The 71,765-nt window shown below is 48.6% G+C and overlaps 3 protein-coding genes across 3 annotated transcripts; 2 read left to right on the top strand and 1 right to left on the bottom strand.

The window, feature by feature from the left end:
- The first annotated feature begins 6,556 nt into the window (after positions 1–6,556).
- Positions 6,557–9,313, top strand: LOC119373246 (solute carrier family 41 member 1). The gene has a single exon (XM_037643269.2). It carries the CDS (start codon positions 6,975–6,977, stop codon positions 8,775–8,777), a length of 1,803 nt encoding a protein of 600 aa, XP_037499197.1. The 5' UTR covers positions 6,557–6,974; the 3' UTR covers positions 8,778–9,313.
- A 30,936-nt stretch (positions 9,314–40,249) lies between these two features.
- Positions 40,250–54,117, top strand: LOC119373330 (solute carrier family 52, riboflavin transporter, member 3-A). Its single transcript, XM_037643357.2, has 4 exons — positions 40,250–40,998; positions 42,640–42,900; positions 50,914–51,144; positions 53,899–54,117. Exons 1-4 carry the CDS (start codon positions 40,261–40,263, stop codon positions 54,100–54,102), a joined length of 1,434 nt encoding a protein of 477 aa, XP_037499285.2. The 5' UTR covers positions 40,250–40,260; the 3' UTR covers positions 54,103–54,117.
- A 2,037-nt stretch (positions 54,118–56,154) lies between these two features.
- On the bottom strand, positions 56,155–68,828 carry LOC119374262 (uncharacterized). The gene is made up of 5 exons (XM_049410848.1): positions 68,612–68,828; positions 65,512–65,603; positions 64,453–64,699; positions 62,136–62,551; positions 56,155–56,481 (listed from the first exon to the last, which is right to left on the bottom strand). Exons 1-5 carry the CDS (start codon positions 68,826–68,828, stop codon positions 56,182–56,184), a joined length of 1,272 nt encoding a protein of 423 aa, XP_049266805.1. The 3' UTR covers positions 56,155–56,181.
- Between the last annotated feature and the right edge of the window lie 2,937 nt (positions 68,829–71,765).

Here is a 71,765-nt window from a genome sequence, read left to right as displayed (position 1 = left end):
GAACGGCAGTACACGTTGTTGTGACAATGGTAGCTTGGTATATACAATGGTGCAATGGGCAGATATTCAATAACGACACAGTAATTGCAGAATAATTATTAACACACTACAGTTTAGTCAGTCAAGCAAGCCTGAGATCAGCAGCAAAAAGAAAACTCGAATCTAATAGAAGACAGGTTCTTCCATTGATTCAACGAAATTTTGCGACGCTGTTATCGAATCTGGAAATATCCTGCAGTCCGCTATCATTCTCGGAAAAAAAAAACTGCTTTGAAATGCCATAGTTTTAGCAAAAGTTGCTTGCTGAAAATAAGGCTGTAGTGTGTCTTGCTGAAAGAGGATCTCTTCTCTCCTGAAAGGCGGTTATCTTCCACTCACTGCCGTGTTTTCATTTCTCATAGGCACAAGGCCGGAAATGAAGCAATACAGCGACACTTGTGGGGATTATCGTTTCGCGTTCCTTACAATGCAGCGATAAACCAGAACGTGTATATCCTCTCAAAGCAGCTTTGTGATAGAATAATGTGTTATTGAAACAGCGGCGGGTCTGCCCACGCCGGACAATAACAATGCCCGCTGTTTGGCCCGTCTGCCCAAACAGTAGGCAGACCCGCCGCTGTTAAGCGGTTGACGCACACTCTTTTATCTAACAACGATTAGTTTTGTGAAGAGCTTGTCGGTGCAATGTCCCGAACCACATTTTTTTTTTTTGCATAAGCCTTGAGCGGAGCCATAAATACCACGTTTAAATTAGACTGCATTAGAGTTTACATTTTTCAATTATAGCCGAACCACTGACCCGTATCACGAAAGATGGTTCTTTTGTGTGGGGCCCCGAGCAAAGAAACGCTTTCTCCGAGCTTCAGCAGCGCCTCCAGACTCAGCCCTTTCTCGGACCCTTCGACGAAGATGCCGACACTGAACTGCACGTAGATGCCAGTAATATAGGGCTTGGTGCAGACCTCGTCCAGAGGCAAGACAGCGTCGAACCAGCTATTGCTTATGCTAGCCGGCTTTTATCATCTGCGGAAGCAAATTGGTTCCGACTGTATCTGTATATCCGCCCGTCCAGTGTTGTTACAGATCATTATGCCCTCTGTCGGCTGGCGAATCTCAAAGACCCTTCAGGTCGTCTAGCCAGCTGGAGCACACGTCTTCAAGAATTCGACTTAACAATCGTTTACAAGTGTGGCCGGAGGCACACTGACCTGGATTCCCTTTCGCGCGTTCCCCTTACAACGACATCAAGTGATGACGATATCGACGGTCGTTTTCTTTGCGCTATCGGTGCATCTGACGTGGCTCAACAGCAGAGGAACGATTCCGAGCTTCGACAATTTATCGAATATCTTGAAGGCCGCCCAGTTCGCGCCCTCCAGTGGCATTTGCGCGTTCTCAATCATCGTTCCGCGTTCGCAGCAATATCCTTTATAAAAAAAAACTTCAACCCATACGCGACTGAACATTTGCTCGTCGTTCCATCAGCGCTAAGTGCGGATATTTTATCAGCCTGTCACGATGAGCCTTCGTCCGGCCACTTGGGATTTACGCGTACGCTTGCCCGGATTCGTTAACTCTACCTTACTCAGCATGTCAAGCATTGCGTAAAAACGGCGTGTCGCAAATGCCAGCGCCGTAAAGCGCCACATCTGCGCCCAGCCGGTTTGCTCAGGCTTGTTGCTCCTCCAACACAGCCGTTCCAACAAATTGGCATGCGCCTGCTCGAACCTTTCCCCAAGTCTCACGATGGCAACCGCTGGATCGTAGTCGCCACTGATTACAGGACGCGATACTGCGAAACTAAAGCGTTACAACGAGGTACCGCAAGTGAGATTGCGAACTTTTTCATGAAGAACATCGTTCTCCACCATGGAGCGCCAGCAGTTGTATTAATCGATCGTGGAATAGCTTTTACTGCCCAAATGATGCAAGGCGTCATGCAGTTTAGGGCGACCGCTCATCGACAAACGGCTGCATACCATCCATTAAGCAACGGCCTTACAGAGAGGCTTAACAATACGATCGCCGACATGCTATCCATGTACGTTGACCTAGACCACAAACACTGGGATGATGTTCTACATACATCACGTTCGCTTACAAGAGTACTGTTCAAGAAATTACTGGGTTCACACCTTTCCTGTTGCTCCACGGCAGGGAGGTCACTACAGTGCTGGATGGATACCATGCTCCTACCCGATATGTGTGACATTAATGTCGACGCGAACGAATTTATCCGACTCGTCGACGCATCTCGCAAGCTTGCAGTCGAGCGAATGAATAACCAGCAGTGTGTCGACTCCCAGCGGTACAATGCTCGTCATCGCGAGGTTATTTACCAACCCGTTGATCAAGTATGGCTGTGGATTCCCATTTGCCAACAGGGCTGGTCGAAAAAAAGTTATTGCACCGCTACTGTTGTCCCTATAGCGTTTTCCGCCATCTCAGCGAAGTGAACTACGACGTTCTTCCCGAAGATACAGCTCGTCGATCCCGTCATTCACAGCAGGCAGACATGGTCCATGTTTTCATGATTGAAACCATGCTACCATCTTCAACGTTACATAGTATGCGCTTGTGTGTGTCTGAAGTCGATAATTGGACGAAGCCTCGTTTGGTCGGGATGTAATGGCATCCCGTAGAAATAAAAACCAAGGTGTTGTCAAAGTATAAATATAATACCGTTTCGGTTTCCACACGGAAGCCCTGTTCACTCAGAGTGAACAGGTTTCGTGTGGAAACCGAAACGTTATTATGTAAATACTTTAATAACACCCTTTGGTCGGCGTTAAGGTTTTTTTTATGTGTGTATGTGGGTTCTTTCTCGCTATCACAATGTGGCGTCGGGACGATTGTCTCAGGAAGGAGGGTAATACCGCGAGTGTAAGATTCACCAGTATCATTGCTGACAGGCTTTTATGCGCGGCTGTGGTAAAGAAGATGAGGACGAGATCGCGACAAAGACGATGAGGTGCTATTGCCTGACGGTCTGCTGTACCACTAGCTACAGGTTTCCGTTACACATAACGTGACAGCATATGTTAGCGCTGGAACAGCGTGGCATTCTGGCATGCAGAGAATACATCGTTGTTGTCACTGTTTATTAAACTGCAGACGCCCTGGGCGCGTTAGAGCGATTTTGTTGTACTTGCGCGAACTACAGTTGCAGCTGTGTTCTCAAAAAACAACTGTTTTCGCGATGCTGTCAAAAACTTGTACGCAGCAGCGGTGGCACATTTGACACAAGTACCTAGGAAGCGACTTTCGCTGTGCTTCAAGAGGTTTCACTGCCTGTCAGACTCCACAGACAGATCGCGGTGAGGACTTGAGCGTACGGGGAGAGCCGCAACCAGCGGTTGGCGAGCCTGACAGGTGTATAAAAGCCTTGTCCACGGCACGAGGTGTTTGTTCAATGCGTTATCGCAGCTGTATTTACACTGAGGAGAGTGTCCCCGAGGTCGCCCTTCTCGTTTGAGTAAATAACTAACCCGACACATTTGATTAAGTGCAAATATTTAGCGTAACCTTCAGGGACTAGTTCATACATCTTTATCTGTATTCCGCGCATTTTCATACGTAGTTAAGAGCATCTCACTAGAGTCCGTGAGTTGTTCCTGCGTTAGTTAACAAATTCAAAGGCATACGTGTGATCTAGACCACACAAACGCTAGGATAGTTCGCAAATCAGGTATATTCATGGCGTTATGATGCCTGGTATTCGGATAAGGTTCTCAGATTTAGAGTTGCATGTTCACATAACTTTAATATGTTCATTTAAGAGTCCTTCTTAGAGCCACTGGAACTTCCACTGGGGTGGCCGCCACTTCTAAGCGCGCTGGAGGCGCCCTAACGCGCGCTTCTCGGAGGCAACGTTTGCAGCTGCTGCACCAGTTATTAACGCGTGACCATAGAAGGCTTAGACCAGCACTTGGTGAAGACACGCGCTGCGACGTCGCTAAAAGTGCCAGATTAATCGGCGGTGCCTACCGTTCTTTACAAACATGTAATAGATCTACATGATCGCGCGCTGTTGGTGTTTTATTGTCTGTTATTTAGGTTCTGAAACATTTCGTTGATTAGTAAAATGTGAACTTGCACACAATTTCGAGCTGTCTTTATAAACGATCATCTGACCTGTACCCTCTTAAACTTGCATTTCCGGCAAAGAGACGCGAGATGTCTCGTGACTAAACAAAACGTGCGTATTTTGATACAAATACGCAAAATTAATTACACGGTCCACACGATTTGCTAGAGAAGCGATGCCGCTTTATTGCTTTGGAACCATGACAAAGGGCAGTGGTTGCACGAAGCCTCACTGGACGGTACAAGCGTACAAAACAGAATTAACGTGTCATTTCAATATTTCAGCGTTACACAAAAAACTGGGTGAAACGTTGAAACACTCCGCGGTTTTTAACCGTAGACATTTAGAAACAAGGGCAAGTTGGATTTGTGATTTAGATGGCTGTCTAGAACGTGGGAGCAGTGGGGTTCCTAGGCGCTGACCTCCCTAATGGAGCAAATTGTAATGGCATGTTTATTCCGGAGCCCCCACTTGTGACACACAGTTACAGGCCTACACCGCCTACACGCACTTGCAGTTATGCTTCCCACGCAGCTAATATAAAATTGTTCTTGTCGCCTATCTCGGATCGCCCTGCCATTGGGTGAAATTCTCGCATGGAACTATCCCCACCAACTACATGGCCTTTGACGGTGGCTAAGTTCCGCGTGCCTGACAGCGTATACTTCGAAATAACCACTTCCCACGAAACATCCTCAGGCAGCCGCCGTGTTTTCAAAGGTAATTGCTTCAGTGCTCTTTTGGAAGCCGTGAAAGCGAAAAGCCCAGCACGCAGCAGTGAAGGCCAAACTTCTCTCCACCATGGCGCTCACTAATGCTTACGCGCACGCTTTACACAAATGCGCAGGCAGAACTAGGGACAGCTGTACGAGTTGGTGGGTGCGATAGCGATACCGATAAACAGCGCCAAGTATACGCCGACAGCGAAAATGGAAAGGAAACTCCGGGGCGAGTGAACGGCCGGACAGCAGCCCACCGTCCTGTTTTTCACCCTTCTTTTTCTATGCCTGCATACTTGGCGCTATTTATCAATAATGAAGCGCGCAGCTGCAGATGTTGTTTACAGTCGGGCAGAAGCAGAATTTTTTTTAAGGCACGTTTTCTTTTTTTTTTTCATTGGCGCTTATCATGCTCCGTTTAATACATCAGCTGCAACGCTGTGGAAGCCAGTGAGATTCTTGCGGTACAGACGCGTTCGCGCCAAGGAATAGTTCAATGATTTTACCACCCGTATTGTGAATTTTTGTCTTTTTTATACGAGTAATAAATAAAGATGCTTTAGGTCTTAGAGATAAACAGCTTAATTTATACTGATGTCAATTGGTTGTTCTGGATCGCTTAGGGTCTCTTTGTTTGCGTGGCCTGAGCGAGTAATTCCGGTATCGCGCAGCCGGAGCCAATCGCGGAGGCCACATTCTGCAACGGCGAAATCCAAGCGCGAGACGCGCGCGGACTTACACATTTTGCTGACCGAACTTCTCGCGCAGCTTCCACAGTGTTGCACCTAATGTATGAAGCGGCGTATACAGAGAGAGGGGCGTGTAACTTTAACAACTGCACTATTTGACGCGGCAACAGTTACCACACATGCGACGCCACATTTTCTTCGCTCGTGTAGTCTGCTCGTTTCACCTCGGTCCCACAACATGCACTTCTGCCTCCGACGCAGCCTTTTGATGCAAGGCGTCATGCATCAAAAGGGCTGGACTTGCAACTGAAGTTGATTAAAAGAACGTATTTACTAAATTATGTAAGCGAACTTTCCTTGCGTCTCACAGATAAGGAATTCCAATATCTCACGAAACAATTTCACTATATAGTGCACGTGTTCAGGCCAGGTAAAAACACTTCGAGGACGCTTGAACTTCGCCTTCAAGAGTAGAAAGCGAACGCGTAATGTGGGCCCGGCCGTGCCCATCGCCTTCTCAATTGCTAGCCTTGCGTCGGTTCTCGGTGGATGCCAAACCGTGCCGCACGGAAACCGATTGTGCGCGTAATTTTGGCCGTTTCACACTATCCTAGCATTCCTGCTGCAAGTACAGTTGTGAAGTTTACACTACGCCATAATTTATGCTTTTGCGAATCAGCCAAGGGCCCACTAAGCGTCCGTAAGGTAACACGGACGCTTACTGGGCCATTCGCTTATTAGTAAAGCAAAAAATAGTAAAGCATTGCCCCTGAAGCTAATTTTATTTGACTCCTATTTTTCATGCGTGCATCAGTGTCGCTAGACAGGATCAGTAGGCGTACTCGCGAGCGTGTCGTATTCGGGGACGCCACACTGCACCGATTGTTGTCTCTAGGAATTCTTTTCTGTGAGTCAAGCGTGGGGCCTTCCCGGGTAATCAGTATGCGCAGCTTGCCTGGCTTGGCCCGATAGAGCGCCTCCTGTCGCACTTACGGCAGCACAGCGACCACTTCATTCATCCTTATCGCACAGCGATGATACGATTACGCCATGTACTCGACAGCTCCGACAGCGATCAACACGTGCGTCGTCCACAACGTCCTGCCGCCGAAAGCGTTCCAGCATCGAGCATCGGCTAGTCGCGCCTTTGCCGTTTGCAACTCGCCGTCCCAGTAGGAGTGCGCCTGTACTGCCGTGTTGTTAGCGTGAGTGTTTTGAGCTCTATGAAAAAGTTTACTCCCGCTGTGCCGTTCATCTCCGTCAACTACAGGTTGACGTTAGCATACGCACTGGGCCCCTTGGACAGACCACCACCGCGATCACTTCGCCTGTTGTGCTGCTGCAGCAGCAGCCACACCAGCAAGCGCAGCGCATCTGCCGATTGGCTAACCAGCGGCGGCATCGAGGTGTGCGCGACTTTCCTTACGCCGCCAGTCATCGCACAACGGAACGGCGCGTGCTTTCTGAGCCGGCAGAATAATGACCAACGAACACGGCGAAATTGTGCGCGACCCTAACAGCAAGCAGTCAACTAACGTCGGAGATGCTGTCTCCAATGTCACATATGGCAGCGCCAATCGTACCAGAGTTTCTCCCAACGGCGCCCATCGTAACGGCTTCTGTAATGAAGCCTACGAAGCCTCAGATTCGTCGGAGGACCTTTCTAACGTTGTCGATTCTACGAGTACAAAGGGCTTCGTGCCTTCCAGCGTTGCAGAGAGGGCCCGCCCGGCCATCCAGCGCTCACTCACCGTGGTCGAGACTACCATGCTTCGTCCACCGCGCGTCCCTCAACGGCTACGCACCGTGTCCGCGGGCCTGCACCCCGAATACGATGCCACACGAAGACGGAACTCGCGGCGGCTGCGATTTTGTCCCCGCGGATCCCTCTACGATGTCATCCAAGACCTGCCCGTTCGCCCCATCATCGGGGACGCCGAGGAGGGAAATGTCGGAGCTACCATCCGGGAGGAGTCATCGCCCGTTCCTCCGAACAAGCCGATGCCTGAAGAAACCAAGGACGAAGACGTGGCTGAGACGCCGACAGAGATCCTCGTGCAAGTGTTCGTTCCTTTCATGCTGGCCGGTCTCGGCATGGTGGCTGCCGGCGTGCTACTCAATAAAGCCAAGGACTTGGACGCATTCAAGCAAATCCCGGAGCTAATGGTTATGGTGCCTCCGCTGCTGGGTCTCAAGGGAAATCTCGAAATGACTTTGGCTTGCCGTATGTCCACACTGGCAAACCTCGGGAACGCGGCTAGCCGGTCAGCGTTGCTCAGCATCGCGGCGGGAAATCTCGCCCTCATCCAGTGTCAGGCAATCGTGGCGGGGCTAGTAGCTGCCCTGCTCGCCGTCATCAAATCACTCGCCACAGAAGGCTACCTGGACTGGAGCCACGTTCTCACCCTCTTCACGAGCGCGGCGCTTACGGCCGAGCTCGCTAGCATCGTGCTCGCGAGCGTGATGATACTCGTTATAGTGCTGTGTCAGCGACTGCGCATGAACCCTGACAACGTGGCCACGCCTGTGGCCGCCTCCCTGGGTGACGTCATTACATTGGCGCTGCTAGCTGGCTTCGCCACATTGCTGCATGTTCCCTTGCGAAATCATCAGTGGGCGTCAGGCTTACTGCTGGGCGCAGTAGTGCTGCTGGCTCCGGTGTGGGCGTTTCTGGCTTACCGCAACACTTACACACGCGAGGTTTTAAGTCAGGGGTGGCTGCCGGTCCTTTTTGCTATTGTTGTCTCCAGCGGTGGTGGCTACATTCTGGAAATCGCCAGCACCCGGTACAAAGGCCTTGCAGCCTACCAGCCTGTTATTAACGGCGTCGGTGGAAACCTAGTGGCCGTGCAGGCAAGCCGCATATCCACGTACCTGCATCTCACTACCGAGCGGCCAAGCCTGCCACCTGGCGAGAGTCGCTGCGTAGGACCCATAGCTGTCTTCTTCGGTAGCTGTCTTCACGCGAGGACAGCGCGCCTCCTGTTGCTCCTGCTCGTTCCAGGTCAGCTCATATTTGTGGCGGTTATCGACAGTGTGGAGGGCGACGGCGAGGCCTTCCATGGTCCTTTCGTGGCGTTATACGTAGCAGCAGCCTTCATCCAGGTGTGCATTCTGCTGTACGTGGCCCGCGTTCTTGTGTATGCTCTTTGGAGCCGCGGCACGGACCCGGACAACGCGGCCATACCGTTTCTGACGGCTCTTGGAGACCTCCTGGGCGGTGGCCTCTTGGCCCTTGTGTACTGGATTCTGGATTTGATCAGCCCCAGCCGACCGCTGTAACACCACGGCTAACACTCACGAGGTGCCTTATGGAGTCTGATACTTCGACACTGTGAGCAAAAAGGAGGCAGCGAAACTCAGACAGCAGCTCCCTTTGAGAGGTGACGCTGTCCCAACTAGTGCATCTGCTCAGCAGCGATAGTGAGATATTCGCTGAGCAATATGCATCCTGAAAATTTGTGACAATTTGTTAGTGACTGCGTGTGCGCTTGGAAGTGTTTCGTTGTTATGGCAGTTGAAAATTCCTGATGTCGTCGTTCGAGTAACGCCGGGAACGAACACCTTCCGACGTGCCTCAGACAATGAATCTACTTTGCGAAAAAGTGTACTACGTAAAGTACTGGTTGCGGTGACTTGAGTTGGTGACATTCTTTTTAATATACGTTTCCGTGCGGTGGCAAGCGTTGTGAACGAATGCTAACCGTTTTGTTTGTTGGAGGCTGGCGTGTGCGTTTTGTTTAGAATCTACGTTTACTGATGTTTTACTGCATTTAATATGTTCGAATAAGAACACCACTTTGGTTTGAGAGCTTCAAATCTTGTTTTACACTAAATATTTGATTTCGAAGAAAACTGTCACGTTGTGATTTTCAATTCCACGTCGCACAATATCGACACGTGTGTGCGGCAAGAAGGAAAACACAAATGTGCATGAGCTAGTCTGGCTCCTTCCCCTATTTGCTCGTTTCGCAAAGCAGGAAGAAACAGTCGAACATTATTTTTTATCATGCAAACCGCTTCAATTTACTGAAGAAAAACATTATCAAAGCGGTGTTCAATCGGATTAGATTGGATTTCATTAATTCGAATATTCTATCCTTGGGAGCCTCCTCATTAGGTCATTGTCAGCGGGATGTCTGTCCCGCTGTCCAAAAATTCTTAATTGAATCAGGGCGATTTTGATTCCGCATTTTTAAATTAGCATTATTAACTTATTTCAGCTATTCTACAATCCATTACTCATACCATTATTATGTGATCACTTTTATCTATAGATTATTCGTTTCTTGCACTATTCCCCGTCCTTCTTTAGGCTGCCGGACGGCCATACTTGAGAAAAGCACAGCCATTAACGTGGCACGCTTGACTTGCTTGTCTCAGTCTTTTTTTTTTTTTTTTGCGGACACGGCACATGAAATTTCTCGACAGGCTTTCACCAGCATATTTATAATTGCTTTTGTCTAAAGCGGCCCAGCCTTTTCAGGATTGGTTGTCGAAAGGCGCTGGTTTAGAATGATAAAACGCTGTTGGTCACTTGCTGATCATTATCTAGCTTTCATCATCGACTGCAAAACGATGGCCTCTCCCATTGATCACCAATTTTCCCTGTCTTGCGCGACCTGATTCTATTACAGAAGATCCGCGGTATGAGTGCAGATTAAGAAAAGATCTCTATGTTCGTGGTGCAGAGGTTGTTACAATACCAAGTGCATAGTCGCGCTGCTTCTCTGATATGTTTTGTATCTTCTGTTCGAAATGTCTAGTTGAAGACGCCATGCGTGGCGGAAAAATTAAAGGCAGAAATGTCATATTTGGCGTGGTTTAGCTGAGCCCTTCATGCAGAATGGGAGCGAAGCGCAGCTACAACGGCAACCAGAATGCAAATTCTCCTACATATATAACTGCTGGAGCTATTATTTCGCGAGCTGTGCCGCCATGGTGGTACAGTGGTTACGGTGCTCGGCTGCTGACCCGATAGTAGCGGGTTCGGGGTAGGCGAAATGCCTGAGATGTAGGCGGAATGTCTGAGATCCGTGTACTCAAGGGGACGTTCGAGAAACCCAGTAGGAAGAAATTTCTGGAACCCTAAGGGACGGCGTGCCTAATAATCATATCTCGGCTTTAGCACGTTAAACCCGGGATATTATTATTACAATCCACGAGCTGGGGGAAGGGCGAGAAGTTGCCCTAATGCCGTGCTGATTCTAAGATAAACCGTGCTCAGTTTCAGTGGCAGAGTATATGAAAAGAACAAGTTTGCGCGAACAAGGTGCCCGTACATTTATTCAGTCGGTCCTGTCCTGTCACTCTTTAAGGTTCAGGCATATGGCCATGGAGGTTTTTGACTATAATGGCGGCCGAGGACGTCTGATGTCGCGTAAGAACTGTTCGCTGCCTACCTTTACCCCCAAAGGCCATGGACGAAAACTTTCAAACTGTTCTTTCTGCATCTATCGCGAAGCTTATTGTATTTGCTCTCCACTCTGCTGTCAATTGAATCAGAAGGAAAAGGGAGGGAGGGAGGGGGGGGGCTTCTGTGGAACTTGGCACCCATCAATATAAAACCCTGCGTGCGCCTGTGACAACAACCGTGCGCCGTATCTGCTTGTCGGGAAGCTCTGCGATGCAAGAAATTCTACGGACACTTCACACCGAGTCAATCACGCGTGCACATAGCTTATCTCCTGCAGCTTTCAAGCACGTTATCTCTGACTTCCGACCCTTCGGTGCCGCGGATGTCGTTCGATAAGTCGCCGATAATATATTGCGTAGCCTGGCAAATGTATACGCGAAGAGCCGTCTATCTTAAGCACGTTGAAGAAACGCACCCTCGTTTGGCGCGTCCCATGTAACTCTAATAAAGTCACTGGAACGGGAAAAGTACCGCGACCGTCGTGCGCGCCGCCATATTTGGTCCAGCGCCGCCGAAGCTGCGGCGGTACGGTGTTGATTTCACGTGGAGTAACGCATGTTTTACGCATTGCGTGCGCTTTTGCAGCCCTGAATGAAGCATACCGTTGTTCTCTCACTGATTAGGAAAGAAATAGCGGCAGTTTTCACTTGCCTACATGCGCACGCACGCGTACTAACGCGATAAAGAAATGCGAACTGCGCGGCATTTACGCGCTCGGCTGTCTGCATTTATTAAATGCGAAGCATTTCTTAGCGAATTTCTGTGACTATGTACGTATCTATCTATCTATCTATCTATCTATCTATCTATCTATCTATCTATCTATCTATCTATCTATCTATCTATCTATCTATCTATCCGCCCCCGACTTTGTGCTGTCCTGGCCGCTTCGTTAATGGGAAGTACACCAAATTTGGTATGACATAGCATGACTGTATGACAAATTTAAATTAAGGTGATAACATGAAAATAATGACATGTATGCCATGTACGGCATGATTTACATGCCACGCTCATGGTGCGCTCGCGACCGCTTCGATAGCCTGACACACAACAAAATTAGTATGGCGTGAAAAAAGTGTATGACGAGCATAAGTGACTGGTTATAACGTGCAAATCATGACAGACATGCCATGTAAAACATGATTTACATGACATGGTTTCGGGGCGCTCGCGGTCGTTTAATGAAATGCATATATACCAAAATTTTTATGACGAGCTATTTCTGTACGACTAACGTTAGTGATAGGTGGTAACATGAAAATCATGACTTCCATGTCATGTACGGCATGACTTACTTGCCACGCTCATGCTGCGATGGCGGGTGGTTCGCTTGCTTGAAATGCACCCAAACTGGTATAGCGTGAGGTGACTGTATGACGAACACGAATGACAAGTGGTAACGTGAAAATCATGACGGTATTTATGTTGGTCATACAGTCGCGTCACGCAATACCGATTTTGGTGCATATCAAGCAAGCGAAACGGCCGCGAGAGCATCATGGGCATGGCATGTAAATCATGCCATACATGACATGCGTGTCATTATTTTCATGTCACCACCTGTTATTAACGTTCGCATTACAGTCATGTCACGCAATACCGATTTTGGTGCATATCAAGCAAGCGAACCGGCCGCGAGAGCATCATGAGCATGGTATGTAGATCCTGCCTTACATGACATGCGTACCAATATTTTCATGTTACCGCACGGTATTTATGTTCGTCATACAGTCACGTCACGCAATACCGATTCCGGGGCATATAAAGCAAGCGAACCGGCCGCGACAGCATCAGCCATTATTTTCATGCTACCATCTGTTATTTGTGTTCGTCATACAGTCACGTCAGGCAGTACCAATTTGTAGCAGTCAGTTTCCATGGCGCGCTGATCATTATATGTGAGCACAAAGGCGTCAATTTTACGCCAAACATAATAAAATGTTATTGTGCACGAACCTCCTGCGACAACCACGCGAAACAAGCTTCACTAGTGCAGGATGGCGCCAACATTCCCCGAAACATTCGCGAATTCTCAAAGAAGCGCTTACCTCACAATGCGGGTATCAGTCGTGGGAACAAATCTTTCCCGCCTAATTCTGTGCAGCCACACAGCCCGTCGTTTGGTATCCTTTTTCCCGCTGGGAATGGCAAAGAGGGCCCTACCTGGGCATTCTTCGATGCCTGATAGGCTTTCGATGAAGTCTCAAAACGATACGGGATGTCGTAATGTTCCTGTACGCTTTCCTGAGCCTATAAAAACAATCGCCCTCCAAAGCGCCGTGCGTCTGCGGCCGGGAGACACTAGCGAGGCGAGCGAGCTGGACCATTTATGTGGCGAAGCCGCCGAAAGGGCGCGGCGGCGAAGAGAAAAGGAACGCGGTACTTTTCCCGTTACAGTGACTTTAAGCTCTAACCGTACGCCACGCCACCTTTTAGCATCCTGTAGGCGCAACGCATGTTGTGCGGCAGGCGTCGTGAAATAGTGGAAATATTAACTAAGTTCTCGGTAACTTGTTCAACATCTGCCGTTTACTGCGGAATAAAGAGGCACAACGTTGCGCAACATTTAGCTGAATTACGCAAAGTGGGTAGGGACACCACCCCAGAAGACCATGAATTTCGGAGCGGTAACAAAGCAGAAAGGGCCAACTGACACATCAACGCGTGTTGAGTACTACGAGCGAAAAGTAAATCGGTACTTGGCAATGCCTTGCCTCGGCGAAAAAAAAAAAAGATGCCGCAAATGTGCGCACATAGCTCTTGAAAGCGAACCTCTTAAAATGCGCTTCGTCATTTCCGATGTATCGCCGTACAAACTCACCGTGTATTCATTCACTATCCATGGTTACTGCCGAATTCTTTAGCATCTCTACCATCATTTGAAACTTGCTACTACAGGTATTTGATCACTGAGATTTAGTTAAAAGAGACATTAAAGAGAAACAATGAATCGGTTTAGATCGATAAATCGTGCTCTGAGATCTCTAATGCCGTTAATATCGCCATCATAGGTTTATTAATAGAGGAGAAAGTCAAGTTCAAAGTTTCATTTTTAAATTTCGCGCCGAAATCTCCCCGCGTGACGTCACGGATTTAAAAGTGTATTTATCGTATTTTGGCGCCATTGGCTCAACAAAATTACCCCATACTTGGTATGTTTACTTTTACCGATTAGGAACTACGTAGTCCCTAGTAAGCGCGTCAAAACATGGGACGTCACGGCGAATGGTGCGGAAAGTTCAAGGTGGCGTCTCCACCCACATTTTGTTTTCGCGTGTTTTCTCGCTTACTAAGCAGCTTCTCGCAGCAAGCGTGATGTTTTTGGTATCGTGAAAGAGTACTTTACTAATACGAGAAAAATATTTTTGCTCTTTAGTGTCCCTTTAACGGAGAAAGCTCACTTTAGCGAGCGAGTCAGTGCTAGAGCTGTGATAGGCGGTGTTCACCGGCATAGGTTAGTTCCTAGAATAGTGGAACACAGTGGAGAGCAAGAATGAGGAGGAAGTAACTTTACTAAGTGTCCGGCTGTTTTCGGGTGACCACACCCCGCCTAGACAGCTGCCGGTAGCCCTTGAACCCTAGAGGCGTCATCAGCCAGTTGAACGGACCGCAGCTGGTCCTCAGGGACCAAGCTCTGCAGTACGTTCTCCGCCTGCACCTCGCTATTTATGGTGCGGCCCTGTCTGGTCACCTATAACGTACAAATACGGCTCCACGTGGATGTAAAAACACTAAGTACTGAGACGTCAAATCTACATGTCACTTTGTACAGCGGCGGAAAAAGTGACACATCTCGGATGACTTCAAGTGAAACGGGCGATTGAAGAAAAACTAAGTGCTGGCAGCGGCAACACCAAACATAAAGAGCAAACCTCCAGCGCCGCTGGTCTAGAGCGCATGCCGAAAACGGTGCCTTACCCTTAGCAAGCAGGCCCACACTACAGCATCAACAAAATGCCCGAACTTCCTGTGTTGATCTCACTGAGTTACTAAGTTTTCTTGTTTCGAAAGAACCCTTTGTGAATTCAACTGCCTCAACAAAATCAGAAATCAGACTGTGAAAAAACGTTCGCAGCCTTTGCTCTTATTGTTCTTTGATTGCCACTCCTTTTGTATTTGCACTGACCACCCTGCTCGGACAATGAGTCCGCAGTTTCGAAAAAATAAATAAATTTCTCACGAGTACGCTGAGTGAGTACCATCATTGCAAAAATGTAAATCAAGCACGCAGATCAATATTTTAAAATTAATGAGCTGCAGAGTCGAGGCCAACGACTGGATTGATCTCTATCGGACGGCTGCTACTTCTGCAGGTGTCGCCATGTACGTACGGCTGCATTTGCGTGCAGGAGCGTTGAACTCTGAATTCCGAAAATAACGCACGTATACGTGGAAGACCCCGCTACGTTTACGTACATGGCTTAGCAGTGTGAAACACGAAATACTAAGTCCAATTCTGTGTGTCTGTTCCTCACAGCACTAAAAATCTACGTTATTAAAACGGGCTTCTCCCTTTCGTCGGGCTCTGCACTTTTCCTTTCGAGTGCTCCGATAAGGCGCAGTGGTACGAAATCAGATTGCCCTATATTAGCGCTCCATGACCGTCACTGCAGTGCTTTTGTAATGCACATATCTATTTCTTTCTGCTTGTCGCTGCTAGCAGTAACGCAATAGACAAAACCGTTTAGTGGGCTTTACATTTCCTCTTGTAGATGGCAGGAAGTGCATGTATAAAAAATGACGTGTTGAACGCGGTTAATCTAAACTTGTAGAGCGACAGCAGCAATTATCGCGGAAAGCATGCCTCGGCGGCGCACTGCGCGTTCGCGCCCCCGCGGGGCAAGTAGCAGCACGAAGTCCACAATTCTCTTCGTATTGCTTGCACGGAAGTCACGTGATAGGAGCTGAGGTCCTCGAGGCCCACCACCTCGCGGCTCTCGCCGACCGTTGGAGACGGGTGCGCGAGAGACAACAAACCGGCACTGCGCATGTTCGTTGCTGTGACGACGAAACTGCGACGAGGAAGAGGAGGAAATTGACGTTGGCTAAGCTTCAAGGTCAAACGCACACACATGATTGTTTTCTGTGTTTGTGACGGCAGGAGTAGAGCAGTCTCTCTAAAAGAAGCGCTCCTGCGGCGAGTGACATTCCTTTTAAGGCGGAAGCTTTTAGATGCCTCATCAAACGTGAAAAGTCGCCGTCGGCGTCAGCTTCAACACGATTGATGCAAAAAATCATCATCACGTGGTGACGTCACCATACGTCATCATGACGCCACATATCCAAAAAAATAAACACCATTTTTGAGAGGCAGCCTGCTGAGCCCCAACACGCGGTAGCGAAACGCGTTGGGAAGAGTGGGCTCAAATATGGCCTACAGCCGTAGTAGACGACGCAGTTGTCCCCACCCTAGGAGAGGGCCTGCGCATCGACGCACCCTAACCGCGACCGAGGCAGTTGCACCATCCATGGATGTATCTGGGAACTGAAGCGTGACGTGCGACGCAGACACCCATCTGCCATCAGGCCCAGCCCTAGAACAGCTCCGCTATCAAAACGAGCGGCAGCCATTAACTAACTAAGCATTCATATACTCATATAACGACTCGCTGTCGTTGCATTAAACGTACATATACCGAAATTCGCATTGAGCGACTTGACTGTATGACGAACATAAGCAGCAGGTAGCGACATAAAAATCATGCTTACTGAAATACAAAACAGACGCGTACCATCGAGGAAGAACATAGAACAGAACAGAAAAGGGCGTCCTTCTCTGTTTTGTCCTAAGTTCTTCCTCGATGATACGCGTTTTTTTTTTGTATTTCAGTAAGCATGTACGAACTAGCCCAACAACAAGCTTTAATAAAAGTCACGCCATGGCATGTAGTAGGACTTACACGCCAGGCTCGTGATGCGCTCGAGGCCGTTCCGCTAGCTTGATATATATCAATATTGGTGTTGCGGGAGGCAATTGCATGACGAACATAGATTAGTGGCGTAGCGAAGGGGTGGCCCCCCTCCCCCCCCCCCCCCCCCAACCAGTGGCGTAGCGAAGGGGTAGTCCCTCTCCTCACCCCGAATTTTTTTTTCTGCCATGGAATACAGGGAACAAAATGTCACTGAACCACACCCAGCTTCACGGACCCCACGTTGAATCAAGGGCGTGTCCCCCCTCCGCCTCCCCCCCCCCCCCAAACAAATTTCTGCCTACGCAACTGGCATAAATGACAAGTCTTAACACGAGAATCATGAAATGCATGCTATTACGTCATGATTTACAGGACAGAGTTTTCAAGCGCTCGCGGCCGTTTCGTTCACTGGATATTTACCAAAATTGTTACGGCGTGGCATGACTCTATCATGAACATAAATGAGATGTCATAACTGGAACTCGTGATATGCATGTCTTGTACGACATGATTTAGACGACACTGTGTTGGTGCACTTCCGGCCATTTTGTTCACTGGATATATACCAAAATTTGCATGACATAAGTGAATGACAGACATAAATGACAGGCCATGCATTGTACATACCAGAATATATGTGAGCACGGTACCAGAACATATATTAGCATTGTATGAACAAGATTGTACATGCATGCATGCATGACAAACATGCGATAGTTAACTACATGTCATGCAATTAATTCCTTCATTTGCCTCAAAGATAAACAGAGCGACGTTTTCCGCTTCTTGCTGGCTGCTTCGCATTACATCGATTCCAAGTGCGTGGAATCTACCGGATTCTTCACCGTTTACATCTTGGCGTACAATTGCCTCGCGCTTGTCATTTACGCGATCGCCTCACGTTCCGCCATCAGATCGTCTCAATGACAACGACCGAATCGCCAAGACCAACCATTTAAGTTCTGTGCATCCACCCCATTCGAACAGTCACGTTTCATCGATGCTTGTTCGTCCAGACAACTCGCAACATGAGTAATCTTGGTTCATGGAGCTCTGAAAGACGAACACGCAGAAACAAAAAGCACAGGACGAGCGCTCGTCGTGTGCTTTCTGTTTTAAAGACGATAGTCTTTCTTCGGGAACTTAAGCGCAGAAATTTTGGTCTGTCTGTCTGTCTGTCTGCTTGTCTGTCTGTCGCCCAATTCAGCCACCTGGCAAAAGTTTAACCACTTGCTGAACGCCCAGCCATCTTGAATGGGTAGCGGGGTTCATACTTGTGAACATTGTCGATCAAAAAACAAATATTGCGCATATCAGAGGCGCAACATTAATACGTAATTATTAGGTGGTGTGTTCCTTCACTAGAAAATACATAGATACGTAATTCTAAAGACCCTGGTGTTTCTTAGGCTGCGCTGAAAATGCTAGTGTTTTTTGGGCTGCGCTGAAAATGCGAAGCTATGGGCCAGATGCGGCGATTCAACATAGAGGAGGAGTAGGATTCATGCAGTACGACCGGCAGAAGACTATCGTCTTTCGACGACATTTGCAGCGAAGCACGGAGATACGCGGCCAATTATTTGCTTCTTTGTCGTTGAACGCTGCGTCAAAATGTCAATACTCTTCCAACTAACGCAATTTTCTATTTTAGAAGAATGGCCTATCAGCCCTAAACGTCAATAACAACAGCTTCACTTGCTTGAAGCTTCTTCTTCATTCCACCTATTTATCATCAACAACTTAATGTTCTCAAATTGTGGTGACTTGCGCGCCCTTCTTATTTCCCCGTTAAATACAATGTCCCAAGTTTGAACTTGGAGTGGTCGCACTTGAATCTACGAATCAATTAAATAAATGAATAAGTATGTGCTTAATCGCTAAATGCGTATTTCTGACAAACTCTATCGTTCGCTTCATTGGCGTTCACTTTTATGTAGGTGTAAAGGTGCAGCTCCTGATAACAATGGCCTTAGTATCAGGTTATCGGCGTACGCACACAGAAGACGGCAACTCTCAAGTCAATATCGCCTTATCATTCCACGCCATGTGTGATCTTGCGCAGTCAAGCCAAAGTCTTCATAGAGCTTGTTGGATTTGCTATTGATGACGACAACCGCAAGGTGCCAACAACGCAACAGCACCGTCGGGCGTTTCTTTTCGCACCCTAAATTACAAAGGCTGGCCGCCGACGTGGAATGGCATCGGGATGCGCTGCTGATCACCCTTCTCGTGAGTAAACCTCGAGTCGATGAACACGTGAAACACCTGTCATGATGTCTTACCAGTTCTTTTGTGTATTACGAGATGTCGCGATTGTACGAGGTGTTTCACGCAATACTTCTTATAGGACAATGTGGTTTTGAAGGAGTGTTAAGAGTAAATTTTATCTGTGGAGATAAATGTGTAACGCTGCTAAGCTAGATAACGGCGGTTCGATGCGTGACCGCGGCTACCGCATTTGACTGAGAGCGAAATAAAAGAAAAACAGACAGACAGACAGACAGACAGACAGACAGACAGACAGACAGACAGACAGACAGACAGACAGACAGACAGACAGACAGACAGACAGACAGACAGACAGACAGACCAAAATTTCTGCGTTTAAGTTCCCCAAGAAAAACTATCGTCTTTAAAAATGCGGGAAATTTGCACTAAGTTGGGCGAAGCTTGGCACAGCGAAGCACGGGCCCGTCGCAGCTCGCTGGGCGACGTATTTCTCTATTTCTCGATATTTTTCTGTGGAGCTGGGAGGCCTTCCTTGTTTCTATTTAGTTTTTTCTTTCTTTCTCACTGTCTTTTTTTTCTCTTTTCCCTCTTTTCTTGTCTTCTTTGTCTTTATATTTCTATTTCTTTCTTTCTCTCTCTCTTTTTTTCATATTTCTTTCTCTTTTTATCTTCGTTTCTGTTTGTTTCCTATGTTTGTCTCACTCTGTATTTCTTGCTTGCTTCCTCTTTCTTTCTATTTTTCTTTCTCTCTATCTCTATTTCTCTCTTTCTCATTATTTATGTGCTGTGCTTTACTCTCTCCCCTCGTCATTTTCCTCCTCCCCAGCGTCACTTTCCTTTTCTGCAGCGTTGCTGTACGATACTACACAAGACTATGCTATGTTCTGTCAGCGTTGCAACTCGTCGATCCTTTTGCTCCGTGACAGAGACGACCCCTTTCTGAGGACAGTGATACAACTGAAGCTGTGTAGAGTCTTACCGGGATTCATAGGCTCGTCACAAGGTGTGCAAGGGTCCATATGGGGCTATCTTAATGAAGTGGTTTCGCCTTTCCGTTCCTTGTCACAACGTTTTTCGTTTTAAAGGGGCCCTGCAACACTTTTCGAGCATGCTCAAAAAGCGCTGCCGATCGGTAGTCGAGGCTCCCGAGAACACGCGAGCCAAATATTATAGCGATGCGCACGGCCTGGAATTTACAATAAATTCTCAAAGTCAGCTGAAAATCGCTCCCTCTTCTCTCGACAAATGATGTATTAGTCCGCAAAATATGACGCGATTGTCGGCAGTTCTACCATTGGCTGATGTTATAATCACGATAACACCCTCATTATTACTTTCGTTGTTAATTTTGAGTTCAATAAGTAGATAATATGTATGTTTATATTATGTTATCGCGTTAAAAACACCGAACGAACATTAATATTAGCACTTCCGGTCTCACCGACAGCTCGTCTGCTCGTAGTTGCGTGGTTCCGTTTTCTTCGCCATGCGCAGTGCCGAAAACGTGAATATTTCTGTGCTTTTGACCATCGCCGGTTGCCGTTGAGAGTGGCAGCCGTTCGAGTGTTGCCTCGTCAGCTGAGAACTGCATCGTCGGCACGTTCTCACGACCGACCGAGGCACGGGCGCAGCGTGTCTCCGACAACAATGCTGGCGTCCGGTAATGGCGGCGCTTCGGGGTCGTCAGCCAGTGCCGTCTTACGAGGCGGTGTATCGGAGTATGGGCCGAAACCGATCTCAGCTGTCATTCGTTCCAAACGAGCGCGCACGTTTGCTTCCATGGTTGGCAGAGCGATGAAAACACTACGGCGTTCGAGGTGCACACCCAATATTACCAAACCGACGCGCAGTTTTCAAGCACGCGCGATACACAGCGCGATCGACTCCGCTCGACGAGAACGACGCAAGCCGACCGGAAGTGGCGGCACAGACCACGTGGTTGCGCCGAGACGCCAGAGAGAAAAAAATGAAAAAAAATGCCGCCGGCGCTGACGTCGCCTCCTCGCAGCTCCGCCCTCCCTCCCTCCCCTCACGCCGCGCGCAGCTTTCCGCGCGCTCGCTGCGTTGAGTTGAGAGAGAAAGCTGCGGAACGTGATCTCTATAATTTGGTAACACCACTTAGACTTGACGGATTCGAAAAATTTTTGCGGCATATGGCTCGTGAAGAGTCATACGTCAATAATGGGACTATTCCAATATAACAAAGAAAGGTGTTGCAGGGCCCCTTTAATATTTGACTGAGGTGTCACGTGGGCAATCGTATAAAGACCTTGTTTATATTTTATTGTCTGTGCCGTTGTACCATGAACTGTACTGTGCAGGTCCAAGTCAATATGTTCTTAAACACGTGAAAAGAATGCTCGTAGCACCGGGGGTTAAGACATTTTTTTCTATAAATTGCACACCGGCACTTTACCAGCTAAAAAATGGTTGGAAGAACACCGGTTATCCTTTCTATGAGGTTCATATTGTTTTCTGTGCAAAAAAAAAACGGAGACCATTGATCACGTTTTTATAGACTACTGGAGCGGGGTGTTTTTCTGGGATATATCACACACAAATGTGAAAAAGGAGTTACTTTTAAATCCACAGCTACCTTTAAATCCATATCCACGGTTTCTTTCCGTTTAAGATGAAGATGGCGTACCTTAGACTTTATTATGCTCCTGGACTCGCATAGTACATATAGCAAATCCGACCGGCATTTCACTATGCAGATGTGGAAGCCGGATTTGTGCGCGATTACTTTTGCGAATCTGTGTCTCGTTTTGTCTAAATGCAGGAAATGCAGATCGATGTACCTGAGTGGGTTTCCAGAGTGCAGTCGTTGTTACACATGCCAAAGTGTTAACATGCAGTCAGCTAACAGCTGATGGTGTATCATTGTACTGTTCCCTGGTTTACAATTACTGTGTGAATATTTTTATGTTTGAGTCTTTTTAGGCGAATGCATGACGGACCCTGCGAGTTTTTCTTTTGTACTTTTCCTTCACTCTGGTCTGCCGTTCTCTCACGTTTCAAACATTGACTGCCATTCGAGCATGGGCTGCCGCACCTAAATCGGCACCAAATGCACAACGCTGCTTCTATTGCAATTTTTTTTGCACGTTAAGGAATCTGAAGTGGTAAACATTAAGACAGACTTATTCACTTCAGGTCCGCCGCGGTGGCGTAGCGGTTACGGTGCTCGGCTGCTGACCCGTAGGTCGCGGGTGCGATCGCGGCCGCGGCGGTCGCATTTCGATGGACGCGAAATGCTAGAAAGCCGTGTACCGTGCGATGTCAGTGCAGGTTAATGAACACCAGATGGTCAAAATTTCCGGAGCCCTCCATACGGCGTGCCTCCTAATCATATCGTGGTTCTGCCCCGTAAGACCCCTGATATTATTATTATTATTATTATTATTATTATTATTATTATTATTATTATTATTATTATTATTATTATTATTATTATTATTATTATTATTATTATTATTATTCCCTTCAAGAGACATTCGTTATGAGTTATGAAAAAGCGCCTAATTACACGCTTTGCTGGGCTAGTTGGTGTATAGCTATTTGAAATCCTTGGCCTAACGTTAGGAACGAGGAAAAAGAAAGGATAGAAAGAGCGCTAACCACCTTCTTTGTCAGCCGGAAGAAGCGAAAGTTCGTGCTCCTTGAAGAATGAGACACTACCCCTGTGAACAGCCTGGGACGGTCATTACTACGCTCCCTCGAGAGCGAGACCACACCCTCAAGCAAGCACCGCTCGTGATTTTCCTTGTCAGCAGTTTGAGAAACGCTTCGGTTCGAGACAAGAAGTTCGTGGGCTGCGACTTTGGGATTTATAGTTAACTTTGGTCCTTTCTTGAGCACAGAAGCAACCTTCTCAGGAATAGAAACATTCCCAAGAACTACTGAGTTGTCCGGCATCCGTGGTGGCCTGGTCTGGAACTTAGCCGAACCAAAGTCGCAGCCCATGAACTTCTTGCCCTGAACCGAAGTATTTCCCGAAGTGCTGACGAGGAAAATCAAGAGCGGTGCTTCCTTGAGGGTGCGGACTCGCTGTCGAGGAACCGTAGTAAGGGCCGTCCCAGGCTGTTTGTTCACGGGGGGAAGTCCTCTCATTCTTCAAGGAGCACGAACTTCCGCTTCTTCAGCCTGACAAAGGAGGTGGTGGGCGCTCCTTCTGTCCCTTCTGTCCTCTCGTTCCTAACGTTGGGCCACGTCTTTCGAGTAAGCGCTTGTTTGTCGTCTTGCCTTATGTATTTGATGTGGGCACTCTAAAAGCTTTCCATAAGAGTAGCCGTCGAGTGCAACTCGTCGTTTTCGCGTGCGAAAACCACATTTTCATATAATTTTGTAGTTTGCGGTCTTTCACCTTTTCTGTTCAGTTTCAATTCAATATTTTTACATGATTACAGAGCTTGTGTTGGCGTACAACGTTCCCGCTTCGCTCTATAGTAAAGGTTGATACCGACAGCAGAGGCTAACCTGCACCGCTGTTGTACCTAATAGCAGTGTTAGGTCGCGTAAGGTTTAAAGAAAGTAGCGGCAGGAACAGTCTGTGTGGTTCCGAGTATTGCATCTGCATGAGAGGCTTAAATCTGGCGTTCCTGCTTCTGTACTGCACAGCCCCTATTCTGCTTGCAGGCTTCATAGATTTTTCAAACTGTCATCTCAAATGGCGGCGCGAGGGCATTGCACGTCATTTATTGCAGCTGTTCTTAGGCTCTCTCCACGCTTTTGTTTATCAGTTGCTGCCGCAGTGGCAGATGCCTACCAGCGTGCATCCGTATATCCATGAAAAGTGGCACATGAGATAAACATTTGCCGTCGCGTACTGCCACAAGGAAACGCGTGCGCGACCTGCTCTTCGCATTGTACATACGCCCCAATGACAGCGCGACTCTGTTTGCCCTGCGGCCATAGTTTCATTGCGGACTTCCACGCAATATGCTGGAGCAAGGCCAGCGAAGGACTTTGCATGTGCCCGCCAAAGTTATTTCGCCATCGAGGACGAATACTTAAGGGGAAATGCGGGACCTAGGAAGGTAGGGATGCCCGATTGATTTTTTAATAGATTAACGAGCAATCAATGCCTGGTTTAGCCACTGATCGAGTAATCGCTGTTAATAAAGATGTAACATGGAGTCATATACGTATATATTAATTGAATGCTCGAAATGTCGATTAATCCGCGAACGGAAATTTGGCTATTTTTTAGAAGGATGACAGACGATTAGAACAGCCGTGTAGCAACCTATGTGATCGTATAATAGGCGGAAGTAGGACCACAAATACGACTGTATAAAAGTTTTATAAAGGGTAATATTTATTTCGGTAAATACTAAACACTATAAAACTGACGGCTAAGCGTAAAGCAACTTCCGGTATAAAACCGAGTAAGACAGAGTTGCGGGGAAAATCGGAAGCTGGAAGTGATGAAAAATAATCACTAAGGAATGCCACTATGAATTTGAACTTCTGAAGGAAACACGCAGTAACTGAGTAGGAAATAAGAAAAATGGCGCGAAGTAAGGGTGAGCTACAAATAAAATATGCGAGAAATTGCGTTATAGTGAAGCGACAATCAAGGAGAGACTTTTTTCTCCCACCTTGCAGACATAGTTACGGCACCACAGACTAAGAAGCACACATGGATTTCAAGGTATCCGAAACTAAAATTTATTGCTTATACGGGTTGGGCCGATGGTACGACGGAGAATATGCACGAAATGTTTTACGGAGACGTCGCTTGCCAATGCGGGCTGCGTGACGTGACGCATGTGCAGCGGGGGGGGAGGGGGGGGGGGGGTAAGCGCTTTACTAGGATAGCCGCGGCATCACTTGGAACGGAACTGGAGAGTGCAGTGGGCACTCGATTGTATAGGCACTGGATTCCTATACAACCAAGTGGGCAATTGGTTGTAGGAGAGAGAATAAAACGTTTATTTCATGTTCTTGAGCAGATCGGTGAGTGGGATCTTTAGTCCGGGATCCCATTGGCGAGGGCCGCTGTCCTCGCACGTTTCACGAGGGCCTCTTGGGACTTCGGATCCGAGCTGGACAGAGCTGCCTCCCACCATTTTATGTTTAGTTGTGTCCCGGGTTGCATGGGTGGATTGTGCGGACATTCCCATACCATGTGGTACAGCGTGGCTGTTTTATTGTCGCAGAACCTGCACTGTGGTTTGTGTGCGTCGGGATCTATCTTAGATAGTACGTATGGATTTGGGTACGACAGTGTCTGCAGGCGACGCCACGCTACCTGCGATTCCTTACTGAGGTTCGGCCCCGGAGGCGGAAGTTTCCGTCTTTCGAGTCTTTGGTGTTGTAGAATTTCTGTGTATGTGAGAAGCGGGTCCATACGCATAGCCGAGGGTGGGTGCGATATGCCAGCGTCGGAGGTCCGGAAGAGTAATTCTCGGGCCGAGGCGTGGGAGAGCTCATTGCCTCTAACTCCGCAGTGGCCGGGTATCCATATTAGCTGTTTCCATTCTCCCTCTGAGCGTGGGGACGATAGCTGTGTGAGGATTCGGTGAGCAATGGAGCCAATATGGCCTTTGCAGAAATTTCGGTAGGCTGATTGTAAGTCTGTCAGAACGAAGGTGGATCCGGGGTTTCGTAGGGCGAGGGCGATTCCTGCTTCTTCCATGCTAGTTGCGTCTGTGTCCTGGGCTGATATACAATCGATCTGTTTTCCTTGATGAACGACGCTTGCCGTGTACTTGCCGTTCACTGGTCCAGCTGCATCGACAAAGAAGGCGCCCTCAGTGTCTGAGTATTTGTCGTGAGCCTTGGCCCGTGCCCGACGTCGATGTTCGTGGAACTGTGGATGCATGTTGCGTGGTAGTGGTTTGATGATGAAGTCCTGCCTCCGTTCATGCGGGATACGTTGTTTCCCCCTGCTCTGAATGGGGGCTTCGATGCCAAGTTCTGATAGCGTTTTCCGTCCCGTTCTAGTTATGGCCAGGCGCATGACTTGATTCGTGTAGTGTGCTTGGAATAGTTCGGATGCGGTATTGTGAAGCCCCATTTGAAGCAGACGGTCCGTGAGTGACGGGGGAAGGAGAGCCTTCTTGAGAGTAACACGTATGACTCTGTCTATTTTATGCTCGTCTGCTTTCAAAATTCTCAGGTAGGGGAAGCTATAGGTGATGCGACCGATGACACATGCCTGAATGAGTCGCATTATGTCATGTTCTTTCATCCCTCGTCGTCGATTGGCCACCCGACTAATCATGCGAGAAATTTGAAGACAGAAAGTTTTTAGTTTCTGTATGGCAAATGAGTTGTTACCCCGATTATTGAAGTGGGCCCCGAGAATTCGAATGGTTTCAACCTCTTGAATTGGGGCTCCATTGAGTTGTACATTGAGGGGTGTACTGTCGGATGCCTTATTTCTATATACGAGAATTTCGTAAGTTTTCCAAAATGGTGAAGTGCCGAACGACTCAACGTTCGGCACTTCACCACTTTGTAAAACTTACGTGAACTAAAGTGTGGTCCAAATTGGTTGTAGGAATTGTTTTGGCTGGTCTGGTAGCTGCGTTGGTGTGAAGAAGTCGCCAAGAAGCCGCAGAGGACTGCCATACACCAGCTCTGCCGCTGAGCATTGTAGGTTTTCCAGGATGACAGCCCGTAAACCCAGGAGCACCACGGCCAATATTTAGGCGAGTGGTCAGGGCAGGCTTCAGATGTCGGTGAAGGCGTTCCCGCATGCCGTTGGCGCAGGGTTGATACGCAGTGGTACGGCAATGTCTGGCTCCGCGGATGCGATTAAGGCAAGTAAACAGCGATGATTCGAATTGACGTCCACGGTCTGTTGTCACGGTCAGCCGAACCGAGATACCCACGTAGAAATGAAAGCGCGGGCAACCGCTTCAGCGGTGATATCCTGAATGGGAATAGCCTCTGGTCAGCATGTGAAACGGTCGACCATGGTGAGTATATAAGGGTATCCTTGAAACACGGGTAGAGGGCCCACAATGTCAAGATGAACATGGTCGAAACAACGACCGGGTGGAAGGAAAGCTTCGGGAGGCGTCTTCGTATGACGGGCAACCTTTGTCATCTGTCAGGATCATGCGCGTTGAAGCACGCACATCACCGTTGATTCCAGGCCAGACATAGCGCTAGGTGCGAGGGCACTGAGTAGCCCGAATGCCGGGGTTACAGATGTTTAGAGAGTGGAAAACGGTGCGACGTAAAGAAGCCGGAACGAAAGGGCGGGGAAGGTCAGCTGACAGGGGTTCAGGTAATAATGGATGGGGCAGACCGCGTAGTCGGGGGAAACGGGGTTCTCCCGAAAAGCGGTGAGCTCTCTATCATTCTGCTGTGCGGAGGAGAATGAGGCCAAGTCGATGGCTGGAGATGGAGAGTCAACTACGGCTATACGAACAAGGGCATCTGCGGCCGTGTTGTTAGCGCCTTTCACGTGGCGAATGTCGGTTGTGAATTACGAAGTAGAAGCAAGATGGCGGAGTTCCTGGGACAGCTATTTAGATGAGCATTTAGACGATAGTCGCTGTACGTCGTCTATTATAGTCGCTATACGCTCGTCTATGCGTCGCTATAGACGAGGCGTTGGCAGCACGCAGCGACTGCCCAGATGACTTACAACGATCAGCCTTAGTCGGGGGCACAGTACTATTTCTACGTTTCTACGCCTGTATCTATAAGGAACCTGGCGCGGGATAACTGGTATGTTACCGTGAAAAGGCGGCTGGGACGAGAAGCGAGATCACATGCTGCCGTCAGTGATCCCGGCGGGCGTTTCCCGGACACGAGCAGGGGGGTGGGCATTTTGTAGCGCGGTGTCGGAAACGCCAGTGGTACCAGCAGAGCGGTGGAGGGCTGGGACTCCGAACTTATCGTGTGCATGAAAGCGCGCGATTACTGGGACGAGGCGAACAAGTCTCCTGGAGGGGGCTACGGAGTGCGGCATGAGGCGGCGAGCTCGTCGATGCGGGCCTCAAGGCGGGAAACCGCCGTGTCTGCAGGCAGTAAGACAGCTGTTACGGATGGGGAGGTTGCTTCATGAACTTGATCGGCGAGCTCCGCCAGGCGATCGAAATTGACGTCGCCAGCCGCCGCGAGGTCAAGGCGGATGCGCTGGGAATTGCGTTGGAGGAAGAGCTCGCGAAGCAATGCTTACTGGGTAGAGACGTCGTGCTCACTAGGAGCTGTCGCATTCGGCGCAGCAGTCGAGAGGGGCACCGGTCGCCAAGGTCCCCCTGTGCAAGGAGCTGCTGGAGGCGGGCGCGTCAATCAGCGTAAGTTCGTCCTGCCAAATGCAATGTTCAAAAGATTTTGCCCCCGCGTGCCGTGTAGTTAAACGTGTTCGCAAAGTTTCCCATTCGTTGCCATTTACTAAATGGCAGACCAGAATAATAATAGTAATTGTATTGGTTTTACGTCGTAAAACCTCTGTGTGATTATGGGGGACGCCGTAGTGGAGAGATCTGAAAATTTAGACCACCTTACATTCTTTAACGTGCACCTAAATCTATGTACACGGGCATCTATCATTTCCGTCTCTATAGAAAATGCGGCCCTCGCGGCCGGGATTCGATCCCGCGACCTTCGGGTCGGCAGTCGAGCACCATTACGACCAGACCATTACGGCGTGTAGTCCAGTGGAGTGGAATTGTACTGATAATGTGCAGACGTCGTATGCACATTTCATGCTTGAAGTGTGTGGAATAAAGCACAAGTGCTTCATAATCGAATGTATGCACAAGCTGAAAGAAATAGGACGCATATAGTTAAAAGATTTATTTATTTTTATTATATATTACGTATACCTTCAGCGCCCGTGTGGGGCATTATCGCAGGGGGTTAATTACACACATAAAATCGCAACAAAATGTCACAAATCAGCCGTATCAAAACCTGATTGACCGAAGTTGATGAAATGTATCATTCGTCGTCCTTTCATGTAGCACTAATGCAAACAGGTGAAGATATGATGAGCGGAGGCAGTCATGGTGACAAACTAATTACCCACTCAAATGAAATGAGGCGCCCAACAATGCTTGCCGTATCTCAATGGGTACTCACGCTTCCAGGAAACATAGCATGTGACTTTCGAGGCTATTGCAAGCAACACTCGTTGATAGCATTGTTCTTTATGTTTCTTCTTCCCAATCTAGCTGTTTAATCTGTTTCGCACTCCATGGTGGACGCGTATTCACAAATGCTGAGCCTCACAATCATATGGCGGCTTTCGCACGTAAAACCCCAGAAATTAATTCATTCACCTCGCTCTGCAACTTCGTTTTATGTTGCCCCATATCGAAGGACAAAAAATTTGACGAAATGGGAGGAGCCGAAAACATTACAGGAATGTCATAGTCGTGTAGAACCTTCTCAGTGTTGTGTGAGACCTCGTACATACCAAGTCCTGACAAATGGTCTCTGCAGCGGCGGCACTTGTTGGAGCTCATATTGTATTTCAATATCTGCAATGGTCCATTGAAGAAGTAGGCGTCCCTGCGCATCGTGGGCCACTAAGGTACCCTTTCATGGCATCCGAGATCACACAGCTTGCCCAGACACTTCATATGTTCTTTAAAGCGAAAGCCTTAGCTGTCTGTGTTTCAAGGTCGTATTGTGTGCTGAAAAAGAAGCGCACAGTCACAAAGAACCAGCCCCGAGCCTCGTAGCTTCAGATGTATACACGAAGCCTTAAGCTCGATAGTGGTGGTCGTGTTGCCACAGGCGGGGTTATCTTGGCAGACCTGTCTGGCAATTGCTTTGCCTGAGCGACTCTTTCTATGCAGTATGTCTCATCAAACATGACTCAAACCTGTCTCTCGCAGAAAACGTAAAAGAATAGTAGCCTGCCACTTCCTTGCGAATCACCGGCACATCTTCCGGAAACACAAACTCTTCACAACCGCGGGGAAAACCTTTTTTCTTCATAGTGGGGCCCGTTAGCGCCTTCCTTTCGGAGCACAGGCTCGATAGCTACCGTTGGCGAAACGGAAATATGCGCATACGCGTGTGATTGCGACCTACTTTCATTGTCACCATGCGACCAAGTCCTCTCTTAATGTAGTGCCTATCGATTTGCTCCTCGTCTGTCGACTCCTTATCGTGAAAGGCGCCAGCGTTCAGAGGCGTCGGATGCGCGTTCGTTCCAGGCTTCCAAAGCGTTCTCACTTCGCATATAAGGGTGCCTGGATTTACGAAGCCGCACAGGCAAAGCAACAAAGGCCAGGAGCCAAATACGCCATTTCGAACAAGCTGCGCTTGTTTATCATTAGTCAACCACCTGCACAATTATAATGTCGTGATCGAGTCATAGCTTCTCGTGTTTCTAGTCCTCTGTGCCTTGAAATGACAGAGCAATACCATGCACTCGGCTTTCAGTATGTCAAGGCCATAATTCCCACCTGCTTTCTGTTCCATACAAGTAAAACCGTTTGTTATTTCAACTAGAAAGTGAAAGAAAAAACATCAACTTAAAACTAATGCAAAAGAAAAAAAATGAACGACAGGCAGCACGTGCGCACACGCCTAAGATTTTCTATGTCTCTGTGGCATTGTACCACATGGGATACTATAGTGTGCGAGGCGCTCGCTGCATGAAGAGGTCGCAGTCTCCTGTGTGAAGACTCAGCTATGGGGCACGCGTTCAAGTACAAATGGGATCTCAACTGCTTTAAGGTATGTCGCCACCCCATAAAATGACGCTTTCTTCAAAAGATAAGGCCTCTTTCATAACAGCCCTCAAACCGTAAATGACATCTTTGGAAAACCTAATTCTTGTTTTACTTTCTCGAAACCTGATTTTCAGTTGGGTTTCATTGCGCAGAAGGTCGTCATCTTTGAATAAATGAGTATTTTAATAATAATACTAATAATAATAATAATAATAATAATAATATCTGGGATTTAACGTCCCAAAACCACGATATGATTATGAGGGACGCCGTAGTGGAGGGCTCCGGAAATTTCGACCACATGGGTTTCTTTCACGTGCACCTAAATCTAAGTACACGGGCCTCAAACATTTTCGCCTCTATCGAAAATGCAGCCGCCGCGGCCGGAATACGATCCCGCGACCTTCGGGTCAGCAGTCGAGCGCCGTAACCACTGGACCACCGTTGCGGGGCAAGTGAACATTTTCCAATCAAACTTTTCATGGTTCTTTCTTAGACATTAGCCTGTGCAATGAATGAACTAAGATAATTGAAAACGGTGAATGAGTTTTGATGTTCTAGGATTTCGACTGAATTGTAACCTTCATTAAAATGACTAAATTTTCGGTTCTAGGGATATAATATACGTAATATTGATGACACCGCAAAGATCCTAGTTTGCTGCACAGCCTACACACACAGATATTCAAGTCATTTTCTTTTCGTGCGGAGACATTCGTAGTCATTACTTTTGGCGTGGTGGACGTGTTTCAGGTAATTCTGATAATTATATAGCAATTACTTTTAATTTTTTACGTAACGCATTAGAGGTATCCTTTTAAGCTGCCCGGACAGACACAAACCGGTCAGTTATGGGAAAAAAATATAGAAATATTTCTAACGATATACCTTAACGAGGCAGGAAGCGGCCTTCTATGAGCAAATCAGTCCCGAAGAGAAGCGATCAGCGCTTATATCGCCGATGAGAACGTGATCTTACCTTGCGTATATTTTCCGTTCATGTGAAGGTTCCTTTCTAACTTTCTGTCGGATGTCGATAAGCGAATAAACGTCGCCATCAACTTCACTGTGCCCGGAGAACCGTAGAGCGGTTTTACGCTTGAAAATCACGTTGAGAATAGCAATATTTCGTGTCAAGATCAAACACAGTAGGGCACGAAGTGAACCAATAAACCAAGGCGCTAAGGAAGGGCATATTTGATGCTTATGAAACATCTGTCACAAAGTTCATGTGGACGGGGAGCATTTGTAATTTCCATCAATGTATTCCTGAAAAACAAAAAGAAAATTACACGCGAGACAGTATGCACGGAACTAAAGAAAACAATATTAGCAAACTGTTCATTCATATAAGAGGATAATTTGTAAGGCGATTTAAGTTTGCGTTACACATGAGGGCAATTAAAAACGGACACCAACCCCGCAAGCTTATAAAATCAAATATGTTTGGGATCCCGCACAGGAGCCGCGTTCACTTTCGTTGCCGGTGTGCATCTTTACTTGTCCTCATGTCTCTTCCCAACCACACGGACCACACGGGATGAGAAGGGGAGAGGAAGAGGATAAGAAAAAAAATAAAACCAAATAAAATTATTTTCCGAGGCGGGATTCGAACCCGAGTGCCCACAGCCCGAAGTTGACTGTCGTAACCACTAGAGGCCATTCAGGCGCGGTAGCAGAACAAGCATTTAAGGGAACCGTATGATTGATTTGCTATGGGCGAGACAACGAAAGAAGAGATAGAGAGAAAGAAAGATTTGAAGAATGAAAGACAGAAAGGAAGAGAAACAGAGAGAGAGAGAGAGAGAGAGAAATGAATAGAGAGAGAGCGAAAGAAAGACAAGAAGAAAGAAAGCACAGCATAGCTATATATAGTATAGCATAACAAGAGGGTGGGAATGGAAAGTGATGGTGAGAAGGAGGGAAACGAAAATGGCAAAGGATAAAACGTAGCATACCCATGTATACTACAGTATGGCAATGGAGCGGGTAATGGAAGTCAGTTGGCGATGATCATGACGCAAAGGAGGCGGGCTAGGCCACCACAGGGCTGGGCAGAGATACTCGGAAAAGTATTCCAGAATACAGATATCGAAATACATGGACCGGAAGCTTAGAATACAGATACTGAGATACATTTGCCTTTAGCATAACGGGATATTTCGGAGATACTTTTGCAATATGACGAAAAAAGTATTCCGGAATACAGATACTGCAATACAGATACTAGAATACTTCTTTTTTATTTCAAAGATGCTCGTATTCCGCAAGGACATTTATAAGTTCAGCATAATGGCGTATATAAAGTTGCAGTACATTGAACCTTTTAGTTTACTTGGTTATTACGGTACCCTCAGCGCCATTAGGACATCACAGAGGGGGGGGGGGCGGCTTACAAAGTACATGATTATTAATAATGACATAATTACACATATCAATCGCAATAAAAAAGTACACTGTTTCACAGCAACAGTAACAACCATTGGGCACCGAAATCGACATGCTTGGTGACAACTAAATGAGCTATGCTAGAAATAGCAGAGTTTAAGCAAATCACTCGAATCACTAATGAACACCAGTGAATTGAGAAAAAGTATACATTTACTTTGCACATAAGATCGGCTTTGCTAAGTAGGTTGCTGTGTGAAACATTTCCTTCCTCACGTGGGTTGTTCTGACCGCTCAGAAGCCCAAGTCGGCCCCCATCTTCGGAATCCTCAGCCGTCTGGCCCGGTCGGCGCCGGGTCAGACGACTCAGGATTCTGCAGCCCATACAGGCCGGTCATAATTACATACGCGCAATGGAGCCCAATATGTCGAAACTGCACAATCCAAAAATTGGCTTCCTAAAATCACGTTGTTTGGGGGTGAGAGGGTGTAAGTCCTCCCAAGTCGCTCCTGCAAGCTCTCTAAACAGACGTGGAATCAGGGACAGCTGCTCAGAGTGCCCCAACTACAGCAAGCACTCGTCGCCTGGGCCGAAGGGGTCACTCTTCAATAAAGGTGTCACCACCACTGACGGTACCACCACCCATTTCAGCAAGCCGCAACAGGCGAAGTCGTCTCCGGTGGTGGCGGAGCCTGGTACCACAAAAGACCGTTTCACGCTTGTGATAAACTAGGAACGCACCCTGACACGCTGGAGGAGGTGGCTGAAAGCGCGACAAAGATAGCCATCTTCTAGTCACTTCCGCCGTGACTATGGGAACTGCTTTTAGAAGTGCCGCCGCTTTGAGAACTGAAAGTCCGCGAAGCATTGCAAAGCCTCTGTTCCAAGGCGGTATCCGCGCCGGTGGTCACGAAGTAATGGTTTGCCACCCGAAAAAAACTAGGCGAGCTACACTGGCCTTGAGAGACATCGACTTTCGTCGGCAGAGGCCTACAACACTGCCTCCGCGATTCTGCCGTCTGCGGCGTCGCGCGCTTTACCACATGGGCTATTCTGTGCTTGAGGGGAAGCCATCGCTGTCCTTTCTGTCGGCGACCAGCGGCGCGCCTTTGCTTGTCTTGGCACAAAAACAAATGAAAAAAAAAACGTCATACCCCCTTAGAAACACGCGTCAACTCATTTCCGACAAAAAGAAAATGTAACGAGATACCCGTGTCCTGCATTGTATCGCGATACAAGTGATACATCGTAAAAGTATTTCACTACTGAGATACAAAGAAATTTTTCAAATGTATCTCGATACAGAAATACAGATACTCAAAAGTATCTCTGAAATGCTATCGCGATACTCTTGTATCGCGATACTGCCCAGCCCTGGGCCACCAGCTCCGCTGCTTCTACAGTCTTGACACCACTAGTGCGTAGCTGCCCCCCCCCCCTTTTTTTCTTCTTCGTTATTGTTGTGCGCTTTCACCGCCTATGGGTGACACGAAGTCTTCAAAACGTGTACGCACTAAACAGATCATTTATGTGCTCAACAAAACCCTACACATTAACGTAATAGCCGGACGGTGCCTTCATCCAGATGCAACAGAACATGGCTGTCTGCCGACCATTCAGAAGCGGTTACTTGTAGGTGAAGGCAAAATAAAAAGGTATTTGCGTAGAACTGTTATTTCGAGTGGCATTACAAGTTCCGACATTTCTTGTTTCCTGAGCATGCGCTATTTCTTTCTTTCTTTTTTTGTTTTTTGCCGCCCTGCTGCAAGCTGCCGCTATAATCGCAAGCCAGTTCATAAAATGCAATGTGAAGCGAACCAACCAAGCACGCAAGCTGAGGCCTCATCCTACGCTTTAGTTCTGAAAGCTCTGCCCAACTAATTCCTCTCCACCTCTACGCGCTTATCGAGCCAACCCAGCCGGTCAAATAATAAATCGTATCAGATCAGGTGATGCTATAACTTTCATAAGAAAGGAAAGACATTTCTTGTAAGCAGAGAGATTGTTTCGTTGGGTTCTTCACAAAATGCCACTGTTTCCCACCTGTACTTGCGATGCCGAAGGTTTGAGGTCAGGCAGAACAGAACAGAAACACAACGGAATGGTTTTGCATTATCCCGGCCTTGTATCAGTAATATTTTTCGTGAACTTCTTTTATATTTTGTCACCCAACACACATGCGATCCCAGGTGCGTCATAGGCTCTGTGCAGACGTAACTCCGCTGCCCGAGCGAAGGCGTCCCTAGCGGCAAGAAGCGCAGATTTGGCGGGATGCTCTCACGCGCTCGCAATGGGGTGAAATCGAGGAACGATGCATTTTACGATCACTATACTTTTCGTGCTTTTCGCGCTTGGCCAGTGACCAGAGCGACGGCCCGTCCGCGTTATCAACGCGATCAGTCAGCCGCAGGTGGTGGACTATAAGAATAATATAGCATAAAACATCGCTCCTCCATTGCACCCCTGCTCGCTCCACGCTCCCGCTGTGACGGCGCGAGGTATTTTCGCGGGCGGTTCGTATTGTGTCGATTGCGCTGTTCGTAGGAATGCCCAACTCCAGGAATAATTGCTGCGTTGTTGGGTGCAGTAACACCTACAGTAATTCTCCGGGCACGTATATGAACTGAATAGGCGTGAACGGTGGATCGCACTCGTTTGACGACAAAAGTGAGTTTTGCCATGGCAGCAAAACACGAGCTGCGACGACGAACTAGGCTGCACTGGTTAAGTCAGCGTAGTGAATGCAGTGCCATGACCGCTCGATGGAACGCCTTTTTTCATTCAGCGTCCGTGACAGTGCAATTGCTGGTATGGCCCGATAGAAGCTGCCGCGTTAGCCCGAGGGTGATAAGCTGTGATTGTTTAGTGAACGAGGCGGCCCGCGTTAGACGTGCGCAGTTTCGCTCAATGGGTTCGTCACCCCCGTTGTCTTCCCCCAGCTCATGCATTTTATGTTGCCACGTTCGCCTGAGGATACACGAGGTCTGGCGAAAAGAAGCACACGCGCTAACGCTACGTTCTCTGACAGCTGCTAACAATTTGACGTCTTTTGGAAGCAAGCGGGAAAGAAAACGCCTCAAGCGAAGCACCAAAGTACAGCGCAGTGGCTTGCGGCCGCCTGCGTCGTCTGCTCTCTTATCCCGCCAAATCTGCTGCCGTGGCCGCTTTGGCGCTGGAGGAAGCGCGCGTGTGTGGCGGCTCCTAACGTATGCACGGTGCCCATAGGCGCCAGCGTCACATAGTGTAAGCACTACCCGACGTTTTCTCTTCGTCCTGATGTATCTTTTAAAGACGACAGTCTTTCTTGGGATATTTGAACGTAGAACTTTTGGTCTGTCTTTATATCTGTCTGTCTGTGTGTCTGTCACACAATTCAGCCACGCGGCCAAAGTTTAAGCACTTGCTGAACGCCCAGCCATCTTGAACTGGTAGCTGCGTTCGTTCTTGTGAACATTGTCGATCAAAAATAAAATATTACGCATATCTGAGACGTAACATCAATACGTAAGTACTAGGTGGTGTGTTCCTTTACTAGAACATGCATAGATACGTAATCCTAAAGCCCCTAGTGCTTCTTAGGCTGCGCTGAAAATGCGACGCTATGCACGAAAAAGCCCTCTGCCGACAGTATGGTGCTGCCACCTGGCAGTGGCCCTGGGTTCTGCACAAGCTCATGTTTCCCGACGCTACTGCCAGATGGCGTCTATATCTCACGCAGCGCCTCCTCTATTTTATCAATGCCAGCCAGATGCGGCCGATTCAACATAGAGGAGGCGCTGTGTGAGGCAAGGCAAAACATAACTGGCAGAAGATTTCGACGACATTTACAGGGAAGCACGCAGATATGCGGCCAATTTTTGTAGCGTTAGCTACACTGGCCTAGCCGAGCCAGTTTCGCGTGGCTCAAGAGCCGTGCTGCGCATGCGCTAGGATTAATGATGTCACAGAGCTGGCGCATCGTAGCCGGCACTTCCCGCGCACTCCGCCGCTGCCGCGCGCGACTCGCTGCCGTCGGTCTGCGCTTTCCAGAGGAGTGACGTCGTAGCCGAGGTAGACGTATTGGCGCCGGCGCGCGCGCAGCTATTCACCTTCGCTGTGCAGTCGCCGTCTGACACTGCGCTGGAGCCGCTTGATAGCGCCTCTGACTGGCGTTTGCCAGTGTGATTTAGCCATGGAGAAGGAGAGCGCAAATGCTGCTCAACGGCGCAGAAAAGCGGAGAAGCTTAACTCATCGGATCCCGAAGTAGTCATTGGAGCAGCTGTAAGCAGGATAATCAAGCTAATCCTAGATAATCAGGAAAGCTAAGAACAATCAGCTGAACCTTTGCTAACGCTACGTTATCCTGGCACAGCCGAGCTAAGCCACTGCAACATTTTTTGCTTTATCTTTGTGTATTATGGAGTGCGATCCGGATGTACATTATTACAGGCACTTAAAATTGTGATTGATGTTTCTTTTACGTCTTGATTTTGTGACACTTGAAGCGGATGCTCTGGTCCCATGGTCACAAAGCGCAAAAACGCATTTTGTGCGCGGTAATTTGCCTTGAAGCATAACAGTCGTTTGACTAAAGCTCTTCTTTTCCCGCAGGCATAAACGAGACTCGCACGAATTTCTGAATTACTAGGAAATCAACACAGTTTGAGTAATGGCTCATTCGCGCTCTGCTTTCACCGTCGAATCTCACTGCGGTGCATTCTGCCCCTTGAAGTCTTCCTATCCGCCCGAATTTTTAACAGGTGAGTGAGCTTTAATTTCAACTAAGTGTAAAACACACGTATTCAGTAGGGGTGTTTTAATACTGAAATTTAGAACCGAATCGAATACGAATAAAAATCAAATACTGTTCGAATAGTTTTCCAATAGTACGGCAGCCAGATTCGAAGCAGCCCTAGGGTTCTATGCAGGATGGCCCGAGTTTGGCGAAACTCGGAATCTTTCCTAGCTCTGGCGACACCCCATTTTGAACGAGCTAACAATATGAAAAGGTAAACTCCATCCCTCAGCGTGAGCTGCGTTCCATTGGTTACGATGGAACGCGGCGTAATGTCAAGGACGGCCGACAAAGTTGGGTGGTGTCATCAAACCAGAGGCATCATCTTTCATTATTTGTCCTTCCACTGAGAAAAGTTTGTCTTTCCATACAAGAAAAGTGTCAGAAACTTTTACTAACTATATTTTTAGAGGTGCTGTTTAAATTAATTTTCCAGCGTTTAATTCTGCACTAAGTATCCTTTAGAATAATCAGCACCGTGGCCTCTGAGATTAGCTCTGGCTGAGCGCCTTACAACACCGTGGCTGGAACTAATCGCCGAAGCCACGTGTGCAATCATCATGGTCACCATGTGCATTCTAGCGCGTTGCTAGGCCGGCGCGCGCCCTCTTCGTCCTCTCGTACATCGCTCCCTCCCTGAGTACGTGCGCCCGGCTAATCAGCTAAATGGCTGGGCGGTACACCTAGCTAGTTAAGTCAGGACATGCTATGGCCAAGCTAATTAAGCCAAGTCATGCTAAGACCGAGCTAATTAAGCCACATCTTACTAAGACCATGCTAATGAAGCCGTCTAAAGCTAAGGCCTAGCTAATTAGGACCTTGGTAATTAAAGTACTAATTAAGTCATATTAATTAGGCGCTTACTCACAAATTCCATGCTAATTAGGATCGTGCTAATTAGAATTAGGCACATTATACTCATACTGATCACGACCTTATAAATAAGACTGCGTAATTTATGTCGCGTTAATTAGAGTATTACCAAATAAGACAACACTATTCAATGTAATGTTAATTAACACCTAGATCCTTAGTTCCATCAAAATTGAGACCGAACTGACGTGGTCTTCACTCCGAAGCAGACCGAGTAGTCACGAGCCACGTAAAAAGCTGGAAGAAGCTAGGTGATCACAAGCTCCTCCGATGGCTCCAGCCTTGCACAAGTAGTGCAAGCTGACCAAATTGTTTTATATGCAAGGAATCTGCTGCTTAGCGTCCACCGCCCACCGGATGCGCCCCCCGCGTTTGCTCTTGCCGTGGAGCAGTGCCGACGCCGCAACGCCAGCGAGTGGCACGGGTGAGCTTAATCTTAAGCTTAAGCTTAAGCTTAAGCTTGAGCTTAAGATTAAGCTCTATGAGCTTAATCGCACAGACTATGCACACACGCACGAAGTACTAAAGGTTATATCATCACGTGGCTACGATGTCGCGCATTCACTTTCACCGCGCTCACGACGTACCACTCACAGCCATGCAGCAAAAGCCCCTGGTGGCGTTTGCGGCGAGAAATCTTAATATTTACTTGTTTGTCGAAACATTGTTTCTACCGATTGGTTACAGCAGGAAAATCTTCGGACGTGTAACGTAAGTAGCAGCAACCTGTCCATTTATTTATCTGTAATGTTCGAGAGAAGCGAAACGAGCTGCACGAGAGTGCTGCGTGTGCGCCCTTGTTGCCTTTGAGAGTGGAAATTTCCATGCTGCGAGTGGAACGAAAGAACTTGCCTGAAATAGGACAAACGCCTACGAACGCGCCTGTGGGAGGCGCGATGTTCAGTGGGCAAAAAGATAGCGCGACAATCACGCTGACGTCGCTGCACTGTTGAAATGCTGACTGAATGGCGGCTCTCACGCGTGAGCACGCGGTGCTCCTTTGAAAATCGCCGCAAATTCTGCGCATGCATTTATGACTCCGTGCTCGTTCTTGTAGCCGTTTTTATCAACGCTGCTATCACGCGCTTCGCACTGTCTTCCCATCATGACCGCCGTAGTGCGAGCTCGGAGCAAACTCGTGTAGCCGAGAAGCTCGGACCATCCTGCATAGCACGCTTGGGCCCAGATTCCCCATAACGCGTTGCGCTAAATATTTTCGTAAGAGAATATTCCAGCCAATCACTTTGCCGGACATAACATTAGGGAAGTCGGCTGACCAATGGGAAAACGCACTTACGAAAGAGGACTTTTGTGAATTGACACCGTGTATTCTTAGCTTCAGTTTGCTTGAGAACGATGAAGCACGTTTGACGCTCCGCGAGCGTTATGGAGTCAACCAAGTCGCGTTTTGCTCTTTCCTTTGTTTTAGAATGAGCCGACACACATCGGAAGTGCTCTGAGCATCTACTGCGACTCTCCTGTTGGGCACGGCTATCCGAGAACGAGCCTCAATGGCAGGGTGGTGGTTTTTCACGAGCGAACGACGCCCGCTCGTCGACTTACTGTGTATGCTGTACGGCCTAAGCTCCTGGCTCGCCATCACCGGACTGTGGATGGAACTGCCGCTCCTGGTACACGCCTTGCCTGAAGGTTGGGCTCTGTCCGCCTCGCTCAGCCTGGCCATTCAGCTGGGAAACGTGGGGCCTCTTCTCTACGGCCTCGGCCGATACTTCTGGACGCGCGTGTGCACAGGGCCGCGGGCACTGAGCGTGGCGAATCACGTGCAGCTATGCATTGGACTCGCCGCCTGCGTAGTGCTGGTCTGTGGTTGGAAAGTAACTGCTTTTGTGCTGGGCCGAGAGACTAGCCTCGTACTCCTGATCGCGGCGTTCGCGCTGTCCATCGTGGATTGTACTTCGTCAGTGGTGTATCTGCCCTTTGTTGGTCGTTTCCGAGAGGTGTACATGACCTCATACCTGGTGGGAGAGGGCCTCGGAGGCGTCGTGCCCAGCCTTGCGGCATTGGCTCAGGGACTGGATGAACCGGAATGCGTGAACGAAACCGCGACGTACAGGAATGAAGGTGTGAACGACTCTGCTGACTCGCAAGAGCGCGTAGTTACGGTGCTCCGTGTAGGGGCCACGAACTTCGAGCCCGAGGTTTTCTTTGATGTGCTGTTGCTGTTGGTGGTGCTCAGTTACGTGGCCTTCGTTTTGCTTGATAACTTCAAGTCGTTTGAAACTGAATGGGTAAGTGAATAGTGTTTTATCGCTCGAAAAGTTGTACAACAGGGGCTTTTCTTACGTCTTCGCCATTGACCGTTCATCCTGTCTATTATCATGTCCAGCTTAGACATGATAAAACATGATAGATATACGGGTGGGATGTATTCTTCTTTCGACGGAACCCTTAGTTCGGATCCCCGTTTGCTCGAGACATTCAGCTTTCCGGCTGGTATTCGGCGTAATAGCGCGGGAAAACGACAAAAGACGAAAAGAGACAACGACAAGCGCTTGTCGCTGTTCACTTTCATGTTTCGTCGTTTTTCGGCGATATTACGCAATATATAATGCACTACAAAATAGCCCGAACCGGTACTCTTTCCCGCTGGATCGGTCGTGGCTGTTCCTGTGTGTGTGAGGTCTTTAGCCTAGTTATCCCGAATAAGGAGATTAGGAATAGTCCGGGTGTGTGCAGTACCTGGTGCAATATGTTGCTGTGATATACAGAAGTAGCAATAAGAGGGATATTAGGTAGGCGAAAGGACAATAGACAGGGGAATCAATTTCTGCTCAGTTGTCACCAAGTGACAGCGTAATTGTGTCAAGTGAATATTGCACCAACAGCTTGCAGGAATCGATTTGACGAGCAGTACTATTCTAAGTATTGTAAGGTATTTTGTTAATATCTGCCCAGGTTCCTTCCGATTCGCATTTCAAAAAAAAAAAACAACGAACGAGTATAAAAACAAAGGATTGCATCAGCTGGACCATTGGACAATATGTCGCGGCGCTGATTCTAACTCGTACGTCATGTAAATCTTAACCAGCACTCACTTAAGTTGTCGAGTCAGTCTTCCCATAGCGCAGGGAACAAAGTATTTTGCCCCATTCATGACCAAGCGTACGTTCTCACTACACGCATATTAGCTGAGTGACAGGCCAGAGTGTCCAGAATCTAACCCTTGAGGCACTGTTGCAAGTCTTGAGCTGGTATAGATGTCGGGAAGGCAGTTCATCTCATCATCGTTCGGTTCTGGTTATGTGAACTCATATTCTAGATGCTGAAATGTCGCCTGTCAGAGTTATTACATTCAGCCCGACGTTTCGGGACTCGTTCGGTCCTTTCCTAGAGGGTTCACTGTATCTGTTGCGCAAGCGGCGTCTTCTTCTACTGTCACCTCGGTTCCTCTTTTACGCAGCGTCGCGAATGACGTGTACCACCAGAACACTAGAACATTTACTGGCACCAGTAGCTGCTCCATAAAGTTGAACAACTTCGGAATGCAGCGTTTAGCCACTATAACTAACTGGTTACGGAAACTCTGGACAGAAATACGCAAGACCGATTGGGAGCGACTACAAATACCACACTATAGAGCAGACTCACATCTTTGTCTTGGATATTTATAAAAGCAGCAAAAGAGGACCGTCCGGCATATAACTTAGAGAATAAATGACAAAATAATCATAAGAATATCACATAAATGCTACGCGTCGTGGTCACCAGCTGGCCCGTGGAGGCATTGAAGCCATTGAAAAGCCAGAAAACGACCTATAAATGCGGAATTTAGGAAACTTGATAGTGTTATTTTTTTACACTCAGAAGACGAATGGCTCTCACTTTCTTTCGGGCAATAAATAGCGTCTTTGCATTTACTGCATTTTCAGCAGGAAGAATTCCGGCAGCAGGTAACACGTCACCGTCACGTGATTTCCGCGACACGAGAAGCGGTGCACCTTAACGCTCTGCCAGTCGGTAAGGAAAATGAGTGGGAAACGTGGAGGCAATACCCGGAAGCACCACTTACCCAGAACGATGCCAAAGTATTCTTCAAACACAGCAGCTCGACGCAACGCTACTACATTGTACTGCTCGCGATACAGACATGGGCCAGCCTGCTGACCTTCGGTTTCTTGCCGGCCATACAGGTACGTAGTGTGGGCGCACGGAAACCTAATAATCACGTTCGTTTGTGTCATAACCACGCGCGAAAGTGAGTAATTATATGCACACAGCCCTCTTTAGGCGCTGGGTCAGTACTTATGTACGCAAAAATGGGACATAAAAAGTAAAAAATTTCGTAGAAGTGATTATATATTGCCACGCCCACTTCTTGTCTTGTTTTGATGTATTCGGGTTTGACCGGCAGGGACGGTTATCAACGCTCGACGCTGTCCGCGAAGCATTGTTCGAGAAGCTTCACGTCTATAGTAGATCGTTCTGTTAAGATTGCGCCCCGCACGCGAATGTTCCAGCTTTGTCTAGAGATAACGCCGCCACCAGCGATATTGCTGGAAAGTTCGATACTGCCTGTATAAAAGCCGACGCGATTGACCGCTTGTCAGTTGATCGACGGACGACGCCCTGTTCGCCGCTATCATTGTACAGCGTGTATTGCTGTAGCTCTAGTTCTCATTTTCCCGGCCACAAGTTCGGCCAAATAAACAGTTTCATTCTGCAAACGCCGGCTGCTTTCTTCGTCGACGTCACGACCACGTGACATCTGGTGGAGGTGCTGCTCGTTCATGTTCCGGACGCCCCCGACAAGCCTTGAACCCAGCCCACGTCGCGAAGAAGACACCGACACCATCAGCGGCAGTCGAGCCAGCCGCAGACTGGAAGGACTACCCCCACAATACGGACCCCTACCGGACAAGACCAGGATCACAACGAAGAAGACAACAGCCACAATGACAACCGCTGTGGCGCCTACAACGGTCGTCATGCATCAACCGAGGGAGCCGCCGACATTCCGCGGATCACCATGCGAGGATCCAGAAAGCTGGCTGGAGGCATACGACCGAGTCTCCACGTTCAACAACTGGGACTGCGACGAGAAGCTACGCCATGTCTACTTCGCCCTTCAAGATGGCGCAAGGACCTGGTTCGAGAATCGAGAGTCCACGCTAACATCATGGGACCTCTTCCGCACCGGATTTCTCAACACCTTCACGAGCGTCATCCGGAAAGAAAGGGCTGAAACCCTTCTCGAGACCCGTGTACAGCTCCCCAATGAAAACGTCGGACTGTACACCGAAGAAATGACTCGACTATTCCGCCATGCCGATCCAGCCATGTCCGAAGAAAAGAAAGTTCGCTTCCTGATGCGGGGAATGAAGGAAGAACTCTTCGCCGGACTTGTGCGCAACCCGCCGAAGACGGTCTCGGAATTCCTTTCAGAGGCCACCACAATCGAAAAGGCACTAGAAATCCGCACTAGGCAGTACAACCGCCGCATTCCTACGACGACCTACGGGGAGGTTCAGGCGCTGCAGTCTGATGACCTGCGTGACACCATCAGAGCGATTGTGCGGGAAGAGCTGCGCAAACTGTTACCTTCGCCGCAGCATCAAGTGCATTCAATCGCCGACGTTGTCCGCGAGGAAGTCCGGCAATCGCTTGGAATTCCCGAAGCACCGCAGGCTCAGCCGGAAGCAATGAGCTATGCTGCTGCAGCCCGACGCAACGCCCCACCCCCTCGCCCACGTCAAGACGCCGCGTCGCCGCAGCAGTTCCGCCGCCAGGCACCGCCGCCACCACCACCGACGCCATACCGCCCGCCGACAGGACAACGCTGCGCCCCCCGAAAGACCGACGTTTGGCGCACCCCCGACCACCGCCCACTCTGCTACCATTGCGGGGAAGCTGGCCACACTTACCGCCGCTGCCAGTACCGACAGATGGGACTGCGTGGGTTCGCCATCGACGCGCCGCGTCCACAGCGAGGGGAAAGACCACATGACATCGCCGACTACCTCGCGGGAACGCAATGGACGCCCCGACAACCTTCCCGTTCGCCGTCGCCAGGCCGCTACGTCTCCCCCCAACGCCGACCATACACTGGCCCAACGCGAGGCCGGTCACCCAGCCCGTATCCGGAAAACTAAGGGCAGCAACCGATGGAGGTGCGGTTGCTGTACGACGAAATACCGAAGATCCTCCGCCGCCGACGACAACGCTGCAACGACATCTAAAGAACACGCCGCAAGCCGAACGAAGCCCTGACGTCGAAACTTCACGGCCCGAAGAAGACCTGACGACACCACGACGAAGCAGCGGGACAAACCGACGTAGCCGTGATCCGACGCCGCGACCAAATCGAAACGGTAGGCGACGAACGAGTGACCTCGACGTTCTCATCGACGGCCACAACGTCACCGCTCTCGTCGATACTGGAGCCGACTATTCCGTCATCAGTGGACCATTCGCGACGAAGCTGAAGAAAGTCAAGACCGCCTGGGAAGGCCCCGAAATCCGCACAGCGGGAGGTCACCTAGTAACGCCGGCAGGAATCTGCACAGCGAGGGTCTCCATCAACAACCGGATTTATCCCGCAAGCTTCGTAGTCCTTCAGCATTGCTCCCGAGATGTCATCCTTGGTATGGACTTCTTAGGCCTTCATGGTGCAGCATCGACCTCAGATCGAAGTCGATAACACTATCTACAGAAAAAGCATTACCGCGGTACACGCCGCCAGGGAAGCATGCCTTGAATGTGCTGGAAGACCAAGTCACCATTCCCCCTCGCTCCAGCGTCATCATTTCCGTCGGCTCTCAGAAAGTAGCAGACCTGGAAGGCGTCATTGAAGGCGACCAGCACCAGTTGATTAACCGCGAGATTTGCGTCGCAAGAGGAATAGCAGAGTTGCGGGGAGGCAAAGCAACAGTGATGCTCACAAACTTTAGCAACGAGTATAAGCACGTAAACAAAGGCACGACAGTCGCCTACATCGAAGAAATCACGGCTACGTCGATGGCTTTCGCCATCGCCGATTCTTCCGAGCCAACACCGACGAACCAAGCTTCTCAACCAGTTTTCGACGTTAATCCTAGCCTTCCGAAGCATAAACAAGAACAGCTCAAAACCCTGCTCTTGAAATACAGGGACTGCTTTTCGTCATCGTCAAGAATCCGCCAGACCCCAGTCGCAAAACATCGCATCATAACAGAGGAAAATGCCAGGCCACTCCGGCAGAGCCCGTACAGAGTTTCAACGCGAGAACGCGAATCCATAAAGAAACAAGTCGACGAAATGCTACGCGACGACATCATCCAGCCGTCGAAGAGTCCATGGGCGTCACCCGTGGTGCTAGTGAAGAAGAAAGACGGAACCCTACGCTTCTGCGTCGATTATCGCCGCCTGAACAAAATCACGAAGAAGGACGTCTACCCTCTCCCACGGATAGACGACACCCTGGATCGACTCTACAACGCGAGGTACTTTTCGTCGATGGACCTCAAGACCGGCTATTGGCAAATCGAAGTCGACGAGAGAGACCGAGAGAAGACTGCCTTTATAACACCAGACGGCCTCTTCGAGTTCAAGGTTATGCCCTTTGGTCTTTGCTCGGCACCTGCGACGTTCCAGCGCGTTATGGACACCGTGCTGGCTGGACTGAAGTGGCAGACTTGCCTTGTGTACTTGGACGACGTCATTGTGTTTGCCCCAAGCTTCGACGGACACCTCCGGCGCCTTGACACTGTACTACAAGCAATCAAGACTTCTGGCCTCACCTTGAAGCCTGAAAAGTGCCGCTTTGCATACGAGGAGCTGCTGTTTTTGGGTCACGTGATCAGCAAGGGTGGTGTTCGCCCAGACCCGCGGAAAACAGCTGCCATCGCTGCCTTCCCGCCCCCCACCGACACGAAAGCCGTGCGCCGTTTTCCTCGGCTTGTGCGCCTACTACAGGCGCTTTGTCAAGGAATTTTCACGAATCGCCGAACCGCTAACTCACCTCACGAAGACCGACGTGCCATTCAAGTGGGAAACGGTGCAAATCGAAGCATTTGAAGAACTGAAACGACGCCTTCAGATGCCTCCCATACTAGCACATTTCGACGAATACGCCGATACGGAAATCCACACCGATGCAAGCAGCGTAGGACTCGGCGCCGTCCTTGTGCAGAAGACTGACGGGCAGGAAAGGGTCATCAGTTATGCTAGCCGGTCGCTATCAAAGGCAGAAACGAACTATTCCACAACAGAAAAGGAGTGCCTAGCGATCATCTGGGCTGCATCCAAGTTTCGCCCCTACCTCTACGGCAGGCCCTTCAAAGTTGTGAGCGACCACCACGCATTGTGTTGGCTAGCTAACTTGAAGGACCCTTCAGGTCGCCTCGCACGGTGGAGCCTACGACTTCAAGAATTCGACATTACCGTCGTTTACAAGTCCGGAAGGAAACACTCCGACGCTGACTGCCTGTCTCGCGCCCCCGTCGACCCACCGCCGCAGGACGACAAGGAGGACGACTCCTTCTTGGGAATCATAAGTGCCGACGACTTCGCCGAACGACAGCGAATGGATCCAGAACTCAGGGGCCTTGTGGAATACCTCGAGGGCAGGACCACCGTTGTTCCGAAGGTATTCACGCGGGGACTGGCGTCATTTCTCTTGCGCAACGGTGTTCTCCTAAAGAAGAACTTCTCACCGCTTCGAGCCGATTGCCTTCTCGTGGTACCCTCGACATTGCGGCCAGAGGTCCTCCAGGCTCTGCACGACGACCCGACGGCTGGACACCTGGGTGTTTCTCGCACGCTAGCAAGAATACAGGAGAAGTACTACTGGCCGCGCCTTTCCGCCGACGTCACTCGTTACGTGAAGACCTGCCGGGACTGTCAGCGACGCAAGACACCGCCCACTAGGCCAGCCGGACTTCTGCAGCCTATCGAGCCACCTCGACGGCCGTTCCAGCAAATCGGGATGGACTTACTGGGGCCGTTCCCGACGTCCAATACCGGAAACAAATGGATCGTCGTAGCTACAGACTACCTCACACGCTACGCCGAGACGAGGGCCCTGCCTAGAGGCAGTGCCGCCGAGGTAGCGAAGTTCTTCGTTGAGAACATCGTCCTGCGTCATGGCGCCCCAGAAGTTCTCATCACCGACAGAGGTACGGCGTTTACTGCTGACCTAACTCAGGCAATACTGAGATACAGCCAAACAAGCCACCGCCGGACCACAGCGTACCACCCACAGACAAATGGCCTGACCGAGCGGCTAAACAAGACCATCGCCGACATGTTGGCCATGTATGTCGACGTCGAACACAAGACGTGGGATGCCATCCTTCCGTATGTGACATTCGCATACAACACGGCCGTCCAAGAAACGACGCAGATGACGCCGTACAAGTTGGTCTACGGAAGGAGCCCGGCGACGACGCTCGACGCCATGCTACCCAACGTCACCGACGAAGAAAACCTCGATGCCGCTGCTTACTTACAACGTGCCGAAGAAGCTCGACAGCTCGCCCGCCTGCGCATCAAGACCCAGCAGCACACCGACAGCCGTCGCTACAATCTTCGACGACGCTTCGCGGAATACCAGCCCGGCGACCGTGTTTGGGTCTGGACGCCGATACGCCGACGTGGGCTTAGCGAAAAACTCCTTCGGCGATACTTCGGGCCATACAAGGTTCTTCGACGCCTCGGCGCTCTTGACTACGAGGTGATCCCGGACGGCATTACGAACTCCCAGCGACGCCGCGCACGACCTGAAGTCGTCCATGTCGTGCGCCTTAAGCCGTTTTTTGCGCGTTAGAGAACCTGGGGACTCTATTTTTCTTCCTTTGTTATTGTAATTTATTTTTGTATGCACTTGTTTTTTTTTTCTCTCTTCTATGTTCTTTCACAAGCATCGGGACGATGCTTTTTCAGAGGGGGGCAATGCCACGCCCACTTCTTGTCTTGTTTTGATGTATTCGGGTTTGACCGGCAGGGACGGTTATCAACGCTCGACGCTGTCCGCGAAGCATTGTTCGAGAAGCTTCACGTCTATAGTAGATCGTTCTGTTAAGATTGCGCCCCGCACGCGAATGTTCCAGCTTTGTCTAGAGATAACGCCGCCACCAGCGATATTGCTGGAAAGTTCGATACTGCCTGTATAAAAGCCGACGCGATTGACCGCTTGTCAGTTGATCGACGGACGACGCCCTGTTCGCCGCTATCATTGTACAGCGTGTATTGCTGTAGCTCTAGTTCTCATTTTCCCGGCCACAAGTTCGGCCAAATAAACAGTTTCATTCTGCAAACGCCGGCTGCTTTCTTCGTCGACGTCACGACCACGTGACAATATGAAAGGTCTCCTGTACATATTGAAACATGATTGATTTGGCCCGTGCTCAAAGTTTTCAATAAATATGCGCAATGCTTTGAGTGGGGACGATACGGTCGGTTTGGCCGCTGGTCGAAGCTTGCCACACGATGGGCAATGTTCCGTGAGCTACATATCAAACATTGCCAATGAGTAGGCATAGTTAATTACAAAAAGCAAGTGGAGTCACCATATTGCGGCCTAATGGTCGATCTCGTCTAAGCACATGTCCTTGTAAGCGCATAGGCACATGTACACATTTTTGACAGTGATCTCACAGCTGTGTGAGTGTATTATAGACGCGGAAATAGCACAGGTCAATTCCTACGTTCCGGGACACATTCGGTCAATGTCCTAGGGGTTAAAGGGACCATGACACCCAATTTTCCATCATAATCTGTGTTATGTGGATTAATCCTTGTGTATTCACAAATAAGCTGGCGAAAATTTAGCGTATTTGGTCGAGCACTTAATTTAACATGGAATATTTTTATAAGCACCCGAGCGGCCCGAGAGTCAGGCAACACTGGTGCACTTACGAGCTGTGACGTAACAAGCAGCTAGCTGTGCAAGCCTCTGCATTGCGGCGAACGATATTGTTCCGTGGTCAGCTGTGCACGTGATATCGAGATGTTTGAGCTTTTCTTCAGCTTGGCAATGAAATTGAACGATTTGCAGCGGCTGAAACTTTGGTAGAAGACGACGGCTCCGTTCCGAGCTGCACGTGACGGCACACGCGCCATAGCAAAATGGCGGTCGCCGGAGGTGGGTGGGCTTTACAGCTGGCGATTTCTAGGTCTTGTTTTTGCACTGAAATAGTCTTTTACGGCCCACTTTTGAAATCCGTATAGGCATATTAGACCCTCTACTTCTAGTTTTCGCAAAAAACCACAAATCTTTGGGCGACCATGTCATGGCCCCTGTAACTCTATTGGTTGTGGAAGCGGCGCCATTTCTTCTGTCCCCTCGGTTCCTCCTTTCCATCGCGGACCGAAGGCCGTGCGCTCATCAATGGAATAATGTTCCCAACGAGCGCTTATTGACAGCGAGGTTGTTCTAGATATATCAAGACTTGGAAGAGAAGCCACTTTCCAAGGTTTGTTTCGGTGTCTATCACAAAAGCGTCGTCACAGTCGATTACATGGTCACGCTTCTCGCGACGCCCGGCAAGTGCGCTACGCTTCCATTCTCAGCCCGTCGTTCTTGTGCTGCCGTATTCTTTTATTAAAATGCTTGCTTTAACCTATGTTAGTGGCTGGCCATTTAGAGAATCACACTTTGTAAACGGTCCCGTGGTATTTTGCTTTAGGCACACGCAGGCGCCTGCTGCCACGGCCCGACGTGCATCCGCTACATCTCCTAATTTGCACCATGACTGTTTGTCTACACCGTCCATAAATAATGCATTAATAGTCAGATTTTTTTTATTTTGTTTTAACAAATGAATCGGTATGTGAATAGAGACGACGTTATTTGCTCATTCGTATCATACTCTAAGCGCTTATGGATACAATACATTAGGGTGCACCTTGGCCTGTTCTAACCTGCTTGGTTCGTCGTGCCATTGACACTGCGTACATCTATTTCAATTCCCAGGGTTTGAATTGCAGGTGCCTAGCAACTATCTGCCTGAACCTCACATCATGTTTTCGCTCTGCGCGCAGCTGAATCTCTAGCCTAGTTGATGTCTACTCCGGTCTGCCTAGCAATTGTAGAGTATATTGATGTCAGCTCGCTAAATAATAAATAACCTTGTGTACGTAATGCAAGGCACTAGTCGAAAGATTGATAGCTTACTCTAGATAATCAGTATACACTAATGACTCCTGTCTGTATGCTTACTGTGCAGTCGTATTCCTGCCTACCGTACGGACCCCGTGCCCTGCATCTGTCAGTGACCCTGTGTGGCGTCGCCTACCCTGTGGCCTGCGCACTCGCCATGTTTGTGGCACTGCGCCGGCTGAGGCATATATGGGCGCAGACGCTGCTAGGTACGCTGGGTGCCAGCTACATCACACTGACTGCAGCCACCAGCCCCAACTCGCCGTTTGTGGACACCGATGCTGGCGCATTCCTGGTGGTGGGAAAACAGTTACAGCTTCTCGAGAATATATGTAACGTCACTCAGTGCGACGACGCATTCTCTTGAAGAAATGAGCTCTGTCTCAAGGTTATGAATTGTTATTGCGTGTACAAAAAAGTGGGCCTGCATTATTATATACAGCAGGAGGAGGTCCCAAAGTTAGAAACCGCCAGGGAAGCCTCCTACCACGAGTGAGTAGATATGATATTTACAGCAGCAAGAACAGTCCGAAAAAAATTATAAAAAAAACACCAGCACACACATCTTATGGCAAATAAAAAAAGTCTGATATACGCCAAAAGGACACTAAAGTGAAACACTGAATCGGTCCAAGTTGATAAATTCTACACTGGGAACTCTACTGCCATTGATTCCACCATCATGGGTTTATTATTAGAGGATAAAATCAACATCAAAGTTTCATTTTTTTAAAATTTCGCGCCTAAACACTGCGTCATGGATTTCTAAGCGTATTTTTCGTAATATGGCGACATTGGCTGAACGAAATTTTCTGAAACTTGGTGTGTTAAGTCTATGGCCCCCTCTGAGGGCAATGTACTTCATTTTCACTGATTAGGAACTACGTAGGACCCAATAGACGTCGTCAAAATCTATGACGTCACGGCGTTTCGTCGCCACCCTCATTTTCTTTTTGCACGTTTTCTCGCTTAACAAGCATCTTCTCGTGGCAAGCGTGGTGGTCTTGAAATTGTGAAAGAGTAACTTACAAATATGAGAAAAATCGTTCTTATCTGTAGTGTCTCTTTCAGGCAGCGTTCTACAATGTTATCGATGTTAACACAATGTTATCAATGTTATAAAAAAGCAAGCAGGAAAATTGAAGCGCGAAAAATAATTTATTCATGTCTACGCGTAAACGAGCTTTTCTCCTCCAAATAACCTTCACAATATAAGGACCTCCGCATTATGTTAAAATATCTGCAATGCTCAGCATCCTATCTTCATTTCAACGTTTAACTTGTGAGCGCAGTTTCACCGCAGGCTCGTTATTTCTACACTTCCAGTGTTTGACGAGATGCTACTAATGCATGCCGAAGCGGCAGTGCATTCCAGATATCTGTTTCTCTGAGCACGGTGCCCAAATCGATGAAACAGCGAGGAGGTGTTACGTTACAGAAGCGAAAATGTGTTTTTGTGGACTACTGCAAAAAATAAACGCGTGGTCAAGGGTCGCGTCGTACTGCCAAAATATCTTGCGCAAAAACATATCTACAGAGTCAAGTTTATTCATCACTTTTCTGTCGCTTCTGCACTGCCTGCGCGTCTAGAATTACAGACTGTCAGAATTACGCTGGAGCCTTCCCAAACAATGGAGAGTTTTAGGAACTTACGGAAATACGGTACGCAAATACGGCAAGGTCGCACGGTAGCGTTTCTCCTTTCCCGCTGGTTGTGCTTTGGCCGCTCAACGACCGGGAAAGGAGGAGCGGTACCGTACGTACTGCCTTACCGTATTTCCGTAACTTGCTGAAAGACTCTAATGCCTCGGAAGCGCGAGCGTAACTTTGACATGAAGAACACAGACTTCGGCAAAAAATTACCTTGACTCACTAATCCGCTTAGGTAACGCATGTCGATATTGCTTTAGCTAGGGCTCCGTGTTTTCGGAGTTTATTTTTTTTAAATTGAAAGGGTGTTTTTCGGAGTTTATTTTTTTTGGTGCAAATTCGGCGTTTATCGGAGTTTATTTTTCGTAAATCCCCAGTGCTCCGAAATTCGGAGTTTAATTTTCATTATTCTCGACACTCCAATGTCTTAGATGACACGATATCTGAACACGAAGACATCAGGACATACGAAGCTATTCTAGTTGTGTGCAAACTTTGAATGCAAAAACACACATATACACACAGGCCCAAATGCTTGAATACAAAACACCCCCGTTTGTTTGTATTATAACCTTAAAACTTGTTGTAATAGACACAAGCATACTTTACGAGGTCCGTATGCTCGACATTGCCACCAGTGGATCGCATATCAACATGTCGTCTCGCGCCCCCGCGGCCCCGCGGCCCTACATACGTTAACGTCTCTCGCTCCGTGTGCGAAAATCTTTTGTTAAATGTGTGATGTGTGCGATCGACGAGATACTGTTGACGTTAGGTAAACTTTACATCGGCTAAGCCGGCCGATATAACAATGACCGCTTAGAACATGTCCTTTCCATCAAGAACGGAACAGGGTCATACCCGCCACGGTGTTCTTGTGGTCGTGGTGCTCGACTGCTGACCCGAAGGACGTGGGATCGAATCCCGGCCGCGGCGGCCGCATTTTAGATGGAGGCGAAAATTCTTGAGATCCGTGTACTTCGATTTAGGTGCACGTTGGAGAACATCAGGAGGTCGAAATTTCCGGAGCGCTCCACTACGGGGTTCCTCATAATCATATATCGTGTTTTTGGACGTTAAATCAGAACAATTTATAATTATTATTATTGAAACAGGGTCATATTGGCCGTTAAAATCAGTGTTTATCGGATAAATCTGAATTGCCAATAGTTTTACCGGCGAGTGTTTTATCGTATTTTTTTCGGATTTATCCAAAAACACGGAGTCCTACTTGTAGCACATAAACAAAACTTGCCCTAGCATTCTTATTAGTGCAGCAGCAAGTGACCTATTAACGCAGCGACGCGAAAAAGTCATGGATACGTTGCCACTGAGCTTCCATTTCTTTCATTTTGTAACCTGCCGCATAAAACACATCCTAACGTTCTGGCTTGCTTCACAGGTTTTCTGCTGGGTATGCACCTTTCTGCTGCTCAGCTACGCCAAGACCATGGTCACGCTTATCCTCACCGGCCACGGCGAGAACGCGCTCTTCTGGGTAGGCGCCTGCACCCAGCTGGGCGCGCTGGTCGGAAGTCTGGTGCCGTACGTTCTTGTCAACCTGGGAGTATTCGTCGAGCGAGATCACTGCGCCCTGTACAACTAAAAACGTGGACCCAAACAAAAGTCGTAATAGGGAACGTTAGGCATCTTGGCGAGTGCTCAGCAGAGACTTCGATGACCTCTACGAAAGACTGGCTAGCAAACAGTGTCAGAGAATACTAAGGAAGGTAAAGTCGATTTGTGAGATCGTGATGCGCCGAATGCACGTACACTGATAACACGTCAAACCTGTAATGCAGTGGCACTCGCGGACGCAACGGTCATCATAGCCATCATTAACATTCCCGTCATCCAGACCCCGAAGAGCTGACAAAGACACAAAAGAAGCGGTTGTTCGGCTTGCTGCGTCCCGCCCGTCGTTAAAGCAAGACAGACGGAGGCTTCACAGAACAACGAACAACAATGTATTTACGACGTAACCTATTGGCTCGCCGACCCAAGGAGCGCACGACATAGCAGGCGGGAAAAGAGAGTAGCAGGCGAGCAGTAACAGGGGAACGTGCGCTTGTCGTGTCCACTTCGTAACGCGTGTCCTCCCTAACTTCTTTTGTCCCAGTAATTGTAGCGCAGTATTTTAGTCATGCAAAACCAACTAGCCCAATACATCATTGTGCTAACAGTAACAGGAGGCCGTATGTCGTCCTCGTCGAGTCGATCTTACGCTCATCGCCAGTGCGCACCACGTGGCGCTATCGAGCCGCCGGCGATGGCGTGGCTCCCACAAAGTGCACAAGAGATACGCGGCGCGCTATAAGGGTCACTATAGGACCCTTCACCTTCATTTTGCAGCTACATGTCTTCAGGGCGACTTCACATCAAGCTGGGAGACACTGCAGGACTCGCGGTCATCTAAAGTATATGGGGAATGTAAAAAGATCGAGGACACAATCAGCATGCCTTGGCTGTGTACATAGGCTGTTATGTCTGTGAAGGGAAATCATTAGCCTTGATGAGAGCGGCATAAATGTGATTAGGGTGAAAGCGTTAAGTCGCTCATCGGGCGAAAAACCGCGCATCGAACGTCAGCGACCGACGGCGCCGTAAACACAAACGGTACAAAGAACCTCGTAAAGTTAAATACACGTATAGTGATGTGAGAAGATTAGTAGTACAAATTACACTGAATTCAAAGTGGACTTCACGTGAAGCAACATGTATTAAAGTCAATCAAGAGTGGATCACGGCACATCAAGGTGATGAAAGTTAATCAAGAATTAATCAAGAGTGACTCGAGTTGCTCATGTGTGAATCAGCGGTGAACCACGTGACATTCGTGTGAATCAAGAGTTAATCAAGTGATCTAAGTGTAAATCAGGAGTGAATCAATTGACTTTAGTGTGAATCAAGAGCAAATGATGTGACTCAGGTGTCGACGAATAATAAGTCACAAGCGACTTAAGTGCGAACAAACATTCATTAAAGTGAACCGTGAGTAAAATAATACATATTAAAGTGAGTCAGCTTTTTTGTCTGTGTCTGTGTATGTTTCTTGTCTGTGGAAAAGCGCGTAATCACGTAAGACCAAGAAAGGCAAACAACAGCGCTGTTTTCACTCCCTCTTCTTCATCCTATGAGTTTGTTCTGTACTGTTCCCCCTGCACCGACTAGCCCATGCATTTTCTATGTTGAAGTTTCTTGTCCTTGGGTGACTATGAAGCGCTGAACGGAGCTGCTGCACTCCTCTCCACATTGCATACCGCGGGGTTACCACAGCAAATAGTTACACACAAGAAAGGACTTTGAAATCATTCCATGAGCATCTGTGTTAAAGTAAGTGGAAGTCAGCAATCAAGCCTCAGAAGTCACCTCTCGCGAGAGAACATTGATGTCATCGAAAAAATAAAAACGCACATCTTTCTTGCTCGGAACCTATCCGCCTGTGTGCTTCGCGTTTCTTCACGTCACCCCTCCCCCTCCCCCCCCCCCTCCTACACGAACCACAATTTCAGGAAGAAAACAAAGTTATGATATACGACGATCTATTCCATGGTTTAAATCAGCGCAAATGTATTCTTGCGTGCGACCGTATGCTGTTTGGCTGTCTATTTATTTGTTTTTTCCAGCAAAGTTAATAAACCCTTCAAGTAAGGCTTCGTGTACTTTAATAAATGTGAAACGGTTGTCACACGTAGAAGCTCTCCCAACAGAACAGACCATTTCCCAAATAGCCTCGGTCGCAGACGCACCGTCCCTTGGTTGTACCTAAAGGCACAACGCATGACGCGTGCCGACTGCACTCTGCATCGTCCCGGCACGGTTGCAGGCCGTCGATGTCGGCACGCAGTAGGTCTTGTTCACTCGGAGTTGAGGGTGGCTTGCCCTGGTCGTCTGTACCCCGCGAACGGTGTCTTGCGAGCGGGTAGTCCTCTCGGAAAAACTCTTCCGCGCTGCCACCACGCGGTCGATGGTGTCTCCAACGTGACTGCGGGTGAAAGCGCAATCAACTAGATACATCTGCAAAAATCCGCGCAGCTGAAATTTCATCAAGAACTGTAAAGCAACTAATAGCTTTTTTAAGAGAACTGCTCGAAATTGCAAACCGATTCGTCTGCAATGATTTCCTTTTTCTTCCCGTAACTGAAGCAGGTTCTTCTTTCGTCAAATTCCGTGATATCCCAACGGAGGATAAAGCGTACTGTTTAAAACAGTACAGTTAAGGTCAGCTATTCCTTCCTTGGCTTCATTATTGGCTAGTTACAGCTAAAGCTGTTATGAGATCATTTCAACGGCCGTTTTTGGCGCCGTAGTTGTCCGCCGCCACCGCCGCCGGTGTCCGTAACCACTATCGCGCGAAATAGAAAAAAAAAACGAAATAAGAAAATATTTCCAGGATGGAACGGGGTTCGAACCTAGGCCCTCTGCGTGGGAGCCCAGTATTCTACCTCAGAGCCATGCCGGTGCTTGAAACTTCATTGCAAAAAACGCGAGGCCTGCGCGGATAGCGCAGCACAGTCACAACGAAAGCTGGAAGAGCGGCATTTCTAGAGCCCGTTATGAACTCTCTTGGTGGCTACTAATACAAGTACACTAGCAACGTACCCACTACGCCACAAATCATAATTTTTGTGAAGTTGGGAAGCACCCACCACGACATTATTCGCCATTCTGTGGAGAAGCGAGGTACCATCTGTAAGGCATCATGTGCACTTTGTTGTTGCGACGGTTGATGACGATGAAGAATTATGGCTGAGCCCTTTGTAATGGGTTGGAAGCTTTAAAAGAACCACTAGTTACCTAATTCGCATTGTGTGACGCCCGATCTTTATTGAACTCTCCCGCCACGCTTTGCAACATACGTTAACGTGAGAAACAGAGATAGAGAGCGAATTAACTTCATTGAGACCCTGAGGAAATGAATCATGGGAGCCTTATGGGCTTCCTTGGCAACCAATAGAAGTGCATTTCCGAGGAACCAACTACGCTATAAATAATAATTTTTGTGAAGAAGAGAAGAAGCCACTATGCAATTTTTGTCACTCTGCGGAGAACCGTGGTACTCGCTAAAACCTGTAAGGAATTATGTGCACTTTGTTGATGCTGTGCCTGACGACGATGAAGAATTAATGGCAAATCCCTTTGTAATGGGTTGGAAGCATTTAACAAATCTCTCTGCGCGATTCGCGTTGTGTGACACCTGGTTACAGAGTTCGCGTTGTGTGACTCATGGTTGTTATTTTACTCTTCTACCGCACTACATTACATATGTTAATGTGGTTCCTTCCTGACATCAAGCCAGTAAATGGTCTTTTTGCAAAGCGTTTTCAAGCACCGCCATCGCTCTGAGGTAGAACACTGGGCTCCCACGCAGAGGACCCAGGTTCGAACCTCGTTCCATCCCGGATATCTTTTTTTTATTTCGTTCGTATTCTTATTTCGAGCGATAGTGGTTACGGACACCGGCGGCGGCGGCGGCGGACAACTACGGCGCCAAAAACGGCCCTTGTTGTGATTTCATAATAGCTTTCGCTGTAAAAGACCCTATTCGTGGCGAGATCGACCTATAGGTGGCAGCACCGTCACCCCGCTAGTGTGGATACTGGTTTCGTGTGGTGTGTGTAGAAGTGCACGGGGCTTCCGTTTTCACATCGTGATCTTGTGTTCCGTATGCGCAGAAAACTCTGTTTTCGATGGTGAGGTTTCGTTCGGTACCACAATGCCGCACATACTGCGCAGAGCCAGGGATAATCTTCCATTTTTATCCCACCGACGCGCAACGACGCCGACTGTGGCTCGTTAGGCTTCGTAACGGCAGGACGCCTTCCAAGTACGCGATGGTGTGCAGCAAGCACTTCGACGACGGTGCATTCAAGCGTCCACGGACGAGAAAGGACGATGAGTAGTGAGCGATGACTTCGCTAATGTGTGGATTTATATGCTTGTTGCTGCTGTGCACTACGAGAGTGAAGACGGTCGCAGTAAGCGAACGCTCGGGGAAGCTTCCCTGTGCTTTAATTTTCCTACACTTCCGCAGAAAAATTAAGCGGGAATCAATCAAGAAAGAAGAAAATTAATTCATGGAATTTATTCTTTGTCATTCATGTACCGTCTACGTTGTGAATGCAAAGTTTGTTCGCGCTTGGCTATGAGTGTTTAAACGAGAGTCCCCGAGCCCTTTGTAGTTCGCGCATGTTTCATTATGTTTACACGGCCGCGAGAACAGTTCTCAGTATTCCGCAGGGCAAGTACGTGCTTCGATACGCGGCAAGTGTGTATGCATGATCTGGTGCATAGTAAAGGGTATCGCTTTATGAGCCCTCACTCGCCACGTGATCAAAATGCACGAGCGAGTTTATCGCCACTGCTGAGCTTGATGAATATGTTTTTCTCGCTCTCTCTCTTTTTTTAAGGGTTTTCGCGGAAGAGATTGAGGCCTGACGCACTTCCGACACTGAACTTGTCAAAGCGAAAATTTGACAGGCATAAGCTACCTCGCAAGTACACGGGTGTCTTTGTATACATTTCGCCAAAGTTATAATTGTGCAAGGCAACTCAGTTTTGCGATTTCCGTGTCATTCCATTTTCTGTCCTGTTTAGGGGACAATTTAAGTACCGAAGTGTCAGACGTGACTTGACAGAAATATTTCTCTGCAGTGGGACCAGGACCGTACGCAACTAAAGCTCGTCGCGTAACCTATAAACGACAGTCCCGAAGTTATACACCTAACCACAACGCGCAAGTGCATGGGAGCTTTTTTTTTAACCACCGAGCCGCTAAAAGGCTATATTCACATGAGATTTAATATTTCTCATGTTTAGGACAACGCCAAGTGCACTTTGCAATGCGCTTGAACCAGAGAGCGGCACCTACACTGACATGACTCTCGTGAACGGACGGTACGACGACCACACACATCACTCTCGACAAGTGCACTCACTGATCATATTACAGTACATTTACAGCCGATCAAGGCCAAATGCTTCTTTACATCGTGTTAGGCATACGTACGAGCGGTTAAAGTTGCACCAACGCAACGGAACAAACCGCCTTTTGAGGCCCTGCATGACGTACGCGCAGATGCAAACACAACGCGGCTAGCAGACGACGCATGGAGCAATCCACACTAGGCGCGCTTCAGCCAGTAGCCGCCAGGCGGCGACTCTGCTCGATCTCGCGGCCAATACATGCTTCATGTCTGGAACGAACCCCATTACTATGTGTAATATAGCGTGATAGAAGAGTTAAATAACAAGCAGGCGTCAAACGACGCGAGTTCTGTAACCAGGCGTCACACAAAGCGAATTGCGCAACGAGTAGGTTGTTGAATGCTTCCAACCAATTACAAGCAGCTCTGCCATAATTGTTCATCGTCATCAGACAAAGCATCAACAAAGTGCGCATAATGCCTTACATATGTTTAGCGAGTACCACGGGTCTCTGTAGAATGACGAAAAATGACATAGTGGCTGCTTCCCTACTTCACACAAATATGATTATTTATAGTGTAGTGGGTTCCACGCAAGTGCATTTGTATTGGTTGCCAAGGAAGGAAGGCCCACGATCCATTTCCTCAAGGTCTCAATAAAGTTCTTTCTCTCCCATCTCTCTCTCTCTCTATCTCACGTCAAGTTATGTTACGTAGCATGGTGGGAGATTGAAATAGCGACCGGGCGTCACACAATGCGAATTACGTAACTGGTGGGCCGTTTAAAGCTCCCAACCCATTACAAAGGGCTGAGCCATAATTCTTCATCGTCATCATCGTCGCGTCAACAAAGTGCACATAATGCCTTACAGATGTGTAGCTGGTACCTCGCTTCTACGCAGAATGACGACTAATGGCGTAGTCGGTGCTTCCCAGCTTCACAAAATTGTGATTTATGGCGTGGTAGGTACCTTGCTAGTGTACTTGTATTAGTAGCCCCAAGGGAGTTTACAGCGGACTCTAGAAACGCCGCTCTTCCGGCTTTCGCTGTGACTGTGCTGCGATTTCCGCTCAGGCCTGACGTTTTTTTTTTTTTTTTTCATTGAGATTGTGTCAAGCAAAGCAACGAGCCCTCAGAGTTTTCTTCCTTCAATCATTCATAGCGAAGTTCTCGTTCCGGCAGACTTGATGCGCAAGGGGTTTTGGTCAGCTGTCCGCTCGTTAAAAAGTTTCACGTGCTACGTGACGCCATGTGGCAAAAAACAAGAGGGTTCCACACTTGCCGTCTTGGCTAAGAGCGGCGCTGACTAACACTCCCACGTTTGCATGCGCATAAATGCCCGATAAGTGGACGAGGCGACGACCGCGGCCGTAGGTCAATTGGTAAGAGCATCGGGCGCGCAGTCCGAAGGATGCAGGTTCGGTGCCTGCTGACGGCAAGTTGTATTTTAGTCCACTCTACTTTTTCCACACCTGCATCACAGTTACTACAATACACCTAAAACAGTACAATTAACGGCCCCCTATACTTTCCTTAGCTTCATTATCTGCTGGTTTTCATTAAAGTTGTGACAAACAAAGAAACGAGCTCTGGAAATTGCCTGTGCTCATTCAAAGACCAATTAGGGCGTATATTTGAGGCTGTTAGTTGCTTAAAGGGACACTAAAGAGAAACAATGAATTGGTTTAGACTGATAAAGTGTGCTCGGAGAACTCTTGTGTAGTTTATTTCACCACCATAGGTTTATTACTAGAGGAGAAAACCAAGTTCAAAGTTTCATTTTTAAATTTCGCGCCGGACTTTGTGATTCGTGACGTAAAAGATGCCAAAGAGCATTCAACGTATTTTGGCGCCACTGGCTCGACGAAATTTCCACAAACTCGTTACGTCAAGTCTCTGGCCCCCTCAGAGGACAATGTACTTCGATTTAACCGATTAGGAACTACGCAGGCCTAAGCAGGCGCCGTCAAAAATATGTTAAGTCACGGAAAATGGTGCGGGAATTCGAAGCTGGCGTCGCCACCTGTATTTTCTTACTGCGCGTTTTCTCGCTTATTAAGCGCCTTTTCACAGCAAGCGTGGTGTTTTTGGTATCCTGGAAGACTACCTTACTAATGCGAGAAAAATCGATTTGCTCTTTAGTGTCCCTTTAAATTCTGTGAAGCGATTGCATTGGTCAAGGCGAAACAGAAAATGAATATCCCCGTATGGTCTATTTCCCTTTGCTTCCTTTGTAAGCGAAGGAAGACCATTTGCGGCAACCGGCTCTTCCGTCATGCGGATCCAATGTTCCAGGAAAATGTATCTAGCAACTATCGATGATACCACGCAAAGGAAAAACATGAAGGAAACAAGGAACAGTTTAACATTGATGTTGTTGTCACGCACACTTTCCCAATCTTAACACGCTTAGCTGTCCGGAAGTTCACGCTACGTGGAAATTATTTTTTTTTTCAATTGATAGTCACAGCCCGGTTACATTTAGTTCGGCTGTTTCCACACCTGCTATACCTCAGGTCGTTCAGTAGGATCGGGGCGTACAAGCTATTCCCACGAATGGCCACCATCTTCGTTTGAAGCGCGATACGCTGCGAGTCAGAGGTGCGCTATCGCACTTAGGTGACTAGCGAGAAGTCGCTGAGGTCACCACTCCTTGCATTCGCTTTAACCGCGGCCTCTCTGCACAAGCTACCAGGAAACTTTGCGACTCACGTGTGGCTCCCGGCGGCGAGTTTCTGTCGTGGACGTTTTCGGCGTCGGCGTTGTAGCTGACGCGGCGGACTCGCACGGCACGACGATGGGGACGCCGTTCTCGCCGCGGACCAGGCGGAAGCAGACGTTGCTCGTGAAGCCAGCCGACGGCGACGGCTGGTTCGGTACCGGCTCGGGCGCCTTGCGCTGTGGTTGAACTGCCACCGGTGGCTGGTGACCCGAGCCCAGCCGGTCACCCAGCGCTGCCGGTGCCGCTTGGCCGTTGCTGACGCTGATGTTGGTCTGCACCACGGTGTACTCGTCGCCAGTGTCTGCGGCACCGGGAGCCGGTTGCGAATCTAGCTTGACCGATAGGTGGATCACCGTGTCGCCTTCCGTCGTCGACGATGTACGCTGCGTGCTTGCAAATGCCGCAGCTGGGATGTCAAAGCCGAATGTAGCTATGTTTATGAGTTTTATAATGATAACTGTAGCTGCACGTTCTAGATAGTGGATTGCGTAACACTCACAGGACGCACAGAAAAGAAACAGACACCGAAGCACTACTTGAAGATTCAGATTTATTCCCTTCTCAGTGGAATAAATACAAGAAAGGTGACAAAGGAGGAACAAAAATTTGGCATCAAAGCCTAGAGAGACAGATTTCCTACAGGCAAATGCGATCTTGCATCGGTAAGTGTCTTTCCTGTGTGTCACTTCATTGTTATGTGCTCCAACGTGTCGTATGCTTTACCCCAACGTTACGTCTTCAACCTTAGCTGCACATTCATTGGCTCCCTGGCCTTTCTAGGTAACCAGTCTTGAAAACAGGCGTGTACACCTGGCCAGTCTGCGTACAAATATGTTTGCATCACAGGGAAGATACCACGACTCCGTAAATAAAAAAAAACGCTACATCGTCTTTATGTATGTATGTATGTATGTATGTATGTATGTATGTATGTATGTATGTATGTATGTATGTATGTATGTATGTATGTATGTATGTATGTATGTATGTATTAATGAGAACCAGCACACAATAATGCCACGGAACGTACAGAGAATGTTATTTGTAGTAATTAGGATATAAATGTGAAGAAAGTCAAGTGGACGAAAAGATAACTTGCCGCCGGCAGGGACCTTCCAATAACGCGTCCGATGCTCTACCACTGAGCTACGGCGGCAGTCATCTTCCCGTCCACTTTATGAGGTACATATATGTATTTAAACCTAGGAGTGTTAGTCAGCGCCAATCGCAGCCATGGCGGCGAGTGTGGAACACTCTTTTTTCTGCTTGTTGGCGTCACGTAGTACGTGAACTTTTTACGAGCTGGCAGCTGACCAATAATCCCTCGCATACTACCTGAAGGCATCAAATCTGCCAGAACCAGACCCTCGCTATGAATGAAGGAAAGATTACATTTAAGGGCTCGTTTTTCGTTTTAGACACAACATAATGAGAACCAACACACACCAATGTCAAGGAAAGTATAGGGGGTGTTATTTGTAGTAATTAGAATATAAATGTGAAGAAAGTCAAGCGGACGAGAAGATAAATTGCCGCCGGCAGGGACCGAACCTACGACCTTCGAATAACGCGTCCGATGCTCTACCACTGAGCTACGGCGGTATGTACGTATCATTAGTCTGAGAGGATGGGGTTCCCTTGTCGATGCTGTCATTGCGCCGTCTTCCCGCCCACTAGACTACAATTCAAACACTAATATTTAATAAATATAATGTTAGAAACTGCCTGATCAGAAGTTTTTCAAACTGTTCTACAAATTTCTATGTTGAATTTTTCTTCCAGCTTTCTTAGTTTAGGAGTTACCCAATTAACTATCATTAGGTCTCACTAATTAAGTCTAATTGCCTAATTAGTCTCTCATATTTAGGTAGTTAAGCAGAGCACAAAGAAAGAGTGTGAATCACTGCATGCTGTAGTGAGCAACATGCATTTGTTCGTGTCGTCATAGGTTGCACCGGTATATTTTTAATATCTGGCTAGGGTCAGCTGGAGCGCCCTGTTCCCTGGCAAATACCCAACGATACGCTTTCCTGGCAGGCAGTCCTTACAGACCATTCAAGCAAGGGATATTTTTGTGTAAACCATGGCGTATAGTAGAATCACGACTCAATGCAACACTCATCTAAGCAAAGTGCTACAGAAAACTTCTTACAATGCCACCTTCTTTGTGCTGGTCAATTAGATCAGCACAAGGAAGGTCAGTAGAGAAACAGACTGAAAGTCTATTTCTCTGCTCGCGGATGAATCTACATTTATGTGACGGCCCATTAATCTTCTACATTTCAGAAGTGCTGGTAGCACTAGCACCGAACCATGATGTGGCGTAGAACCATGACGCACCTTGCTGCGCAACGGAGGAGGCCACCAAGAAATGGCGCATGGCGTAGAAGCGGCCGTCCCTGGCGAACACACCGCAGGACAGGCTCAGCGGTGATGCCGTGCCGCTCTGATCGCCTGAAAAACTTCCGGCGAAGGAGACCAGGGCCAGGCGACCGCCAGCCAGGAGTCGCACGTTCGGCGGCGGCGCCGTGAAGCGAACTCTGGAAAGCCTGCGCTGCACGAGAACCCCGTAACGCAAAGCTCCGACTTGATCTTGATAACAACGTGAGCAACACACGGACGAAGGCAGACAAACGGGAAGGGAGCCCGTGTCTTCCTTCGACCATATATTGCTTGCGCTGTTTTTGCGATGAAGCCTAACCAACTCCCCCGAATGTCTGTTCTCCGAATTGATGCGGCCGTATCATCTGTGTATTATTTGACACCACAGAAGCGCTCGTCGAAACGTCGGCTCCGGCGACACCTTGTGTTCCAAGAATTTTTCAACATGTTTTGTCTGTATTATATTGCAGCACAATACGGACAGAACATGTTGAAAAATCCTTGGAACGCGAAGTGACGCTGGAGGCAACGTTTCGAAAAGCGGCCTTGTTTTCTTCAAGGCTGCAACTGGTTGCAGCCTTGAAGAAACCACTTTCCAAGTATTTTCCCCTAACTTCTCCCTTGTTTTCCATATTCCCCTACTTTCTATCTTGTTCAGACAGAAAATGTCTTTTTTTTTTTACAGTCGGCAGCGTTCTGGCCGACGTCAATTCGCCAATATTTGCCTGTCTCGACTCCACTCTTCGCAAGCCTTAAGCATTAGACTGAATTTATCGCAATTGAATCTCACTATGCAGGCTGATATATTCCGCTAATTGATAAGGTCAGACAGAGTGGCAGGCATATTTTTTTTAGCTATCATGACTAATCCATAATTGGAGTGTGCGTGGAATGCCTATACAAACCCTCCAGGTCAATTTATTTTCTTCCAGAGTTTAGGCTTATGGAAAAACGGTTTGGCAGCTTTCCATCATAATGACGTACCTTCCATTCGATCATGGCGCCATCGGGCGGGAGCGTCACGTGATCCTGCAGTGCGAGAACCACTTCCTGGGATCTATCAAGCGCTTTCACCTCTGCATCGACAAGCAACATGCGAACAGCAGTGACGATACGACATCATCAATGGCGCAATTATGTAGGCGGCAGGAAGAAACGTATGATTAATAACACTACACCATATCTGTGGCTATACGCATTTATTCCCGTTCAGTGGCATTTGCATCCATCCTGATGATTTTCACAAGTCGCATGTGATTTTGTGCAGGGGCCCTACCACGTTTCTCATTGGTTAACAGCAGCATGCGTTCTCCACATATCTATGCGGAAATTCGCCTTGACGTAATATGTCATCTTTGAGACATTATTGTCAAAAAGACTCTAAAGAGCAAAACCATTTTTCACGTGCTAGTAAACTACCGTTTCACGATACTAAAAACACCACGCTTGCCGCGAGAAGACGTTAGTAAGCGAGAAAACGCTCAAAAAGAAAATGTGGGTGACGACGCCACCTTGAAGTTTCCGTACCATGCGACATGACGTCACATGTTTTGACGGAGCCTACAAGGTGCTACGTAGTTCCTAATCCGTAAAAATGAAGTACGTTGTCCTCTGAGGGGGCCATAGACTTAACATAACAAGTCTGACGAAATTTCATTGAGCCAGTGGCTCCAAAATAGTGTCCCTTTAAAGACGACAAAGTAAAAACAAATACCCCTTGGATTTCGTTTTTGGTGTGGTGCAATCCATTTATTATCATGATTATAATGTTTCTTCAAGGTGGACAAAGACACAAACGCCGTTTATGAACAACTGCACGAATAACAAGTGCACAAGCTGAGGACAAAACGTGGCGATGGGAGCGCTAACCGCACTCACACTACTTCTTTTTTTATTGTGATAGCAATTACATGGACACACTCTACTGGTTTTTGCCGTCGGCGTCGCCGTCCCGTTTTGTATAACATCCAAATCGATAACATCCCCCGCGCAATGTATGTTTTACCCCCGGGTAAAAGCGCGCAAGCGGGGGCGACGAACGCGGCTGAGGCAGTGATCAAACGAACCGGCCCATCTTCGTCGCTCGGAGGGCGCATGGCCGCATGCGTTAACATCCCCTACACTTATGCCTGCCGTCGAATGCTGGTCAAGCAGAGAAGAAGCAACGCCCCGCCTGTCTTGAACGAACATGAAGAAACGCAGGCAGTGGGAGGGGGTGCTATTTCGGCAGGCATCAGCGGACGGCTCGTATACCCTTCTAAGTGCTTCAACGCGAAACTATGCGAAATCCGCTGCTCTACCTGGAGCGGCCGTATTCCCTTAGACCAGCGTGTTGTAGAGTTACGCGAGACTGTATCCAAAGGAGTTAAATGCCAGCCTTACTTCATACACCATTACAATTTGTTGCTACTGGATTCATTGCTCCACCCTTGCTGTGAAACTGCATTTTTTTCGTCTCTATAAGAACTGGGTAACAGCGCTAGGACGGTATAAACCGACTGAGACAAACGAAGCGCTGACTATAAGCCACAGTTTATTATTTCGTACACAGAGATATGTCAATGTCAGATTTTATTTCGGTGCATGATGCTTCAAAAATTTCTATTGCTCGTTTGTCGCGACAGCGCCTTAGCACCTTGAATTTGTCGAGGAAGGCTTGGCATTCGCACTGACAGCTGCGAGTCGCCGAGTGACAGTGGATGTGACCCTTTTATTAAATTCTGGTATTTCCTGCAGCGGCCATTGAGACATCGGCCAGTTTGGCCAATGCGACATCGACCGCACGAAAAGGGGATTTCGTAAACACCATGACACCATTCACCGAGCTTATTAGCGTGTTTTTGTTGCGCGCATTTTGCCGAGTGTTTCCCCTGTTGACCTTATGACACATGCTTGATAATCTATTCCTTGCAGAAAAAAAAATGATTTATGCCTGATTTCTTGGCTTTTCGTCTATGGTTAATCAAATTAGAGGGTCCAGATCTTCAAGAGTAAGCTCATAAGTGATTTTGGTTAACAGTCACAGCATTCGGTTGGGACCTCAGTAACGTCACAATGTTCATGACAGACCAACACAAACGGCATTGTGAACACAACAGTACGAGGAAGCCAGGTAAATATTGGGCGTCTCCGCGGCACTTGTCGTAATAGAACTTCCGGCAAGCTTAGGAAGCAGCGAGGCGAGCGCAGGCGATCCGACGCACCTTTGGTGCCACGGAAATTACATCGTGCGCATAAGCATTCAATGACTGTGCCTCACGTGGTAGTGTAATGACCAAAGGGCTAAAGAGGCTCACGAACGAATCGAACATAAAACGGCGAGTACCAGCGGTATCACAGTGGGACGAATTATACGCATGGCAGAGCAACGTCCCAGTCTTGGTAGTTCGAAGAAACGTATATGTCGATTAGTGTTCGGTTCAATCATTCTGTAAGGCCGTGCGACTGCGCATAATAAGCAATGGCAACATGATGCTCAGGAAAGGCTGACCTTCATGAAGCGAAGTTCCGGGACGAAGTACGGAACTTCACTCCAGAAGATGTGCCAAGATACACCAGCACGTTTTCGCTGCACCGCCCCTCGTGCGACGATCCAACGCCGAACGTCAACAAGCCGCTCTCAACGTGGGCAGCCTGTACTCTGCCGAAATTCTGGGGCAAATGCCTGTCCGGACCGCTCAGAGCCCGATCAAAGCACGCTTCAGTGGGCGAGCTTTCCTTACGTGTTCACTCCTTGCAGAAAAGCTTGCGGTGTTACAAAAAAATTAATACCACGCAGGCGCACACGAATGTAAAAAGGCAAGCGTGCCAACACCGCCGCTATTAATATCTAAAGGAATCGACTAGGAGGTAGGATGTGGTGCCTCCTGATTGGTTTAGTCATTTTTCACACATTCCGCGGTCGGGTTTACTATACCTGCCCTATATTGAATATACAGCTCGCTTACTAATTGCTCAAGAACTTACATAGTGACACTTGTCCTAAAGAACTTCGGCGCTTACGCTGCGCCGGCAGCGCTGCGCTATTACCTCATAACACTTGTAATAAATCAGCGCAGGGATCGCTTTTTTTTGTTCATCTTACCAATTGGAGGTGAGTCGATGACGTAGGTGAGCTGCCCGTATAGCACTTCTTCGAGGCCCGACGAGTTGGCGTCGTCGTCGGTTCCACCGCGGCGGACGTACACGAATGCCTGTATCTTGTTCAGGAAGCGGTCTCGATCCGACACGGGACTCAGTTCCAGAGCGAGGGGATCGTGCATCGTCAGCGACGTACTTCGAAGCCAGCCTGCGTCTAACATCGGGACACCTCGGCATTCGATAGCAAACCATTGCACTCGTCGCACTACTCCGGGTAACTTGCAGGCACCACGCGCTCTCAGCAGCGACAGTAGACGTCTGATTTCAGAAGGCATGCATGTGCTATGGAGGTAAATGCAAGCCGAGTAAACCGACCGACTGCGACACGAGTGCTTTTATGAACCACTCTTTTGACTAATATTCAAAACAGCAAGCACACGCGGCGATGCGGGACATGCATAAGTCTTCCAGGCGCTAACACCCCTGTGAGATCCTGGCCTCGGGTCGAGATACACGTGTGTCCATGCTTATTAAACCGGTGAGTGCCGGCGGCGAGTTTCGTAAAACATAAGTAAAAACCACCGCCCGTAGCCACAGCTGACACCTAAAATGATGGACATTGATAGTGCCCGCTTTCAGGAGTTATTGGTTAGAACAATTACACCATTTCCTGCTAAAGGGGACCATGAGGCGACGCGAAGCCGGAGCACTTGCACGATCGCGTTCCGTTGGCGTTCGTTGTGCATGCTACCTACCTCGCGTCGTGGAACGCGAAGAGGAACGCTACGCGCGTCTTGTCTTCCCACTAGCCTGGCCGTTAATTCTCACAGGGCGAGGGGGGAACGCGGTCGATAGGCGTGCGAGAGGGGGGCAGCTTAGGAGAGGAGAGAGAAGGGGAGGGGACGCGCATGCGCTGGTGCTCATCGCGACGTTGCGCAGGAGAGAATTTCGGCATGTCTAGCACGCGTTTCAGAGGAAGAGTGGAAAGGAGGAGGGAGAGGAGAGGAGGAGGGGAGGGGTAGTGGAGAGGGGGAGGGGAGGTGGAAATGGAGAGGGGAGTGGGGAGGGGGAGGGGAAAGGGTGAGTGGAGAGGGTATGACATGCGCAGTAAGGGTGGTCACACCGCACACCACCACCACCACCACCGGATTGAGCTCCGCCATAAGATACTTCGCATCTAATACTGGCTTTCGGCCTCACACAGCCCACTAGCCTAAATATGTTACAGTACCCAGACTATCCCGAAAAATATGCGACTGCTATTTAGGGACCTCCAGTGCTATCGGAAAGAGGAGGGGGGGGGGAGACGTCCGTACAGAGCGGTCGCATGCCGGAGTGCCATGATAGTGATTACACAGCGGAAAGACTTTATTGTCCATAAAAGGAAGACTACAGGGCCCGGAGAGCCAATATCTGTCAAATCTCCAAATTGACTAGTGAAGTGCGGCGCCAGGAGGTTCGCCAGCCATTGATCGAAGAATTGATCCGCCCCTGCTATGGTTCCACATTAGAGGTGAACAACGATTATTTCGTTTTATAAATTCTGCAGATGCCACGAACGGCTCGTGTTATCGCTTGCCCTGCCTTCAAGCGAGAGAGAAGTTTCTAGAAAAGTGCGTCCGAGAGACAGTCTTCTTTAGCCATACAGCTTCTTGTAAATATGCGGCTCATTGCCCTTTCCATCTCCTCTTCACTACCCGCCTAAATTACCGACCCGATTCCACAGAATAATTTTTTTTTCAAGCAGGCTTTATTATGTGGCGCACGGGCTATGCGAAGAGTCAAAGGAGTGGTCAAGCCTATGCTCTGGGGGCAGTCGACTTTGGGCCAGCGAACGACGCGGTCAGAAGGACCGTTGCATGTTTGTGTCGCCGACGGGAGCCGATTCCCACAGCATCTGGGCCGGTCTATATCGTAGGGATTATCGTAGTCGACGTCCCTGATGACCATCGTGGAAGTCCATTCCCCTACGCAAGCAGCAACTCAGAGTTTTCCGTGCAAGGCATTATTTTTTCGTTCAAATTTATTATAGCGTTGCTTGGCACTAATCCAGTAAGCGCTGCGCCGCACGTTTCTAATTAGGCGCAGTCCTGTGAACCTGCAAATATGGCGGGTAACTACCGTATTTTCTCGCATATAACCCGCCCTCGCATATAACCCGTACCCCTAACTTTAAACTCCCCGAAAAAAGAAAAAAAAATAATCGCGTATAACCCGCATGCTTAGCTTAAAAAAAACTGTTTCGGGAAGTCACAACTGCACAGTCACAATCTCGTTTACAAAAGAACTTTATTTCGAAACGATCGCCGCAACGTTGACGGCGCCGATTCCCGTTCCTTCAATCATCGCCCGACTCGCCGCTGTCGCTGCTGCCATCCGAGGCTTCGTCGCCGCTCTCGAAAACGCAATCGTCTTCGGTGCCATCCAAGCAATTGCTGATGGCGCACTTTTTCAAGCTCTTGCGCACCATGTCGGCCGGAATCGCCCCCTACGCATCCATGATCCACTGGCACAGCAGCGCAATGTCTGGCCTCCGCACGCGCCCCGTCGGTGTGAGGGCGTAAAGGCCGTCGGCCATCCACTCGGCATACAGCCGCTTCACGTGCGCCTTGAACGGCTTATTGAGGCACACGTCCAGTGGCTGTAGCATGGAAGTCATGCCACCGGGTATGATCACGAGGTTGGTGCGGTGGTCAGCGAGGCGCGCTTTCACTGCGTCAGTGCAGTGGCCTCGAAACGAGTCCAACACCAGCATCGACCGCCGTTCCAACATGGCGCCCGGCCTCTTCCAGATCGTGCGAAGCCAGTCACAGACGAGGTCACCATTCATCCACGCGTTATCTTCGGTTCGCACAAGAATCCCTGGTGGCAGTGGAGTGCTGAGTAGCGTTTTGCGCTTGAAGATTACGTACGGGCGCCGTTTAGTACCGTCCGCCAAAGCGCACAACATTACTGTGCAGCGTAGTTTGGCGTTTCCGCCCGTCAGTACGCTTACAGATTTCGAGCCCTTTTTCTGCAGAGTGGTGTCCATGGGCATCTCGAAGTACACGGGCGTTTGAGCGGCATTTCCCATCTGGGAGAGCAAGTGGGAGTGCTCCTTCCGCAGCCCGATGACGTAACGTTGATAGCTCAACAGCTTATCCTCGTAGGCGTTGGGA

The sequence above is a fragment of the Rhipicephalus sanguineus genome, chromosome 11 (genome assembly GCF_013339695.2).
Source record: "Rhipicephalus sanguineus isolate Rsan-2018 chromosome 11, BIME_Rsan_1.4, whole genome shotgun sequence".
Taxonomy (NCBI): Eukaryota; Metazoa; Arthropoda; class Arachnida; order Ixodida; family Ixodidae; genus Rhipicephalus; species Rhipicephalus sanguineus.
This window is presented reverse-complemented; position numbering and strand designations above follow the sequence as displayed.

What these genes read in the sequence shown, in the direction of transcription:
- LOC119374262 (XM_049410848.1), bottom strand. Translation starts at nt 68,828, where the DNA reads ATGTTAGACGCAGGCTGGCTTCGAAGTACGTCGCTGACGATGCACGAT. An exon ending in CTACGCCACATCATGGTTCG is followed by an intron (nt 62,552 to 64,452) that starts GTGCTAGTGCTA and finishes TTGACATCCCAG; the next exon opens with CTGCGGCATTTGCAAGCACG. An exon ending in CTCGCCGCCGGGAGCCACAC is followed by an intron (nt 56,482 to 62,135) that starts GTGAGTCGCAAA and finishes TTTCACCCGCAG; the next exon opens with TCACGTTGGAGACACCATCG.
- LOC119373246 (XM_037643269.2), top strand. Translation starts at nt 6,975, where the DNA reads ATGACCAACGAACACGGCGAAATTGTGCGCGACCCTAACAGCAAGCAG.
- LOC119373330 (XM_037643357.2), top strand. Translation starts at nt 40,261, where the DNA reads ATGGCAGGGTGGTGGTTTTTCACGAGCGAACGACGCCCGCTCGTCGAC. An exon ending in AGTCGTTTGAAACTGAATGG is followed by an intron (nt 40,999 to 42,639) that starts GTAAGTGAATAG and finishes CTGCATTTTCAG; the next exon opens with CAGGAAGAATTCCGGCAGCA. An exon ending in ATGCTGGCGCATTCCTGGTG is followed by an intron (nt 51,145 to 53,898) that starts GTGGGAAAACAG and finishes CTTGCTTCACAG; the next exon opens with GTTTTCTGCTGGGTATGCAC.